Source organism: Microcaecilia unicolor, chromosome 5 (assembly GCF_901765095.1).
Source record: "Microcaecilia unicolor chromosome 5, aMicUni1.1, whole genome shotgun sequence".
Taxonomy (NCBI): domain Eukaryota; kingdom Metazoa; phylum Chordata; class Amphibia; order Gymnophiona; family Siphonopidae; genus Microcaecilia; species Microcaecilia unicolor.
In genome coordinates this window covers 273,260,957-273,333,045 of record NC_044035.1, presented here as the reverse complement: position 1 = coordinate 273,333,045, position 72,089 = coordinate 273,260,957, and positions in this window count along the sequence as shown.

The following is a 72,089-nucleotide window of genomic DNA, read 5'->3' as shown; positions in this document are numbered from 1 at the left end:
ACTAATCCCTTGCATTATGTTTCCAAATAGAACATTTTCTATTAAATGATAAATTTTGGAAGCAAGTCCCAAGTATCACATCCTGTATATCATTTCTGTTTGGACCGGTCTCTCGCAACAGGGAATGGTCAAAACTCAAAGCCATTCAAAGAGAAATAGCACAACAGAGTAGAAATGTGCCAAATTACCCAGAAACAATTTGGATAGCTGGGAAACAGGGCTGCCTGCTGGCTTGCGAAAAGTATAGGCAATTTGCCACTCAACTCTCTCCTATTTGCTTCAATAAATTGTAGGGTACTTAGTATCTTGCTATATAAGTATTTCTAGGCTTTGTCAGTTTCTGACGGTAGCTCTGAGTGAGTGTCTGTTCTACTCTAACATGTAGGGTTATTTAAGAAACATGAATCTCATCTCTATACATTTGGGTGAAAGTGACATTACAGCCTTTGTTAAAACTAGTAAAATAATGAAGCTCCTTAAATAAGGGAGTGGAGGAGTAGCCTGGTAGTTAGAGCAGTGGGCTGACAACCAATGAAGCCAGAGTTCAAATTCCACTGTCACTGCTTGCAATCTTGGTCAAATCTTGGAGTGGAGGAGTGGCCTAGTGGTTAGGGTGGTGGGGAACTGAAGAACTGAGTTCAATTCCCACTTCAGACACAGGCAGCTCCTTGTGACTCTGGGCAAGTCACTTAACCCTCCATTGCCCCATGTAAGCCACATTGAGCCTGCCATGAGTGGGAAAGCACAGGGTACAAATGTAAGAAAAAAAATTACTTAGAGGTCCTTGTACTAAGCCACGGTAAAAAGTGATTTGAGGTAGTGTGAGCACATGTTTTTGGCACACATTGGACCATTTTTTTTACCATGGCTGGGGAAAAAAAGGCATTTTTCAATGGGGAAGTAAATGGCTTTATGCTAAAATTAAAGATACCGAACAGCTATTTACTGCCTGAGCCCTTACTGCCAGTCATTGACCTAGCGATAAGGGCTTACATGCTAATTGCGTGGTAATCATACAGCATAACGTGCTGATATGGATATACTGCTGATTACTGCCATGAATGCCCTCGTGGTAGAAAATAGAAAATGATTTTCTCAAGCAGGAACCAGCGCTTACCAACTTCGGAATTACCACCAGCACCCACGCTACCCTGGCGGTAGTGCCAATTTGACGCGTGCTACCCGGTGTTAGCTCTACCGCTGCTTTGTGAAAGGATCCCTTAACCCTCCAATGCCTCAGGGACTAATTTAGGGCCTCTTTTACCAAACTGCACTAGCGATTCCCATGCAGCAATGCTGATGAAGCTCATTCAAAGTGGTGGAATTCACTGCCAATGGCAATCAAGGGTCAGCCTGATTACTTGATATTTCACAAAAGACTGAAAAGTCTCCTCTTTAAGAGGTTTCTATCCATTGATGGAGTATCTTAGATTGCAACTGGCCAATGGTCTATATTTGATATTTTGTTTATGGCTTTGTAAACCTTGTCTGTTGTTTATTTACTGTTAGCCACATTGAACTTGAGTATGTTCAGGATAATGTGGGGTACAAATGTCAACATAAATAAATAAATAAAAGAGGCAGTTAGGCCATAAGCCCTAAAGGGACGGGAAAGTACCTAAATATGATTCACCCTGAGCTACTACTGAAAAGATGTGAGCTAATACCATTGTAGTGCATTATCTGCCACAAGGCCTGTTTTAGGCAATGGACCCTTAGGCAGATGACACATAATAACGGCAGTAGCAGATGTCATTAGTGAATGACCCCCTCCCCCCTTTTAATTAATCATGGAGATTGTTATTTTAGTCTCTGGGGTTGTATTCCTCTCAGGCACACATTCTCTCTCTCATTATATTAGCAATAAAAGGAATAGCGAAGCATCATCAGCTATTATTCCTCAGACATCTATTTCATCATTCTGCCCAACTCTCTCCTCTGTCTGATGGTGGTTCTAATTTATGGGGGCCTGATATGTATTTAGGACATATGAGAGTAATTTTATAAACAGCTCCAATAAATTTGCAGGTTATGTTCATAAATTATACTGCCTTTCCAAGACAATTTACGTGCATACGTTCAGTTTGAGCATTACTCCAGCAATACTACATGCATACATTTAAACGCAATAAAAAAAAAGAAGCAACAACTACCTGCACATTTATTTTTATAAATTTTACATGCATACTTCTTAAAATCACAAAGAATGTACATATTTAAAAACCCAGTTCAGCACATCCCATCCCCAGGATCCCCTTTAATAGGTGTGGCTAGAAGCATGCACAAAAACAAGTGCATTCATCTACCCTCATATTACAAGGGCAGTTTTATTTAATGTTTTTTTAAAGGGATATTTCTGCACATAACACACAGGAGGGTCCTTTTACAGAGCAGCGATAAGACCAATGCAGGCTTTCCGCTCACTCTTTCAGGACTACCACCGGCCCAACGTGGCCGATGGCGGTAGTCCCGCCCCGAGTGCGCGCTGTTTCCGGGGGAAAAGAACCCCCCCCCCTGGAAATTTATTTATTTATTATTACATTTATATCCCACATTTTCCCACTGATCGCAGGCTCAAAGTGGCTTAAAAAGTCTGTAGTGCAAGCTACAGTCCAAGAAAAACAATTATACAAATTGAGAATAAGATATAAAATAACAATTAAACATCAAAAGTCAAGTGATAATGACAGGTAATTATTGTCCTTGGATCTGATGGCTTGCACGGCAGTAACTCGGCGGTAATTGGGCATCGCCATGTGCTGCCCGGTTACCACCGGGTTAATGTGGGAGCCCTTATCAATCACCTCAATGGGTGGCAGTAAGGACTCCCCACCGCATGGCCATACTACTACTACTACTTAACATTTCTAAAGCGCTACTAGGGTTACGCAGCGCTGTACAATTTAACATAGAAGGACAGTCCCTGCTCAAATTGAGGCAGTCTAGATTACCTGAAAGGTAAGAGTTAGGTGCCGAAAGCAGCATTGAAGAGGTGGGCTTTAAGCAAAGACTTGAAGATGGGCAGGGAGGGGGTTTGGCGTAAGGGCTCAAGAAGTTTGTTCCAAGCATAGGGTGAGGCGAGGCAGAATGAGCGGAGGCTGGAGTTGGCGGTGATGGAGAAGGGTACTGAGAGGAGGGATTTGTCCTGTGAACGGAGGTTTCGGGCGGGAACGTAAGGGGAGATGAGGGTAGAGAGGTAGTGAGGGGCAGCAGACTGAGTGCATTTGTAGGTAAGAAGGAGAAGCTTGAACTGAATGCGGTATCTGATCGGAAGCCAGTGAAGTGACCTGAGGAGAGGGGTGATATGAGTATATTGGTTCTGGCGGAATATAAGACGTGCAGCAGAGTTCTGAATGGATTGAAGGGGGGATAGATGGCTAAGTGGGAGGCCGGTAAGGAGTAAGTTGCAGTAGTCAAGGCGAGAGGTAATGAGAGCGTGGACAAGAGTTCGGGTGGTGTACTCGGAGAGAAAAGGGCGAAGTTTGCTGATGTTTAAGAGGAAGAAGTGACAGGTCTTGGCTATCTGCTGGATATGCGCAGAGAAGGAGAGGGAGGAGTCGAAGATGACTCCGAGGTTGTGGGCAGATGAGACGGGGAGGATGAGGGTGTTACCAACTGAGATAGAAAGTGGAGGAAGAGGAGAAGTGGGTTTTGGTGGAAAGACAATGAGCTCGGTCTTGGACATGTTCAGTTTCAGGTGGCTTTTGGACATCCAGGCAGCAGTGTCGGATAAGCAGGCCGATACCTTTGCCTTTGTCTCCACGGTGATGTCTGGTGTGGAGAGATACAGCTGGGTGTCATCAGCATAAAGATGATACTGGAAGCCATGAGATGAGATCAGGGAGCCCAGGGAAGAGGTGTAGATTGAGAAGAGAAGGGGTCCAAGGACAGATCCCTGGGGAACACCAACAGATAGCGGGATGGGGGTGGAGGAAGATCCATGAGAGTGAACTCTGAAGGTGCGGTGGGAAAGATAGGAGGAGAACCAGGAGACGACGGAGCCTTGGAACCCAAATGAGGACATTGTGGCAAGAAGTAAATCATGATTGACAGTGTCAAAAGTGGCGGATAGATTGAGGAAGATGAGGATGGAGTAGTGGCCTCTGGATTTGGCAAGGAACAGGTCATTACAGACTTTAGAGAGTGCTGTTTCTGTCGAGTATAGAGGGCGAAAACCGGATTGAAGTGGATCGAGGCTGGCGTGAGAGGAGAGAAAATCAAGGCAGCAGCTGTGAACGGCACGCTCAAGTATTTTGGAGAGGAAGGGTAGGAGGGAGATGGGGCGGTAGTTGGAGGGACAGGTAGGGTCAAGTGATGTTTTTTGAGGAGAGGTGTGACTATGGCGTGCTTGAAGGTGTCAGGGACAGTTGCAGTGGAGAGAGAGAGGTTGAGGATATGACAGATGGAGGGGGTGACAGTATGAGAGATGATGTTAAGTAAGTTGGTGGGGATGGGATCAGAGGAACAGGTGGTGCATTTCAAGGAGGAAAGAAGGCGAGCGGTTTCCTCCTCGGTGATGTCAGGAAAGGAGGAGAAAGAGGCCTGGGTTGGTTGATTGAGGGAGAGGGTTGATGGGTGAAGAGGAGGAGGAGATGGCTTGGTAGTGAACTCAAGGTTGATCTTTTGCACCTTGTCGCGGAAGTAATCAGCCAGTGATTGAGGAGAGAGCGTGGGGGGGGGGAGCGGAGGGCACTTTGAGGAGGGAGTTAAGGGTGGTGAAGAGACGACGGGGGTTGGAGCTGAGAGAATTGGTCAATTGGGTGTAATAGTCCTGTTTGGCAAGGAATAGGGAGGAGTGGAAGGAGGATAGCATGAATTTGTAGTGAAGGAAATCTGAATGGGTGCGAGATTTCTTCCAGAGGCGTTCAGCAGATCGGGCGTAGGAGCGAAGGTAACGGATGCAAGGGGTCAGCCAAGGCTGGGGATTAGTACGCTTTGTGGGACGGGAGGTGGATGGTGCGAGGGTGTCCAGAGCAGAGGAGAGAGTGGCATTGTAAGCGGAGACAACCTTGTCGACAGACTCGGAGGATATGATGGGGGGAGGAGATTAGAAATACTAGAGGATAAGGTGGGAGGGTCAATAGCCTGGAGATTCCTGGAGGTAGTGGTTAAAGCTGGACTGGGCTGAGGGGGGGGGGGGTGGTGAAGAAGTGTGAAGCTGATCAGGTGATGATCGGAGAGAGGAAGAGCTGAAGCGTGGAAATTGGAGGGAGAGCCGGAAGAGGTCAAGACAATGGCCGTCTCGGTGAGTAGGGGTGGTGGAGCATAGCTGGAGGTTGAAGGAGGATGTTAGAGTGAGGAACTGAGAAGCGTGAGGGTTCTCTCACTGCATGGCCATGTGTGTCTGGGGTCTTTTTACCTGTTGCGGAAAAAAGGGCCCTGATGTGCGGGAAAAATGCCCCCCGCCACTAGTGCAGTGCCCTTTTTCCCGCAGCTTGGTAAAATGACCCCATGTTTACCTACAGAAATGCCTTTAAAGTTACCTTCATAATTATTCATTTTGGGCACGGTATTCAAAGGATTTATGCTAACTTTGGGGCCCTTTTTACCAAACTCAGGTGAAAAGTGGACTTAGCGCATCCTTACATGGGTCATTCCCATGAGCTAAGGCCATTTTTATTGCAGGTGTAAAATGGCTGATTTTTCTTTTTCTTTTTTTTTTTATTAAAATTTCAAAATAAACAGTGCAAAAGGCAGATATTTCTATTTTCTCTATTAATGGCCACTCAGTAATTTTCCCATTAGCACATGACCATTAGTGTGTGAGCTCCTTCTGCCACCTATTTTGTAGGCGGTAAGGACTGACATGCTAACACATGCTAATCTGTTAGTGCGTGGCAATATAGCTGTGCTAACTGATTAGCACAGAGTACGCCCATTTTCTACTCCAGATCTGCCTCCAGCGCTAGCATGTGGGTAGTGCATGCCAATCATGAAATTACTGCGAGACACCTGAGTGTGCCCCATGGTAAGGGATTTTTAGCTGCAGTAAGCATGTGTTAGTGCTTCCTGTAGCTTAGTGACAGGACCCCTTTGAGAGATATGCTCATAAATTTGCCTCTTTGGAAATTTACTAGGACTGAGTGCATAAATTTTTATTCAAAATTTCATTAAACTTTAGATTTAGAAGCATAAAACATGGCTGGCAACAGGGGCGGAAAAAGAAGTTAGGAGCTTAGCACTGATTTTCAGAACCAGGCTCTAGGGCCAGCTCAAGAGAAAGTAGCACCCTGATCCAACTTGCTTTGGTGGTGCCCCCCCCCCCCCAAAACACATCAATTCCAGCAGCCCCTCCCCACCCCCCTGACAAGTTTGGCATCTCCCCTCTCCACCCTCAGTCTCGCTTTCCCTCTTGTCTGTCCTCCTTCCTGTGAGTCCAGCAGTGCTCCCTTACTTCTCTCCCTCCCCCATGGCCATGTAAAGTCTACGTTAGTTGCCAGCAGCAGCAGTAGCATGACAGGCTGCCTTTGGCCAGACCCTGGGTCTTCCCTCTGCCATATCCTGCCACAGGAAATGGCAGGATATGGTAGCCTGTCATGCTGCTGCTGGCAACTGACATAGACTTTACAGGATCATGGGGGAGGGAGAGAGGTGAGGGAAAACTGGCAGACCCATGGGGAGGGGAAGAAAAGGCTTAATCTGCAAACAAGGTGAGGTCAGAGACTGGGTATTTTGGTGCCCTTAATCACTGGTACCCTAAGCCAGAGCCTCATCTGGTCCAATGGTTAAGCCAGCCCTACCAGGCTCGTACATTTGGCTCAAATCTAATCAACTTTTAAGCTCCTAAATTAAGATGAATTTTCAGCTGAAAAGTTATGCTCCTAAGTTTGGCTGAAAATAGGGCACAAATTTAGGAGGATCCTTTTATTAAGCTGCAGTAAGCACTAACGTATGCTTATGACAGCTAAAAATGCCTTACCATGTGGTGTTCTCAGGTGTCCTGTGGTATTTTGGGGACTGGTGCATACTACCTACATGTTAAAAAATAAAATGCATTTTTTAGGAATAGGATCAAAGGAACAGGTAGTGGGTTTGAAGGTATACATGTCCATAAGTGTGGTGGCAAGAAAATGCATACTTAAATGTACGCTTTCTATAGGCATTCCTGGTATCATAGTTTGGGCAGAATTGTGATATGTATAAAATGTGGGATATCAAGCAAGAGGCAGAGTCCATCCGCAATATTCAATACCAAAAGAAAGAGAAACTAGTAATATATATATTTGATTAAAAAATACAAATAGCAAAACATTCAAAGTCCTATATGTAGCCCAATGGGATACCAGCAACGTTCAATATATCCAGTGGATGTTCATAGTTATACTGAGCCCAACATGTCTCAGAACAAAGGCCTGTTTTCAGGGCATATCAAACATTTGTATGTACTGGAATGTGGCAATGACATTGTGCTAAAAAACAAGAAAGATGACCACCCTCCTCCCCCAATAAAAAAGCAAAGTACATGTGTAACATACATCCAAACATTTACACATGCTTCAAATTGACTCCCTGTAGGACTTTCACATAGGTGTCCAATTATAAAATCTGGATCTCGATGTGCACTCAATCCCAGCTGCAGTAAACTGACATATTGTGATAAAGTCACACCTAGGATAGTTGGGTTAAGTCAGTTTCAGTCTGAAATACAAGTCCCAGAAGGCATTGCAGGCAAGGAGCCAGGGGGTGAGATGAGGAACCCGGACTGGACTCCTAGCTGCAACAGGGGAAGACATGGGTGTAAGCTGGCAGGATGTGTAGATTGGCTGCCACTAGGGGGAAAGAGAGATAGGAAACCCTGTGTGCAGGAGCTCATCATTAGTCTAATGCTTAACTCAGCTGGTATGTGTGTGGGGGAACCTAATGGAAGGAGAATGATTGGTTGTGAGAGCAGAAGCCAGGGATTGATTAGGCAGGTGGGAAGGAGTCCCAGAAGAGAGAAGCAGAAGGAGAGAAGCAGTTGCAGGCTGAAAATCCTTGGGTAAGAGAGGTCCCTAAAGTACTGAAGCAGGCTGAAATCCCTTGGGTGTGAGGAAGTCCCAAAAGTATTTGCAGGCTGGAAATCCTTGGGTAAGAGAGGTCCCTAAAGTATTGTATCTACCAGGGAAGCTGACGCAGGGTGAAATCCCTTGGGTATGAGAAGTCCCTAAAGTATTGAACCGATTATGAAGGTAAAGAGAGTAGAAGGTAGAAACTTCTGCTTTGGGATTTAACTGTGATGATGAACTGAATGAACTGCTTTTATTTGGAATTGAACTACTGTTTATTGTGCACTGGATAAAGAGCCCAGACTGGAGCTGACTGTGAGCCTGTATTGAATCCTGGTATGTGCTGATAGCCTACTGCTTAAAGGGGACTATTTGCCACACACTTTCAGGTGGCTTACATGTGCTTAAGATTGAAGGTGAATGCTGCTGTTGGAACTGTGTATCAGGTCTACTAGAAACCTGCATGGAATAAAGTCCTTACGATTGAAGTTGCTGGTGGACATTTATTTCTTGACTGTACTGGGAGCCTGTGGCTGGAGGAGATTGTTCTATCCTTGGCTACACTTAGAGGTACCTGGGTACAATATGTAATATAACCTACATGAAAAATATAAGTATCAAAATTACCACATGGAAGAATTATGCTTCAAGACATTACTGCATGTACTATAAGAAAAACATTAGGGGGGTAATTCTCCAAAAGGTCACTCAAGGTTAGGCACCTAAAGAGTCGTCCTGATGTCCCTACATGCACGTAGGAACATGCAGGACATCAGAATGACTCACACAGAAACAGAATCCTTCCATCCAGATCAGCTGCAGCAACGCGCCGGCCCGGAGACCGGCACTGAAAAGGACTTTGGCTGGGGGGGGGGGGGGGGTAGGGGACTCCTGCCAGCACAGGTACCTGATAGCAGCAGCGGGGGAGGATTGGCAGCGGTGGGAAGGGGAGGCGAAATCTGGGGGGCCCATGCCTCCATGGCCCCACATAGCTACGCCCCTGGTTATAGAATACTAGTGTGAGGCCGTAGTTTCATGCCTAACTTTAGGCAAACTTATGCTGGCTCAGTGGCTGGTATAAATGCTCATGGCTAAGTGTTGTCAGTTAGAAACATAACTGACAGCATTTTATAAACTTAGCACATACTGACTTGCTCATTCCTCTCCCACATTCACAGCCCTCCTAGCAGTCGTACACTAAGGGGCCCTTTTACTAAAGGTTTGCCATGTGGCAACGGGCTTGCCGTGCAGCAACCCAGAACTACTGCGTGTCCAACGCGGGTGCCAGTGGTATTTCCACCCCCAGCATGCACCACTTCTGGCGCTACAGAAAATCAAGTCTGATTTTCTAGCGTAGGGGTTACCTTGCGGTAATCGGGCAATGCTGCATGCTTACTGCATGGTCATTTCTCTTTTTTTGGCCTTTTTACCCACTGTGGTAAAAAGGGCCTTGGCGCACGGCAAAATCGGCCACTGCCACTAGCTCAGGGTCTCTTTTAATGCAGCTTGGTAAAAGGGCCTCTAAAGGAATTACGTGCTAAGTTTATAGAATACCAAGTAAATGCAGTTACACGAATAACTACAAATTTGGGCCACATAACTCCAATTATAGCCAATTATTGATTGTTAACACCAACTAGAATTTAATTTAACAATTAAGTTATGTGCATCACTGGCAGTATTCTATAATCTGCTAAGTATGAAAATGGGCATGCAAGATTTTAGAATTAAGAGAAAGGCTAATTTGGAAAGCCGATGTTCCTCTAGCACTTACTTATCGGATAAGAGGAAAAGATCAAATGTTTCTGAGAAATATAAATAAGGAGCAGGTCTCTGAAGACCTATTTGTATCCACTTACCTGCTAATTAATGGAACATTGAAAATTTTTCGCACTCCTTTGTAACCTATTTTGTACTAGTGACTGGCCTTTCTCTTGTACTGCTTAGATTCCCTTCATTAGTGCTAATACATGTTATAGTATCAGGAAGCCTGTTCATTTCCAATGCCATTTTCATCGAAGCAGGTTTTTATAGAATTGCCCAATGGCTCCCCTCCCTATGCTTATGTAAATGAATTTCAAGTCCTCTTCAATTCCTTCCAGTACATGTGACCTATACAGTCATAGAATTAGCACTGGGGACGGATGTGCACTTAGGGGTCCTTTTACTAAAGGGATGTAAGAAATGGCCGTGCTGTAAAAGGGGCCCTGGTGTGCGGCAAAAATGGCTGCAGCCGCACGGCCATTTCAGAGGGAGCACTTACTGACGCTCATTAAGGTGGCTTTACAGGCTCTTGCAATAACCTGGTGGGAACCCCCTGCAGATATAATTTTACAATATTTCTTCTAGTGCCAGAAATGCCACTTGTGCCCGGGTCGGGTCAGCGGTAGTTCTGGATTGCCAGGCGGCAAGCCCGTTGCCACATGGCAACCCTTTATTTATTTATTTGTTTATTTATTTATTTATAGCATTTATATCCCACATGTAAGTTTGTTACATCAACAGTACACAGGAGTGTGGGTTCATACATTCAGCACCATTATATGTTTTTTTCTGGATAATAAAAGCTTTTTATTGCTCACTTTGGAGATTGTGACTGGCATCTTCCTCTCCTGTGCTCTGTTGTCTTATATTAACAACTACATAGCTGTATATTCAAAATTGGATGTATAAAGGATGCTTTGTCCAGGCCTATCCTCCAAAATTATGTTATATCTTGAAACTATGTTATATCTGTACAATACTTTTAATATAACCATGTATATTGATCACTTTTTATTAAGTTTTGATGATAGTGCTATAAGGGCTAGACACTATACAGTGGTGGAAATAAGTATTTGATCCCTTGCTGATTTTGTAAGTTTGCCCACTGACAAAGACATGAGCAGCCCATAATTGAAGGGTAGGTTATTGGTAACAGTGAGAGATAGCACATCACAAATTAAATCCGGAAAATCACATTGTGGAAAGTATATGAATTTATTTGCATTCTGCAGAGGGAAATAAGTATTTAATCCCTCTGGCAAACAAGACCTAATACTTGGTGGCAAAACCCTTGTTGGCAAGCACAGCGGTCAGACGTCTTCTGTAGTTGATGATGAGGTTTGCACACATGTCAGGAGGAATTTTGGTCCACTCCTCTTTGCAGATCATCTCTAAATCATTAAGAGTTCTGGGCTGTCGCTTGGCAACTCGCAGCTTCAGCTCCCTCCATAAGTTTTCAATGGGATTAAGGTCTGGTGACTGGCTAGGCCACTCCATGACCCTAATGTGCTTCTTCCTGAGCCACTCCTTTGTTGCCTTGGCTGTATGTTTTGGGTCATTGTCGTGCTGGAAGACCCAGCCACGACCCATTTTTAAGGCCCTGGCGGAGGGAAGGAGGTTGTCACTCAGAATTGTACGGTACATGGCCCCATCCATTCTCCCATTGATGCGGTGAAGTAGTCCTGTGCCCTTAGCAGAGAAACACCCCCAAAACATAACATTTCCACCTCCATGCTTGACAGTGGGGACGGTGTTCTTTGGGTCATAGGCAGCATTTCTCTTCCTCCAAACACGGCGAGTTGAGTTCATGCCAAAGAGCTCAATTTTTGTCTCATCTGACCACAGCACCTTCTCCCAATCACTCTCGGCATCATCCAGGGGTTCACTGGCAAACTTCAGACGGGCCGTCACATGTGCCTTCCGGAGCAGGGGGACCTTGCGGGCACTGCAGGATTGCAATCCGTTATGTCGTAATGTGTTACCAATGGTTTTCGTGGTGACAGTGGTCCCAGCTGCCTTGAGATCATTGACAAGTTCCCCCCTTGTAGTTGTAGGCTGATTTCTAACCTTCCTCATGATCAAGGATACCCCACGAGGTGAGATTTTGCGTGGAGCCCCAGATCTTTGTCGATTGACAGTCATTTTGTACTTCTTCCATTTTCTTACTATGGCACCAACAGTTGTCTCCTTCTCGCCCAGCGTCTTACTGATGGTTTTGTAGCCCATTCCAGCCTTGTGCAGGTGTATGATCTTGTCCCTGACATCCTTAGACAGCTCCTTGCTCTTGGCCATTTTGTAGAGGTTAGAGTCTGACTGATTCACTGAGTCTGTGGACAGGTGTCTTTCATACAGGTGACCATTGCCGACAGCTGTCTGTCATGCAGGTAACGAGTTAATTTGGAGCATCTACCTGGTCTGTAGGGGCCAGATCTCTTACTGGTTGGTGGGGGATCAAATACTTATTTCCCTCTGCAGAATGCAAATAAATTCATATACTTTCCACAATGTGATTTTCCGGATTTAATTTGTGATGTGCTATCTCTCACTGTTACCAATAACCTACCCTTCAATTATGGGCTGCTCATGTCTTTGTCAGTGGGCAAAGTTACAAAATCAGCAAGGGATCAAATACTTATTTCCACCACTGTATATGATGCCTGAAAAATCTGCATGGAATATACTTGTTGCGATAAGTATGAGTCAAAACATTAGTTTCATATTTATATCTCAAGAGGATTGAATTCCACCAAAAATGAATGTTGAGCATATTCAGATTTTTGAGGTTCTTCATAATTTGTTGTATAGCCACAGCTGTTAGTCTGTGTAATAGACGTATCACATTTTCATCCATTTGAGATATAGTAGGATGAATATTAAAAATCGCAGTGCAATATGTTAAAGGGATGTCTCCATGGATGATATAATTAATATATTTCCAGACATCGGACCAGAATTGATACACTATTGCACATTCATATATCATGTGTTCCAGTGTGCCATTAGGCAAGTAACTTTCAGTTATGGTGCCAAACATGCAATAAGTGTTGGTATTTGAAATATATGCATGCTGTTGGTCCCTATATTTAGGTAAGCAAAAGACAGTGGAGATGACACAAGATAGCTCGGTGTTTTCAAAGTATTTAATGATCAATCTTCTTATTCTCAAACAATTCAACACATGTTTAGACCAAAAGGTCTGCCTCAGGAGTCTGATTAGTGTCTTATGCAGTGTGTGATAATATGTAGAACGAATAAGATGCCCTGGCAAATATGCCAGGCTAACCATGCAAATGTAATTCTATTGTCTCACCAACATAAGGCAATATAAACTCATCTAAGAAAAACACCATGTTTACTTGAAACAATCTGATCTTATCGTGTCATACTATCTCGCCAGAAGTGAAAGTAGGCGCCAGCAGATAGAATTGCCTTGCACATGATTAGTGGAATCTTTTGTTAATCCTGGTGGAATTGTGAACATTGCAATCTGATTTTCCCAATTCCTACCTCAATACCCCCGTCTTTAGCCATTTTCAAGTCCAAACTTAAAGCCTACCTCTTTACCACTGCTTTTGACTCCTAACCACTTCTCACTTGCCCTGTCCTTAACCTCACCTATTATTCCCTAATTGTTCTGTCTGTTTACCTGTCTTATCTAGATTGTAAGCTCTTCGAGCAGGGACTGTCTTTTTGTGTTTGGTGTACAGCGCTGCGTATGCCTTGTAGCGCTATAGAAATGATAAATAGTAGTAGTAGTAGTCTGTCTAAAGGGAAAGGAAAGAGGAAAGGGGATGGGATTTGAAATACTGCCTTTCTTTGGTTATAATCAAAAGCGGTTTACATATTATATACAGGTACTTATTTTGTACCTGGGGCAATAGGTAAAAGATTCCTGTGGAAATTACACAAATGAAGCAACTTACAGAATCACCCCCCAAAATGGCTATAGCTAACTACCCTAATTCAATTGTTTCAGGTTCTTCTCCTCATTTCTATACATTAAGAGATCCTGGTATATGTGAGTGGGAAAGAAATACCTCTTAGTGGCAGCTGAAAGTGAAAATAGCTATTTTCTATTAGTTTTAACAGCAGGGTTTATTATCATTTAAAGGCATGCTCTAATACACTTAGCATTTTGTGCTACATTTAACGAGATTAAGTGATCACATACTGTTTCATCTGAAATCTTTATTGGAAATAAGACACCATATCTACTTTCTTGCAAAAATGGTCTCTTGTAATTTGGGCCTACAGCTAATTTCATCTGAAATTGTGAATCTGTTTGCCTACAAAATAGGCAAAACATCACCTGCCTATTAAAGGATCCCCTTCAAAGATCCACTGTAATCCATTATTGAATATGATTTCAAATTTACAACCATACTTTCACAGGTACAGTACTCATTCATGGTGAAGATCTGAGGACCACTGTGAGGTGCTAGATGTATTCATGATCACAAATATATTAGGGAACTATGATATTGAATTCTAAAACAACATGATAGCTCTGCTTATAAATATAAAAATTATGAAAAGTAAAGTTTTACTTAAATCTTTATCCATATTGTTACTGTGACAAAACAGCCTGTAAAACTGTTTTATTTTTTGAAGTGTATTTCTCTAGTTTGGCCAGCAGGTGGTGCATGTTTATGTTTAAAGCTGTTACTGAGAAATGACTGTTCCCTCTTTAGTTAATGCAGATAAGAGGTAACCTGCAGTGATGTGGCCAGAAACTTTTAAAACTTGTTCTGGGCTCTGATTGGCCAGGAGCTCAAATTCATCATGGATGTACTGGTTTTTGCCCCAGTCTTAGCTAGGGAGAAGAGAGAGAAAGATCTCTTTGCTGAGTCACTGTGAACAGCCCAGGTCCATATAACAGTTATATTTGATAACCTGTTAGCAGCTATATATCCTGAATTCCCCAGGTACTATTTAGATAGTAAACAAATGTTTAGTTTTATAATTGATCCATATTCAGTTACTTGTTACTGTTTGCTGATTGCAACTTTTCTGTTCATTGTTCTAATTTTTCATGACAATAAACATTTTTAGTTTATTGCCTTTGCTTGTCTGGACTGACTAAGAATCCTGGTGGTTTTTATTTTGGCTCTGTGGGTGCTTTCTAGGAACTGTGGGACCACTGGGAGTGTGGCCCCAGTAACCTAGGAATCACTGGGGATAATTTGAGAGCAGGAGACTAACTTAGAGGTGGTTGGGACCCAGTCGGTGGGAGGACGCTAGTGTAGAGCACATGCAGCAAGTGCAGGTGGACCTGGGCTGTTCTGGGGGTAGACCCTCTAAATAGTCACAGGGTAGCCCCAGGTGGGTAACTAGGCATTCCATGACAGCTACATTTATAGAGGAACATCTTCTTCTAAAATTTAATCGCCTATATGCAATGCTCTCCTTTGATTACTCCATTGGAGAAGACTCAGTCTACACAAAAAAAAACAATGGGAATTTCTTGTGTATTTCATGAAAACTCTTATTTCTGGTTAAAGATGTATAATATATTGCGCTTTTTGACCAGTATTTGTGTTCATTCATAATGGAATCAGATCCAAAATAGAAACTGTTCTTCTTTAGAGAGAATGCAGTACTAGATGTGCTATTTTACAGTGCTTGGATTTAGATTATACTACATGTCTTCCCAAATCCAAAGGTACGGTAGAAGTTTAAACAAGTCATCTAATTTTTCATTGCCTCAAGAACAGTTGGTAGGTCTCCTCCCCCCCCCCCCCCCCCAGATACATACACCACCACCACCACCACGCACGCACACACACGTACTATGGCTTGTCGAAACCACATTACTCGGAAAAAGGACTTTGACCTCTATCTTCCTGATTCTCAAGCCATTGTCCCAGGGGCGTATCTGGACTCCGGTGGTAGGGGGGGGCCAGAGCCAGAGGGAGGGGCACATTTTAGCCCCCCCCCCCCCCCCGCCGCCACCGACCCCCCCCCCCCCCCGCCATTGTCAGAGCCCCCACCGCCACCAATGACTCTCTCCACCTCCCCTCCCGCCGCCAACCCTCCCCCGCTGCCGTTGCTTACCTTTGCTGGCGGGGGGCCCCAACCCCCGCCAGCCGAGGTCCGCTTCCACCTGCCGCTGCCTTAAAAACTACTTCTTCAGCCGGCGGGGGACCCCAAACCCCCGCCAGCTGCCCCGAGGTGTTTAAAATTCATCTTCGGCCTCCGTGGCCGTGCTGCTGTTGATAGGAGCTGTTGAATCCACTTCGGAGTCTGACGTCATTGTACGTTGTACGTGCTGCGACGTCAGACTCCGAAGTGGATTCAACAGCTCCTATCAACAGCAGCACAGCCACGGAGGCCGAAGATGAATTTTAAACACCTCGGGGCGGCTGGCGGGGGTTTGGGGTCCCCCGCCGGCTGAAGAAGTAGTTTTTAAGGCAGTGGCAGGTGGAAGCGGACCTCGGCTGGCGGGGGTTGGGGCCCCCCGCCAGCAAAAGTAAGCAACGGCAGCGGTGGAGGGTTGATGGCGGTAGGGGGGTCCAGGGCAAAATCTGCGGGGGCCCAGGCCCCTGAGGCCCCACGCAGATACGCCCCTGCATTGTCCTAACCATTAGCCTAGCCTATGCAGAACTTACAGTGGGAACAGTAAACTGAAAAAAAGAACTAAAGTGTCTAAACATATAGCAGGAAGATCATAATGTATACTAGTGCTTAGCAGAAAAACTTCCAGTTGACAGATCCTAGTACCATATGCCATAGCATTCTGAAAGAGATGTTGCAAAAGCCTGAAATTGGTGTTTGTCTTTAGTATACACCATACTCTGCAGGCACAGCAACAGACTGATGAAAGGTCTTTAGGAAGAGACTGCATTTCTTGACCATGCTGTATATTTAGCCTGACACATTGAACTGATTTCCCCAGGCAGGTTTGTTCAAGAGGTCAGAAGACAGCATAGCCTCCTCTCAACTGAGTCTTTGGAAGTTAAATGGTATCCTCTGTGGATGATAACACTAGGTCTTCACTGCTGTTATAACTGATTTTAAATTTATTAGAATTATATCCTCGCCCCCACATACACACCCTGAAAAGGGAGGAGGAGATAGATTGAATCAATTACTGTGCAGAAAATCCTTTTAGATTTTCAAATGAAACACAATAAATCCTGATGGTTTTAAATGAGGATTTGACCTTCCTCCATTTATGCACTTGATGGCATCTTTGTGCTGACTTAACCAAATAATTGCAGTGTATTAAATACAATAAATTAAATTAAATCTATTTACCATATTTTTTATATGTGCTTACAACTCAAACATCATATTATATATCTGGATGTGGTATAGTGAACCGATGGCTATTACTTAACAAAATTAAGCTCTGAATTCATCTGTCCATGGTTTTTAACATATGAGTTGGAATGTTAAAAGTATTTTCATCTAACACTCAACATAACCACTAGTAATTTGTCTGATCCCATTATGGAAAGAAAATTTCCAGTTTTATCTGTACTCAAGCCCCCTAATTCTATAAAGTTGGCCACCCAATTGGAGGATGGGATTTGATATACTGCCTTTCTGTGGTTAGAATTAAAGCAGTTTACGCATTATATACAGGCACTTATTTTGCAATGGAAGTTTAGGTGACTTGCCCAGAGTCACAAGGAGCTGCAGTGGGAATTGAACCCAGTTTTTCAGGTTCTCAGGCTGTTGCACTAACCATTAGGAATAAATCAGTTGCCCACATGTCAATTTAATTATTGGCATTAACACTCAACTATTGGCTTAAATTGGTGTTAATTGGCACCAGTTGGCAGTTCCAGACACAAATGACTTTAGTCGCTATTCTAGAAGCTGCCCACTCATTTTCTTTTGTGCACAACTTCTGGAGGACATAGACATGGGAGGGGCATAGGCAGGTCAGAGGAATGCCTAGGAGTTATACATGCATGTTATAGAATACTGGGAGGCTCATTTTCAAAGCACTTAGCCTCCCAAAGTTCCATAGAAACCTATGGAACTTAGCCTCCCAAAGTGCTTTGAAAATATGCCTCTAAGGGTTATGGGACAGATTCTAATTAATGCATTTAAAAAATCCATGCGGAAAATATTTCCGCCTAAGTGTATTCTATAAGATTTAGGCACTGTATATAGAATATACTTAGTTGATATCCCAGCACCTAAAACTAAGTGCCTCCATTTACACCAACAAAAATGTGGCATAAATGCTTGCACACAGATTTACGTGCACTGGGCTATATTCTATAACTACAAGCGTAAATTTGGGAAAGCCTATAAAACGCCCATTTCTCCACCTTTGACCGTGCCTCTTTTAAACTGTGTGCATTAGAATTTAGGCATAGTTCACTGCAGAATACACTTAGCGAGTTATGTGCGTAAATTCTAATTATTGACAATTAGTGTTCATTATTGCTTGTTAGATGCTGTTATCAATGCTGATTAGCTTGTTAAGCCAATTACGTTACGCTTGTTGTTATGGAATATGCTTAGATTTCAGCACGGATCACTAGGCATGCTATATAAAATCCTGACTGCCAACAGCTAGGCCCGAGCATTTACACCAGCCTTTGACATGGTGTAAGTACTTGTGCCTGAAGTTAATTGTGCAACTTTAAACTTCCACTTCCGTGTGGAATTGCCATTATAGAATTTGTGCTCAGCACACATCATCTTGCTGCTGAAATGTCAGGACTGTTTATAAAATTTACCCCAAGGTGTGGCATATATCTGTAAGTGCTTCTGTGTGCAAAGGATGAGTGGGACTTGAGGGTGATTGTGTCTGATGACCTTAAAGTTTCCAAACAGGTAGAAAAAACGACAGTCACAGCCAGAAGGATGCTTGGATGTATAAGGAGTGGGATGACCAGCAGGAACAAAGAAGTGATAGTGCCTTTGTATAAGTCTCTGGTGAGGCCCCATTTGGAGTACTGCATGCAATTCTGGAATCTGCACCTACAGAAAGATGTAAATGGGATAGAGTTGGTCCACAGGGTGGCTATAAAATTGGTAAGCGGTCTTGGACATAACACATATAGGGACAGGCTTATGAACCTCAACATATATATGCTGGAAGAGAGGAAGGACAGAGGAGATATTATAGAGACGTTTAAATATCTCAGAGGCATTAATGTACAGGAAGTGAGTCTTTTTCAAATGAAGGAAAACTGGAATGAGGGGGCATACGGTGAAATTAAGAGGAAATAGGCTTAGCAGGAATCTAAGAAAGTATTTGTTCACTGAAAGGGACGCGTGGATTGGCCTCCCGGTGGAGGTCGTGGAGACAAAGACTGTATCAGAATTTCAGAAAGCATGGGACAAGAACATGGGATCCCTTAGGAAAAGGAAGAGTTAGTGGTTATGGAGGATGGGCAGACTGGATGGGCCATTTGGCCTTTATCTGCCATCGTGTTTCTATGTTTCTATCAGAGGAATGTCTTGATCAGTCCTAGGATTCTTTTCAGTAGTAATGCCTCCAAATGGATTAGCTTTGTGCATAAACCAACCACTGTGGAATAGGGAAGGGAAGGGGATGGGATTTGATAAACTGCCTTTCTGTGGTTACAATCAAAGCGGTTTACATATTATATACAGGTACTTATTTTGTACCTGAGGCAATAGAGAGTTAAGTGACTTGTCCAGACTTGACCAAAGGAGTGTTTCACCCATTCATGTGTAATCCTTTATAATGGGGTCAGGGCTGACAATGAACAAATGTGTTTTTGGTAAGTGAGGCCCCATAGTTTCTCTGTACATGGTCCTCAATCCCCCACAGGCTGCCCCTGAATAGGGTACTGATAAGATAGTTTATGGCATCTTGCAGGTAAGTTTTATAAATGATATTCTTTCCTGTTTTCAATTGGCTTGCAAATAATTTTATAGCTTTCCGTATACATTAAAAAAAAAAAGAGTACAGTATAACATATGTCTTTAAAAGTTCTAATTGGGAGGGGCTATAATTATAACAGACTGCACAGATGTGAACTACTGATGTAGTCATTCAGTGATATGAATGTTTCATTACAAATGTTTACATTCTGAAAAGCAAAAGAAACATACAGAATTATGGCAGATAAAGACCATACTGTCTATCCAGTCTGCCCATTCATACCAATGACAAAGCTCTACAATCCCTTCCTCTCCTTCAGAAATCCCACGCTTTCTTAAATTCAGATACAGACCTTTTCCCCACTACCTCTGCAGGGAAGCTGTTTCATGCACCCACCACCCTTTCCATAGAGAAATATTTCATCAGGTTAATCCTGAGTCTATCCTCTTTCACATTTTCCTATGCCCCTTTGTTCCAGGCTTTCTTTCAATTGGAATAGAATCACCTCCTGTGCATTTATGTCACAGAGCTATTTAAATGTCTTTATCGTATGTCCCCTCTTCTGCCTTTCTTCCAAAGTATGCAAACATATTCAGATTTTTAAGTCTGTCCTTATATGCTGTATGACAAAGACCAATGAACATTTCCATAGTTGCCCTCTGGACTAACCCCATCCTATTTATATCTTTTTCAAGGTATGGTCTCCAGATCCACCTCTAGTAAAACCATTCTGCCTAGGATCTGCAATCCATTGGATTCCAGAAATTGCACTGTTTTAGCTGCACTTCCATTAATTTATTTACCATAGAGGACAGACTGCCCATCCTGTAGTTCCCAAACACATTCATAGTTCAGCTTTTGTGGAGAAAGACCACATCTACTCTTCTCCAGTCTTCTGAAACCACTCCTGACTAAAGAAGTATTCAACAGGTCAGACAGCAGAGCTGACAGAACATCCCTAAGTTCCTTCTGTACCCTTGGATGTCTCTCTGGTCCCATCACTTTATCTACTTTTACTTCAGCTAGCATCTTCCAAATACAGACTTCTGAACAAGGCCAGTATTAATAATTGTGGGGCCCTGTACCCTTGCCTAGACTTGCCCTCTTTTGACAAGACATTCATTTTTTTTCTTTATTTATGTGTATTGCTTGGTGGAGCCCCTGAGCCTCAGAGAACCCTACCCTCTCTCTCTCCCTCCCCCTTGAGCCTCAGGGTGCCGTGCCATCTCCTCTCTTCCCTCCCCCCCCCCCCAACAAACCTCAGAGTGCCCTTCCCAAACCTACCTTAATCCGCCCTGGTGATTTAGTGGCCTCTTCAGGGCAGGAAAGAACCCCACTTTCCTGCCCACTGCCACATTCTTCAAAATGGCTGCAGAAGTCTCACAAGGCTGCTGCTTGAAGTCTTAGCAGCCATTTTGAAGATCGCGGCAGGGGGCAGGAAAGAGTAGAATTCTTTCCTGCCCTAAAGAGGCCGCTAGACCACCAGTGTGCATTCTGTTAAGGTAGGTTCGGGCAGAGCCCCTGGGAATGCGATGCCCTGTGCCAATGTAACGCTGATTTTTAAAAAAAGGTCCCAGAGGAGATCCGGGAAATTATAGACCGGTGAGTCTGACGTCGGTGCTAGACAAAATGGTAGAGACTATTGTTAAGAACAAAATTACAGAGCATATTCAAAAGCATGGATTAATGAGACAAAGTCAACATGGATTTAGTGAAGGGAAATCTTGCCTCACCAATCTACTACATTTTTTGAAGGGGTGAACAAACATGTGGATAAAGGTGAGCCAGTTGAATTGTGTATCTGGATTTTCAGAAGGCATTTGTCAAAGTACATCATGAAAGACTCCAGAGGAAATTGGAGAGTCATGAGATAGGAGGTAGTGTTCTATTGTGGATTAAAAACTGGTTAAAAGATAGAAAACAGAGAGTAGGGTTAAATGATCAGTATTCTCAATGGAGAAGGGTAGTTAGTAGAGTTCCCCAGGGGTCTGTGCTAGGACCGCTGCTTTTTAACATATTTATAAATGACCTAGAGATGGGAGTAAATTAAATTTGCTGATGACACAAAGTTATTCAAAGTTGTTAAATCACGGGAGGATTGTGAAAAATTACAAGAGGACCTTATGAGACTGGGAGACTGGGCGTCTAAATCAGTGGCGTAGGTGGGGCCTGAGGGGGCCCAGGCCCCCGTAGATTTGGTCCTGGCCCCCTGCCCCACGATCCCCTTCAACCCCCTTCCCGCCACCAACTCTCCCCCGCCGTCACCGCCCGCCCAGTGATCAGCTGTTTCGACACTGGCAGCGTCGCCGGCATCGAAACAGCTGATCGCCGGAACCTCGTTGAAGAAAGGCGCTACTCGAGCGCGGAAGGAACTCTCTCTTCAAGAAAGGTATCATTTGCGGCGACGGGGCGGGCGGTGACGGCGGGGGAGAGTTGGTGGCGGGAGGGGGTTTGAAGGGGATCGTGGGCAGGCCGGCAGGGGGGGTCCAATGTAGTGGTGGTGGCGGCGGCGGCGGCTCAGGGGGGGCAGCTAAACAGTGCCCCCCCACATCGGGCTCTGGCCCCCCCTCCTGGCGAGGTCTGGCTACGCCCCTGGTCTAAATGGCAGATGACGTTTAATGTGAGCAAGTGCAAAGTGATGCACGTGGGAAAGAGGAACCCGAATTATAGCTACGTCATGCAAGGTTCCACATTAGGAGTCACAGACCAAGAAAGGGATCTAGGTGTCATCGTTGATGATGCGTTGAAACCTTCTGCTCAGTGTGCTGCTGTGGCTAAGAAAGCAAATAGAATGTTAGGTATTATTAGGAAAGGAATGGAAAACAAAAATAAGGATGTTATAATGCCTTTGTATCGCTCCATGGTGCGACCGCACCTCGAATATTTAGTGGAATTAGAAAAGGTGCAGAGAAGGGCAACAAAAATGATAAAGGGGATGGGATGACTTACCTATGAGGAAAAACTAAAGCGGCTAGGGATCTTCAGCTTGGAGAACAGGCGGCTGAGGGGAGATATGATAGAGGTCTATAAAATAATGAGTGGAGTTGAACGGGTAGATGTGAAGCGTCTGTTTATGCTTTTCAAAAATACTAGGACTAGGGGGCATGCGATGAAGCTACAATGTAGTAAATTTTAAAAATTCAGAGAAAATTTCTTCACTCAACGTGTAATTAAACTCTGGAATTCGTTGCCAGAGAATGTGGTAAAGGTGGTTAGCTTACCGGAGTTTTAAAAAGGTTTGGACGGCTTCCTAAAGGAAAAGTCCATAGACCAATATTAAATGGACTTGGGGAAAATCCACTATTTCTGGGATAAGCAGTATAAAATGTTTTGTACTTTTTTGGGACCTTACCAGGTATTTGTGACCTGGATGACCACTGTTGGAAACAGGATGCTGGGCTTGATGGACCTTTGGTCTTTCCCAGTATGGCAATACTTATGTACTTATGTGCAGCTGCCCTAGTCACCCATTCCTAAGACCGGCCCTGCTTCTGAAAATCATTCAAGGTCTATCTCTTGCCTACAGGTGTTTGTTTTCTGCAGTCCTACTCTTAGCCCTTTCATCTGTGAACAAAGAAAATAAATATTTGTTAAGCAAACACCTTATGCTCATCCACTTAAACATATTACTCCCCTTCACCCTTGAGCCTGGCAATCCCAGAAACATATCTAAAAACAAGTCTTTCTCTCCCCCACCCCCCTTCCCTATTTTATCATATTGGCTTTCTTTTCTTTAATTTGTATATTTGCTTCCCTGACTACTCTACCAGTTTCTCTTAGCTTTTCCAGATATTGTCACCTGTTTTCCTCTGTCTGCGATCTCTAGTAGTTTATGAAGGCCAGCCTCTTTTTCTTTACCTTTACAGCTACTTCTTCAGAGAACCATGGTGGCCTCATTTTCCTCTTACTGTGCCTTTAAAATATCTCCTTTCAGTTTTATCCACTACATTTCTACTTTCTCTAGATGTTCCCACCTGGTTAATGTCTCCTTCAGGTAGAAAACCTTTGTAAATTCCATGTTGTCCCAGTGCTACATATCCTTGCAGACTATTACAGAATAAGCAAGGTCCAGTGTACTTATAAGTGTAATTCTCATCAATACAACCATGCACACTTAAAGTGCATGCTCCAGCATTTAAACTGAACAGTCAAATTTCTGTACAAGACACAATTTGTCAAAGAGGGAGCAAATTACTGTTCACTGCTGAGTCAATGAAGATTTATACTGCCAGGCGAAAACTTGAACATGCTATGACAATTAGCAGAGTCAGTTTTCTTTTCATAAACAACACCATTCATTTAACATGTTAGTGTATGCAGGCACTCTACACATTTTACAGCAAACATCATTAGCACAGAAAGAGTTCACAGAGACTAACAGAGTAATACAAATTTTCCATTTCCATCTTCAAGCATTAAGATCCGATCCTGCGATGAGCTTCATGAATATAGTATGTCTAAATGAGTTCAAGTGAAACACTATTAAATCATATCAGAGGTTCTATCCAGATGCAGCAAACCCATCAGATTTTTTTTTCATACTTGGATCACTAACTATATAGTTCTATTAAGTCCCTCAACATTTCAGTGCAGCATATTTAAAATGCATAAGTGATCATATAAAAATGATACAAATAAAAACACCTTCTGATCTTCAATTATAAAACTATCTGCACTTTATGGGCTCAGGTCTGAATATCCTATATTCTATCTACTATTTATTTCTATAGCACTACTAGATGTGCCCAGTGCTGTATAATAATACATAAGAGACAATCCCTGCTCAACAGAGCTTACAATCTGAGACAGATGAACAGGACAAATAAGGGATTCGGAAGATATTTGGGCGAAATTGTATAAATGGCATTCAAAAATGGGAACTGAAAAAAATCAGCGACCCTGAGAGGCCCATGACCACGTCCTCTTTTGAGTTATGCACTAGAGTTAGGCACCATGCCTTATAGAATAACACACAGTCAGATGCCCATGCAAATCCTAACTGGTGCCAATTAACTTCAATAATTGGTTGTTAGTGACCAGTTATTGGTAGTTAAGGACTCGTAACTCAATTAATTTGTGCATGCATCTTGGACATACATCCAAATTTGGGCACGCAAATCTGGGTGCCATATATAGAATACAGAGGATATTGTGGGAATGATTAAACTAACATGGGGGTACTGAGCAGGTGAACGGGAGGTTTGGTAGATAAAAGCAGCCTCAAAAAGGTGGGTTTTTAGCCTGGATTTAAATAGGGCCATAGTCAGAGCATTGGGCACCAATTCAGAAAATCTATTCCAGGAGTATTCAATAACTGGAGATAAGATATCTAGGAATGGTCTTTCTTTGGTGTTTCTGGGACATAGACCATAGAAGTCCACCCGGCTCTGCCCTTGTGTTCCAACTACTGGAGTTGCCGTCAAAGCCAACTCCAGCCTATCTGAGTCTGTCTTGTCATTTGCAGGACACATAAAAGTCTGCCTGGCACTGTCCTCACTTTCCCAATTACTGGAGTTTCCTTCAGAGCTCTCTCCAGCCCTTCCTAAACCGGATTGCTATATGCGGGACTCAGACCGTTCAAACCAGCCCAGCACCGGCCTCAGTTAATGCAGCCAGAGTTGCCATCTAAGCACCTCTTGACATGCAAACACATATGCAATCCTTTAAGTTTTGTTTTTTAAATCATTCATTTTCTAATTAGAGATCCTCTGTGTTCAACACACACCTTTTTGAATTTCGCCACAGTTTTTTTGACCACCATCTCCCTCAGAAGGGCATTCCAGGCATCAACCACCCTCTCCATGAAAAACAATTTCTTACATAACTCTTAAGTCTACCACCCCGCAACCTCAATTCATGTCCTCTAGTTTTATCACTTTCCCTTCTCTGGAAAATATTTGTTTCTATATTAATACTGTTGAAGTAAATGTCTGTATCATATCTCCCATCTCCCTCCTCTTCTCTACGGTATACATATTCAGGTCTTCCAGTCTCTTCTTATATGTCCTTTGGCACAAGCCCCATATCATTTTTGTCTCCTTCTTCTGGACCACTTACATCTTTAGCAAGATATGGCTTCCAAAACTGAACACAGTACTCCAGGTGTGGCCTCACCAATGACTTGTGCAGGGGCATTAACACCACCTTTCTGCTGGTGGTTACATCTCTCTATACAGCCTAGCATCCTTCTGATTATGGCCACTGCCTTGTCACACTGTTTCATCACCTTCAGATCCTCAGATACTATCACCCCATGATCCCTCTCCCTATCTATGCTTATCAGCCTCTCACCACCTAGCACATATATCTCCCTTGGATTTCTACTCCCTAAGTGCATCACTTTGCATTTCTTGCACTGAATTTTATTAGACTATTCTTCTAACTTCTGCAGATCCTTTTTTATGTTTTCCACTCCCTCCAGAATGTCCACTCTGTTTCAAATCTTGGTATCATCCGCAAAAGCAGACCCTACCTTCTAACCCTTCAGCAATATCGCTCACAAATATATTGAACAGAATTGCCCCAGCACCAATCTTTCAGGCACTCCACTACTCACCTTTCCTTCCTCTGAGTGAATTCCATTAACCACCACCGTCTGGCGTCTGTCTGTCAACCAGTTCCTAATCCAGTTCACCACTTTGGATCCTAACTTCAGCCTGTCAAGTTTATTCAAGAGCCTCCTATGAGGAACCATGTCAAAAGCTTTGCTGAAAGCTAAGTAGATTACATCTAGCTCATCTCCTCGATCCAATTTTCTGGTCACCCAGTCGAAGAATTCAATCAGATTCGTTTAGCATGATTTACCTTTGGTAAAACAATGTTGTGTCGGATCTTGAAACCTATTGGATTCCAGGAAATTCACTATCCTTTCCTTCAGCATCGCTTCCATTACTTTTCCAATAACCGAATTGAAGCTTACAGGCCTGTAGTTTCCAGCTTCTTCTCTGTTATCTCTTTTGTGAAGAGCGATCATATCCACTCTTCTCCAGTCTCAAGGAACCTCCCCCGTCTCCAAGGATTTATTAAGCAAATCTTTAAGAGGACCTGCCAGAATCTCTCTGAGCTCCCTCAATATTCTGGGATGAATCAAGTACAGTCCCATGGCTTTGTCCACCTTCAAATTTTCAAGTTGTTCATAAACACTTTCATGAATGGTGCTATATCTACTCCATTCTCATATGTACCTTTGCCAGTCAATTGTGGTCCTTATCCAGGATTTTCTTCCGTGAACACAGAACAGAAGTATTTGTTTAGCACGTTTGCTTTTTCCTCATCATTCTCCACATGGCAGTTCACAGCATCTTTCAGTCTCACAAATCCATTTTCAGTCTTTCTCCTTCCACTAATAAACCTGAAAAGATTTCTTGTCACCACTCCTTACATTTGTAGCCATTTGTTCTTCCTTTTGTGCTTTTTCCAGACATATCTCTCTCCCTCTCTCTTGGCTTCTTTCAGTTCTTTCTGTGTTCCTCTTCTTCAGTTTATCTGTATTTCATGAACACCAACTCTTTAGCCTTTATTTTCTCAGTCACTTGCTTGGAGAACCACATTGGTTCCCTTTTTCTCTTACATAAAGGTTAGTAGATTGTAAGCTCTTTGAGCAGGGCCTGTCCTTTTATGTTAAATTGTACAGCCCTGCGTAACCCTAGTAGCGCTTTAGAAATGTTAAGTAGTAGTAGTAGTAGCTATATTTATAGCTCCTTTCTGCCTGGACCACTGCCTTTCCACTTCCCGTATGTCATCCCAACCCATCAGCTCTTTCTTCAGGTATTCCCCTATTTTGCTAAAGTCAGCATGTTTGAAATCCAGAACTTTGAGTTTTGAGTGGCTGCCCTCCACTTTAGCTGTTATATCAAGCAAAACTATTTTATGATCACTGCTGCCCAGGTGGGCACACACTCGGACATTAGACACACTTTCCCCATATTAATCAGAAGCCATAAATATATAGCCCACTTTTTTTTAATCTTCCCAAGGAAACAATTTGTTTTCTTTCTTTAAAGGTCCTGCTGAACCCTTCTGTCAGAGGCATGATCAGAACCAATTTACTCTCTACTATCTTGAAATCAAACTATTCTGTGTAAACAGCTATAGCTATATATCCCTATCATTTAAAATCTATCCCAAAATATCTGATAGATGTAAAGCATACACTATTTGAAGCCTGTAAATAAAGCCGATCTAATGTAAAGAAAGAGCTACTTAACATGTTTATAAATGATCTGGAAACTGGAACAACAAGTGAGGTGATTATATTTGCAAATGACGTAAAACTATTCAAAGTTATTAAAACACATGCAGACTGTGAAAAATTGCAGGAAGATCTTAGGAAATTGGAAGACTGGGCATCCAAATGGCAGATGAAATTTAATGTGGACAAATGTAAAGTGATATACATTGGGAAGAATAACCCAAATCATAGTTACCTGATGCTAGAGTCAAGCTTGGGGGTCAGCACCCAAGAAAAAGTTCTAGGTGTTGTTGTAGACAATACACTGAAATCTTCTGCCCTGTGTGCGGCGGCGGCAGCGGTGGCCACAAAAGCAAACAAGATGCTTAGAATTATTAGGTAAGGTATGGTGCAACCTCATTTTGAGTATTGCGTTCCCGAGGGAGGTGGTAGAGAAGAGAACTGTGGCGGAATTCAAGGTGGTGTGGGATGACCACAGGGGATCTCTAATTAGAAAATGAATGGTATAAAAAACAAAGCATATGTGTTTGCATGTCAAGTGGTGCTTAGATGGCAACTCTAGCTATATCAACTAAGGCTGGTGCTGGGCTGGCTTGTATGGTCTGAGTCACGCATATAGCAATCCAGCTTAGGATGGGCTGTAGAGATGCTTTCAAATAGGCTTTGATGTCAACTCCTGTAGTTGGAACATAAGAATACAGCTGAGTGGACTTCTACGCTCTATATCCCTGAAACAACAAAGAAAGACCATGATCAAGTATATAATATCATATTCATTGTTGATTCAATCTAGAATTGAGAATGAATGAGACTGTTAGGCAGACTGGATGGACTGTTCAGGTCTTTATCTTCCGTCACTTACTATGTTACTATGTTCAGTTCTGGTCACCATATCTCAAGAAAGATATAGCAGAATTAGAAAAGGTTCAATGAAGAGAGATCAAAATGATAAAGGGGATGGAACTCCTCTCATATAAGGAAAGGCTAAAGAAGTTAGAGTTCTTCAGCTTGGAAAAGAGATGGCTGAGAGGAGATATGATTGAGGTCTACAAAATCCTGAGTGGTATAGAACGAAGAGAAGTAAATCGATTTTTTACTCTTTCAAAAACCACAAAGACTAGGGGACACTCAGTGAAGTTACATGGAAATGCTTTTAAAACAAATAGGAGGAAATATTTTTTCACTCAATGAATAGTTAAACTCTGGAACTCGTTACCAGAGGATGCCATAACAGTTGATAGCGTATCTGGGTTTAAAAAAGGTTTGGACAGGGTCCTGGAGGAAAAGTCCATAGTCTGCCATTGAGACAGACATGACAAAGCCACTGCTTGCTCTGGGATTGGTAGCATGGAATGTTGCTTCTATTTGGGTTTCTGCCAGGTACTTGTGACCTGTGTTGGTGACTGTTGGAAACAGGATACTGGGCTAGATAGACCATTGGTCTGACCAGTATTGCTGTTCTTAATGTGCTACTATTGGTATGTAGAGACACATTTTTCATAGAATGTAGACATTGGAATTGAGGCATCCATGTCAGACATGCTTAGTTCCAATAGTATTTCACACAAATAAAAAAATCTGCCAATATCAGAGCTTTTCCAACAATACCTACAAATGTACAAATGTATTTATCAGTATGTGAGGCAGGAGCAGCCATTTAAAAAATATACATATTGAAAAAATGAACTACATGGAGCCAGCAGCTTCAACATGAAGTTATCAGCACTTACATCCACATGTAGATGCTCCATTTTATAAAACTACATGTATAAGTTTCACCAATTAAGTAGTGAGTAAAATTTTTATTTGGTTCCAGTTTGGAAGAGGAAATAAGCTACACGTAAGGAGAATGCCTCCCTTGATCCCTCATGTAAAACGTTGGCCAAAGCCAACATTTTAAAAGCCTTTGCATGTCTTTGAGCCAGGGGCATAGCCAGCAGCCCATTATTTTGGGAGGCCCAGGGTAGACTGGGGGATCCATCCATCCATTCCTCCCTGCTCCATCTTCCCCCTCCCCTTAAAGACTTTACCTTTGCTGGTGGGGATGCCCAGCCTGAACCTCGCCTGGTGTGATAAAGTCAGTGGTGTGCTTTCCAGATGCCAATGTTGACACTACTCGCACATGTTCAGTTCATGAGTGCAAACTGAGTGCTGGCGTTAGCCACTGGAAAGCATGCTGCTAACATCTTTGCACTGGGGGAGGTTCAAGCTGTGGAGATCTTTGACTAATGGGGCTTGGGCATCCCTGCCAGCCATTCAGGGTACTGCAGTTTAGGGGGGGGGGTCTGAGCCCAAAGTACAGGGGCCCAGGTCCCCAAAACCCCTTCCCCCATGGCTACACCATTGCAACAACATTGACATTTTTCCTCATACACACATTCTGTTTGTGAAATGGAGAATACGCGTGTAGATTTTAGTCCTTCCCAAGCCTGCCCAAACCAAGACCCTTTGAAATCTTTGTGGTGTGGATCTCCACAGTTTCTGAAATCAGTGTTTATATAGGTATGTGGATATGCTTCTAAATCTGTACTTATCAATCTGTGTGCCTGTGACCCAATGAAAGTGGCCAAATAAAATTGTGTGATCCTCCAATGGTGCAGAATAATGATGAACCTATGGAGATATGATGATGAACCTATGGAGATCCCAACCAGGTCATGACCCCAAATGCGACAGTCTGGGAAGCTCTGCCTGGCACTAGCCTTGCTCTGCAACTTCTGAAGCTGTCATCAAAGCCTCACTCCAGTCCATCCAAATCTGTCCAGCCATGATCAGGGCACAGACCATAAAAGACTGCCTGGCACTGATTTTGCTTCCAAGTTACTGGAGTTGCCATCTAAGCACCACTAAGTTTAGTTCCATTCATTCCATACAAGATTCCTTTGTGTTTATCCCATGCATTTTTTAATTCCATTACTGTTTTCATCTCCACCACCTCCCACAGGAAGGCATTCCACGTATCTATCACCCTCTCTGTGAAAAAGTACTTTCTGGTGTTATTCTTGAGTGGGCCCTCCTGCAACCTCAATTCATGTCCTCTAGTTCTACTGCCTTCCTGTCTCTGGAAAAGGTTTGTTTGTATATTAATACCTTTCAAATATTTGAATGTCTGTATTATAATCACCCCTATCTCTTTTTCCTCTTCAAGTCCTCAAGTCTCTCCTCTTACATCTTGTGGCACAAACTCCATACCATTTTTGTTGTTTCTCTCTGAACTGCTTCGTCTTTTTATGTCCGTAGCAAGATACAGACTCCAAAACTAAACACAATATTTCAAGTGTGGACTCACCAATGACTTGTATAGGGGAATCAATACCTCCTTTTTTCTGCTAGTTATACACCTCTCTATGCAGCCTAGCATCCTTCTAGCCTTGGCCACCACCTTGTCACATTTTTTTGTCACCCTGAGATCCTGGGACACCATCACCCCAAGGTCCCTCTCCTGAGTTTGTTTATCAATCTCTTGCCTCTTATCTTGTACATCTCCTTTGGCGTTTTGCACCCCAAGTACATCATTCTGTTCTTCTTTGCAAATTGTAATTTTAACTGCCAGACCTTTGACCACACTTCTAAATTTTGTAGATCTCTTCATATGGTTTCTACTCCCTCCAGGATATCCACTCTATTAACAAGCTTTTCCTTCTAACCCTACAGCAATGTCTCTCACAAATATATTAAACAGACTCAGCCCCAGTACTGACCCCCCACTACTCACCTTCCTTTACTTTGAGTGAATTCTACTTACCACCACCCTCTGATGCCTTCTAACAGGTCAACCAGTTTCCAATCCAGTTTACCACTTTGGGTCCTAAGTTCAGCAGTCTTAGCTTATTCATGAGTACTGTAAGAAACCATATCAAAGGCTTTGCTAAAATCCATTACATCTAGTGTATGTCCTTTATCCAGTTCCTTGGTCATCCAGTCAAAGAAAATCAATCAGATTCATTTGACAGGATTTTCCTTTGGTAAAGCCATGTTGCCTTGGATCCCGCAACCTGTGGATTCTTTTCCTTCAGCAGCAACTCCACTATTTTTCCTACCACTGACATGAGGCTTACCAGTCTGTAGTTTCCCACTTCATCCCTGTCCCTGCTTTTGTGAAGAGGGACCACATTCGCTTGCCTCCAATCCTGCCTGTTATGATTCTGTTTAACTCTGCTAGTCAGACAGGGGAATGCCTGGAACTGTTCCTGATTGGCCCATCTGAACTACTTAAGCTTACCCTTCCCTACAACCCTTGCTTTGGCGTTGCCCTTTGTTTTTTGCTGAAGCCTTACCTTGCGCTGTTTGAGCTTTTGCTCTGTGTATTGTGGAGTTGTTTTCTCCTTCCTTGCTGTAATCTTCTGTCGCTCTGCCTCAGTGTGCTTGCTGCTTCCAGCGTGTGTCTGATTACCCCTCTTCCCTCACCTGTGATTTCCTCTGTTTGACTGTGGTGCTTTGTGGTAAACTTGTTTATCATTCTGTTCCAGGTTGTTTGTTTTGTTTCCCTTGGAGTTACCCTTTGTGCTGTGTTTGTATTTTGTGGTGCTTCTTGTCTTTGTGGCAGACTCGGGACCTTTGTTTCTTTCCGTGGGGGTTGTTTGTTTGTTCTTCCCTGTGTTTACGTTAACCCTTGTCTGCAGTGTTCCTGCCTCTGGCAGCTGTGTGTTCAGAGCCTGGTTAACCCCTTGATTGCAGTATTTTGCCTGCCTCTGGAGCTGAGTGTTTGGAGCAGTCTTTCCCTTGTGACTGTTTTAATTCTTTTTTGCTGTCACTACCCTCACTATTACTGTGTACTGCTCTTTCTGAGCGGGGCGCATCTCAGCCCCGGCTCTATTTTTTTGCTGGCTTTTCCCTCTCCTGTCTGCTGGGGGTCTCTGCTTTCTGTATCCATATTTCTCAGTCCCTCATTTCCTTTGTGTGCTGTGGGGTACAGCCTGACATGTTTCCTATAGTTACCTCTCTTAGTTCATTTTTCCCTTGTGTCCTTAGCGAGCACTTAGTGTGTTGGTGCTCTAGTCCCCTTGGGGACCCCTCATTTTTTCTTTCTCCCTTCCCTGAGTTTGAGTCGGTTCCAGTTAGGCCATGAGGCCCGTATGACTGTATTCTGAGCAAGTGGACCGCCTGAATGCCCTATCTTCCCCTTTCTGGTAGTGCAAGTTGGTCGCATGAGTGTGTGCAGGGCTTGGTAGCTGGGGTGGCATATAGTACCTGTTCAGTCCATCCTAGGCCTTGGCCTAAAAGCTATACTAGGCCTCGGCCTAGGCTCAAGGGCTCACAACCAGCCTGACAATGCCGAACCTATCCAATCACTAAAGATCTATTAAATAAATCTGTAAGAGGTCCCAACAAAACTTCTCTGAGCTCCCTCAGTATTCTGGGATGTATTCCATCTGGCCCCATAGCTTTCTCCACTTTCAGATTTTCAAGTTGTTTATAAACGCTTTCTTCCATGAACAGTGCAATATTCACTCCATTCTCAAGATTCTCCATCCTCAGCAGTCGACTGCATAAGCTGAACAAAGAAGAGAGACTGTCCACATAGTCAGTGGAGGGGGAGGAGAAAGTTAGAAGGTTTGTTTCTTAAAAAAAAATCCTACTAAACAACATTGGAAAATGGCAAATCCCATCTATTGACCAAAGGAAGCTCTGTAAAAGTAAAACATTATAGAGCTTGGATAGACCATTACCAACTGAGGAACAATGGAGTTTACAGAACTTAAAATGTTCTTTCCTCTATTCTATGGATGCCAAAAAGGATAAGAAGTGCTTTTTTAAGTTGAAATAACTGAGATATGTGTACTTATATTTTTATGAACGTCAATTTGCCATGTTAATCCAGGATCTAGTTATTTCTAAAAATGCAATATTCTAATTCTCTGTTTTGAGGAATCTCAGAATCTTTAAAAAGTTACAACTTCTGCAAAATACTACAGTTAGATTGATTTTCAAAAGAAACAAGCTTGATCATGTCTTTCCATTGTTGGCTTCAGTCTATTGGCTTCCCATTAAAGCGTGAGTAATGTTCAAATTAGCTTGCTTTGTGTATAAAATTTTAAATGGTTTGGCCCAACTAGTAACTTTTCCTATAACTAGAGATTTCTCCAGGACAAGAGATCTTACTTGTTGATATTTCCATCATTTAAGGCTGTTTGATATAAAAAGATCCTGGAATCATCCTTTTCTTATAGAGCTGTTCAAATTTGGAATGACACTCCTTTATCCATGATGAAGCAATCCTCTTATGATTCTTTTCAAATGTCTTATGACCTATTTATTTCAAAGATTCTTAATTAATTGTTAATATTGTACATACTATTAGTGTAATTTTTCTTATTGTGAACCACTGTGGACCTTTGAGGGATACAGCGGTCTATTAATACAGGATTAGATTTGATTAGATTAGGTCAATGCATAGGAAGTAAGAAAAAGATCTGCTCCTGTAGGTATGTCACTACATTGATTTCATGAGGTTCTGATGAGCATCAGTACAGATGTACCCTAGATTCACTTAAATTCATAATGGTGGTTTAATTGGAGGAGCTACAGTATGAGAGTAAAGGTGAAAATCTTGATGAATCTTGTACTCCTGCTTTCAGTGGTTTTGCTGTAGCATCCATATAGAGCAGTCACCTTCAAATGGCCTGAACCCAATACTAATTTCTTCAGACAAAGGTGAAACTTTTAAATCATGACATATTTCAAAACTACTTACTGTAGAAAATAATTATGACTCTATGGGTTAACAGGTAACCCATAAAAGCAGTTATGCAGCTGTGATTTGCAGTTTCTCAAATGTCTTGTGCAAAGCATTCCATAGCAAAGCCTTCACTGACTAGAAAATGGATCAGATCTGCACTATAGTTAACTGATTAGGATTCGGAAATGTGTTCCAAGCATATGGTATCTACAATTATCAAATTATTTTTCTGTCTTGCATGTGCTTATTTTTTCTGAATTCACCCATGCTGTGCCATTTTGTCTAATGATGCTTATAATTTGCCTAAAAATAAATATGGAAGAGCTAAAAAGAAGTTCCTACTTTGAATTTTACCAGGGCAAAAAAAAAAAGAACATCTCCACAAAACAGTAAGGCGCCTACATGTAGCATCCAGAAATGCTTTGCAAGCACAACTCCCTATCAATAAGTATTCAAGTTTTTAAAATGAATGCGTGCTCAGATGAAGGCAAAAAAAAAAAACCTGGAAATTCATTTTTCTTAGGAGGGAAATTCTGATTAGACTAAGGACTCTGGTCCCAAAATCCAGAAAGTGCTGGGTTCCTAAGCAGGGGCGTAGCCAGACAGCAGATTTTGGGTGGGCCTAGGCAAGAAGTGGGTGGGCACCAAATGATCTCTCCCCCACCCCCACACCAAAAAAATATCTCAAATGGTGCGAAAATGCTTTTCTCCAGTCTCCACCTTGGTAGTCTGCAGCAGGCATGCGCTGAAAACTGAGCATGCGAAGGTGCCAGTATTGTAGAGAGCAGCATTTTCATTACCATTTGCTACTGTTGGATGGGCCTGAGCCCTAAGTGGGTGGGCCCCAGCCCACCCCAGCCCACCTGTGGCTACGCCACTGTTCCTAAGTTTATGCTCCCAAATTTGTGCCCTATTTTCAGCCAACCTTAAGAGCTTTTTAGCTTTTTTCATCTTAATTTAGGAGTTTAAAAGTTACGATCATAAATTTAGGCCTGTCATTTATTTGCCTAAATTTATGAGCCAAATGCTGAAAATCAGTGAGAAGCTGCTAACTTTTTTCCCTGCCGTAAATCTGGCCAGTTGTGATTCACGTTTTAATTATGTAATGCCGGCACTGAATATTGCCAGCACCCACATAACTGGCAGTTCCTCTCCAACACCAGCCCCTGTACCACTCCTGATCTGCCCCATTTTATTTTATAGCCAGTCAGAACTAAAATTCAGCTACACTGCCCAGTTAAATACCAATGAATATTGGTGGTTCGGCTGCCACGAGTGATTTAAGCAAGACAGAGCCTTTTTTGCCTGCTTAAATCACTTTGAATATTGAGTGGTATATGCCTAAATATAAGCACTATTTTTACACTAACCGTCTGATATTTAAATTGATTTAAGTGGGCAGGAGTATCTCCTGCCCACTTAAATCACTTACCACCATCTAAGTGGTGATAATCAGATGCACGTAACTGGACAGTACTGCTGAATATCCCCACAGATCTTCCAAGGGCATAGCCAGACTTCGGCAGGAGGGGGGTCCAGAGCACGAGGTGAAGGGGCACATTTTAGCCCCCCCCCCCGCGCTGCCAACCCCCCTGCCATTTTTAACCATTCTTGACCCCCTCCGCCACCACCACCACCTTTGACCCCCCCCCCCCCCCCCGGCGCCAACCCTTTCGACCCTCTCTTCCCGCCGCTGCCAACCCTCCCTCACTGCCACCGTCGGGTACCTTTGCTGGCGGGGGTCCCCAACCCCCGCCAGCCAAAGTCATCTTCTCCGGCGCGGCCGCATTGCTGATCTGCAAGGGCAGGCTTCTGTTTCTGTGAGTCTAATGTCCTGCACAGAAGCCTGCCCTTGCAGATCAGCAACGCGACCACGCTGGAGAAGAGGACTTCGGGTGGCGGGAGTTGGGGACCCCCGCCAGCAAAGGTACTCGACGACGGCAGCGGGGGAGGGTTGGTGGTGGGAGGGGGCAGGGCCAAATCTATCACCCCCTGTGAGTTGTTTCGATGCCCAGCCCTTAAGAAGATGAAAGAGACCTCTTATCCTTAACCCCAAGAAATGATGGAAAATCCCGATCTCATACCCTCTGATAGTAATTGAATCGACAAAATGACATAAAGTGGGGCTTGTCCATATCAAATTTTAAATACAAGTGTACACACTTTCAAATAAACTCTGGCCTCTACTGGCTGCCAGTGAAACCTAACAAGCAATGGAGTCACCCTATCACATTCCTGTGCTGCAAAAATCAGTCTTGCTGCTGTATTTTGAATTGTTTGTAATCTACTATAATAAAACTCACCCTCAACATTCTGAAGACAACATTCTGAAGTCACTCAGTCACTCACTGAAGGGTTCATGGATTCATGGTGGTGAAGCCATAACACTGACCATGTCTCTCTGCCCCGCCCTCGCATGACGGACCAATCAGAAAAAACACCCTCAACATTCTGAAACACAAAGGACCATCACAACACCGTTCCCAGGCAACACTAGGCAAAGTAAGATGGACCAATCAGAGGAAACTACGTGACAATAAGGGAGGAGCATTCCCCAGCAGAATGGCTCACTATCTGTGCAGCACGGAGAGCACAGAACCACCACTGGAACGAGAGAAGAATATTCCTGCTGTGGGTATGTGCAAAAATAGACCGGGGGAGGGGGGAGAGACATTTTTAAATGCCTAATGCCAGTACTGAAGAGTGCCAGAGGGCCCATAGCACAGACTATATTTGGGATCGCTTGACATGGAGTCAGAGGAGTCAGAAAACAACGTGCCTGCCACCATCTGGGACGTGGGCGAACAGGACAAGCTGCGGCCCAGCTGGAAGGATTACCCACGATCCAGCCAGCAGCAAACAGCGACCAAGGAAGGGGGAGGAGTACTCCTTCCCTGCCTAGGAATCGCTGGAGACTGGCTGCCAAACTAACAAAACAACCGCACACCGACGCACCACCTCCATCATTCGAAAGGCATCCACTCTTTCTTCAACAGAAATGCAAATTAATAATACAAAACAAACAAAGAATACATGGTTTCTGAGGCGGCTGCAGGTAACTCCCCACCCCCTTCCTCTTCCCCTTTTGCCGAAGCGGCCAAGGACGTGCCCAACCATCCCCAGCCTCAGGCAAGCAGTCTCCCACCTCGGGGATTCCCCGAGCACCCGGAAAAAGATGGCGCTGATTCCTGCAGCGCATAAATGTTCCAGCATTCCCCTGCAGCCGGCCTGAAATGGACCAAACATACCAGATCACCCCCTGACGGCCCGAGACCGTGCTCTTCTCCCTTCCGCCAACTTAAAACAACCATCCCCGTCCTCAGGCAAGCCATCACCCACATCCCCCAACCCCCAAGCAAAAAACAAAACAAAACAAAAAAAGACACACATCAACAACCTGCACACACACCGCACCCTCACACACTCACACACACACACAAAATAACTCTGTGACACATACACACACACACAAAAAAAACCACATGCTAGCGCCCGTTTCATTGGTTTCGGACACGGGCCTTTTTTACTAGTTTCTTATAAATGGCTTTAGAACATCAAGAATAAACTCTCTTACAGTAGTCTAATTGTGAAAGCACTATAGACTGAACGATTAATCTGAAGATGTGTCTTTCAAAACACTTCCTAATTAACTGCAATTTTCCATAGAAATTTGATTGTCAAATATCAGCAGTAACATCAAAATGCTTCAGAACACTATGGAAACTGAGAAGAATAAGAGACTGTTTGTCTAGACAATCTTTCTGAATACCTGACCAATCAACAATACTATCGCAACTAGACTACTGCAAATCAGCATACGTAGGGTGCAAAGAAAACACAGCCCAGAACATGGCAGCAAGGCTGATTTTCAAGAAATCAAAATATGAAAGAGCAACCCCACTGCTTGAAACACTACATTGGCTACCAGTCAAGGCAAGAACATTTTTCAAAGTGAGCACCCTAATTTTCAAGATACTATTTGGAATGGCACCCAAATACATACTTAACATGATTGAACTATCCTCAAGAAACGCCAGCCCAGAAAACAGAAGCTACCTACTCCTACATCTACCCAACTGCAAAAACACCATCTACAAAACTATCTACACAGCAGGATTTAGTTACCTGGATTCCAAATGGTGGAATTCGATACCAAAAAAACATATGTGGAGGAGTGGCCTAGTGGTTAGGGTGGTGGACTTTGGTTCTGAGGAACTGAGTTTGATTCCTGGCACAGGCAGCTCCTTGTGAATCTGGGCAAATTACTTAACCCTCCATTGCCCCATGTAAGCTGCATTGAGCCTGCCATGAGTGGGAAAGGCGCGGGGTACAAATGTAACAAAAATAAAATAAAAAATATGAAGCATCACAAATCTGCAATTCAAAAAAGAAATGAAAACCTACCTCTTCAAAAAAGTCTATAGCTTATCACAAAGATATCATCACCTTCCATTCAAATTTACCTCTTCAAAAACTATATGAATAAATATCACCAAAGCTCTACAATTGAACACAAAAGCTACCACCTTTTCAACTTCAAATCTATCTCTTCAAAAACTTTATAAATAACCACACAAACTATAGATGCCCTCTCAACATTGCACAACACTATTGTTACTCCACCAAAATGTAAACTGTAGGCCACTTTGAACCAAAACTTGTTTTTGGATAATAGCAGGATACACAAATGCATAAATAAATAAATAAATAAAAGGAGACTAGCTACAGCCATGAGAGCCACAGAAAGAAAAATAAGAGGCCGAAATGCAACAGGAAGGGTGGGATGGGTATTTCTCTCTGAAACTTGATCCCACCTGATCTGAGGGGCAAAACAAGTCACATGTAGGCACCTGAAAGCATTGATTGTGTCCTTAGCTTAGAACACATATCCAGTGGTGATTTCTGTAAGCCTTTACTTAGGGAGAAAAGCCTCATCTTAGGAAAGAAGACCCACAAAACAGGTTATTTTTACAAACCACAGATGTGCATTATGATTCTGTTTCATGCACTGACAAAGAAAGGGAAAAAGTCATGCCTGCAAAGAAAGAGAAAGAGACATGCCTGTAGAGGATCTAGGAGAGCTGCCCTGATTCTAACCACAGGGGGCTAGTGAGGGCAGTATAGAAAAATGCCCTTTCTCCCAATATATACACACCACATGCTTCAGGTAGGTGTAGCAGAAGTGAACTGGACAAGCAACACACCACTTGTAGCCTACAAATTTACATAAAAATAATTTTCTATTGTTTCTTTTATAACTAAAATATAATTCTGTATTTCTAGTTTAATTTGCAAAGCAATATATAGAGACCCATAAGGTTCTGCTCTACGTGGATAGCAGAGACCTCTAGTGGTACTAATAAAATAGTAGATTTTGGGTTGTGAATACCCCTGGAGTGGATGAGTAGCCTACTGGTTAGTGCAGCGGGCTTTAATCCTGGTAAACTAGGTTCAATTCCCACTGCAGCTCCTTGTGACACTGGGCAAGTCACTTAACCCTCCAATGCCATTGGTACAAAATAAGTGCCTGTATATAATATGTAAACTGCTTTGAATATAACCATAGAAAGGTGGTATATAAGTTTCTATTCCCTTGCCCTGCAGTTTCCAGAACAAGGTATAAAAAATGCACACAGACTGCATTTAACTTTCAGGGTCCAACTAAAGAGCAATGTAAGGAATTTTACTCCAGTGATATTATAATGAGTTGCTGGACAAATCAAATATTGGTGATTCTGGAAGCACAGAAGGAGAATCCAAAAGAGAAAGACTATCCCATTGGCCCAAGCCACTTGTGAAGATGGATAATATTTTTGAAGGGAATGGCTCCTGAAGCACAGTTTGAATCTTTGTCTGTTGGTTGTTGCCTCCTGGCCTGGACTCAGTATAAGCTCAAATACATTTAAGTATAAACTTTGAATCCTCTTCAAAGCTCAGGAGTGAGGGGAGAAGTGAGTTTATTAAGTAATTCCATCTGGGCCTCCATGGATGTTACTACTCAGCTCTACAGGTCCTGGATTGACACCACTAAAGGCTGAAGGAGAAAGAGCTACAGAGATCCTCAGGCAACCACCTGTCCCATGGGAACAACTATCTATCCCTAGGGCAAAGCAACATCTGATATGCTCCAACAAGAGATAAGCTGCCAAGACTGTAAGAGTTAACACTTTTACTACCTATTGGATTCAGAGTAAAACAGCATGAAGGAGGAGTAGGGTAGAGTGTCTGCATACCCTCTCACAAACAATTAATGGAGATTCAGAGGAGAGACTTTGTAAATAGTTTGCCTGCCATCTGCTGCTGCTTACAGTAATTTGCTGCAGTTTGCATATGGTCCCTTTTACCAGCCACAATAACTTCAGTAAAGGCTGTGGTTCAAACCTTCCTTCTGGATTGGTCTACTTTATTTAAGAGTGTGCAGTGAGTGAGTAGACTACTTTCTGACCTGTATTAATCCAGTCCCGGGCCCCTGCCCTAAGATAACAAATTTATTATGTACTGGGAAGAATCTCAATTCTAAGCTTCAAAAGACCCTGGCTCACAAAGGGGAGGACTCTCTTTAACAGAGAGGTATTGGTAGGAGAAGCCCCCTTTGGGAGGGAAATTGTGATTGGCATGAACCCCAGCCTTGATTGAATTCTATGCCTTTGGCTTTTGCTTTACTGGCCATCATACCACAGATTGAGGGGAAGCAAGGCCAACCTGACCACTAAGCTGACTTAGAATCCACCTAGAATGGCACAATTTTGAATGGGGGGGGGGGGGGGCAACAACACCAACACAGCAGTCAATGTGCCTATGGAAGACATTGCAGACAGTGCAGGGCCTTGAGTATCCACTTAGGCCTACTTACTGCTGTGCCAGTGTTGCCCCAGAAGGTTTCATCCTAGCACTGAAAGACCATATATTGATCCAGGCGACTGAACTGAAAGGAGGACAAAGTTGGAGTGTGAGCTGTGACATAGAAAATGCAATGCTTGAGCTAAGCAAAAAAAAAAAAAGCTGAGAAGCCGCAGAGGTGAGACAGGAGCCCATGCGGCATTGTGTTCCAGATAAGAAGTAGCTGGGGCCATTGGTCTCCAAATGAGGAAGTCTGTTAACCTTATCATAGAACAAATAACTATCAACTTATTCATTAGTTACTTGTTACTTGTGAAAACAAAATGCTACCAACATCCAAGGGAAGCCACAATCAGAAAGACAGACGCAACTGAAGACAAAATGCATGACAATTTGAACAAAACTGAACCAGACAAACCCCAAACCGAACCAGTTTGAAAACTCAGGTGTCTCTGAGGGGCATAATCGAACGTCGCCGACGTTGGCGGCGGCGCTACATCTGGCCGGAACCGTATTATCAAAAAAGATGGCCGGCCATCTTTTTTTTTTGATAATATGGTTTAGGCCGGCCAAATACCGTGGAATTCGCCGGGTTTGAGATGGCCGGGTTTGCTTTTCAGCAATAATAGAAAGTTATGTTTGCCATCACAAACCCCAGCCAAATTCAAGGCATTTGGCCGTGGGAGGAGCCAGCATCTTTAGTGCACTGCCCCCCCCCCCCTGACATGCCAGGACACCAACTAGCCACCCTAGGGGTCACTGCGGTAGACTTCAGAAAAGCTCCCACGTGCATAGCTCCCTTACTTTGGGAGCTGCGCCCCCCAACCCCCCCCCCCCCCCCAAACCCACTACCCACAAATATACTGCACCCACTAAAATTGCTCCAGGGATCTGCATACAGCCTCTTGGACTTATTGCTGCTGTATAACTTTGGCACACCAGTTCACACCTGAAGACTAAACTCTCTGAAAAGTCCTTTCTTGAAATAAGCACGTTTACTCACAGTTAACTGCAGATCAGAGGTTGTGCCCCGCTGGCAAAGATTAGCAGTAGGTCAGAGCTGGCACAATGGTGTACAATGCCCTCTTTCAGCACCATTCAAGGTAAGAACTACGTTCTCTAACGTGGGTAACACAGGAAAGGGAACTAAAACTGGCTTACAAAAATGGCCACTACCGCATGGACTACAACAGGAAACAAAACAGGGCACACTCTGACCCAGTATGCAGGGGCAAAGCACCAGGGGAATAGAGCCTACCAACTACCAATACCTACACCCACCACAATGCATTGCTGATGTGACTCTGCAGTGCAAATAACAGAAAACGTGTCACACTCACCCCAGAGCCACATCATAAGCAGGAAAAGGCTGTCAGAGGATACAACACATTCTGCTGTCATGGAGGTGGGTACGGCATACAGGCTGGCAAAAAAGGTTTTAGTTTTATTTTTTTAGTATGGAAGGGGGTTGGTGACCACTGGGGGAGTATGGGGAGGTCATCCCCCATTCCCTCCAGTGGTCATCTGGTCAGCTGGGGCACCTTTATGAGGCTTGGTCGTGAAAATAAAAGGACCAAGTAAAGCCGGCGAAATACTGCTTAACACTGCTTTTTTTTTCCATTATCAGCGAAAGCCGGCCATCTGGTAGCCATGCCCATGTCCGCCCAGGTCCCTCCTTCGCTAATCTACCGACACGCCCCTTGAACTTTCGCCGGCGATGCTGTCAAAAATGCCGCTTTCGATTATACCGATTTCGCCGCTTTTAAGAAATCGCCGGCCATCTCCCGATTTGTGTCGGAAGATGGCTGGCGATCACTTTCAATTATAAGCTGGTCTGTGGCAGTTTGGTACATCCCATGTGGGAGGTCTCAGGTTTTAACCCATTGGGTCATCCACTACCTAGGTTGGATGGGGCTGGGATACTGGACAGAGCATTCAGAGCAACCTAAGGGAAGGAATCAAGGTAATTGCTCAAGGGTGACATCTAGGGACTGGTTTTAGAACTATTATCAAGGACTTTAACTGGAATAACAAGACTATGGGCCCTGTTTACTAAGCAGCTTTATAGGCGCGTTAACATTTTTAACGCGTGTTAACCATGTACATGCCTACAATATCCTTAAAGGCATCTACACGATTAGAATGCGCACTGTGAAAATGATGAGGCTATTGTGATGATGAAGCTCCCACCTCAGGATCCCAGGTCCCTCTTTCACTCAGGGTGAGCTGGTTCTCAGTATGCAGATTTATGCAAATTAATCTACCACCCTTTTCTGCTCAGGGTGACCTGCTTCTCAAAAAGCAAACATAGTCAGGTTTCACCAATCAGGCTATTTTCATACACAACTTTATTCCAGCCTCTGGGGCACACTTCTTTTAGCTTAAAACACTTTCACAAGCTACAAGCTTCAACAGTTCTTCCAGCTTAACCATTTCATTTCTTCCTACTCAGTGCAATCTTCCCTTTGAAACATTTCTTCTTGCACAGTTCAATATCCATAGATTTCTTCCCCCTGAGCCCTCTCACACAGGCCTTTGGGCTCAGTACTAACTCAGTCCCTGGACACACAGTCCCTCCTTGTAGCACACAGCTCTAGACACAGTCTTTTCATCTTGGACCCACAGTCCCTCTTCACTGTTCTAGACACACAGCCTTTTCCTCTGGGACACACAGTACCTCTTCACTGCCCTAGACACACAGTCTTTTCAGCTGGAACACACAGTACCTCTTCACTGTTCTAGACACTCTAGGGCCTTCTTACCCCAGCCAGCTTCCTTCTTGGGAACACCCAGTTCTACCACCAGTCCAAAGGGCACAGCCAGTACTTCTCATGGGGATTCCTCTGCTTCAGTTACCAGCCCCTTCTTCAGCTGCCAGCTCTCCTTTTCCCCTCACCACTCAGGTGGGGTATTAAGTGTTTAATGGCCAAACAGGACCCAGCCCATAACCTGCTGCACCTGTTTCCACCTCCAGGACTCTCCCCGGTCCTAGCGACCTCCAGCTATACCTCCCCTTACTGGCTCCCTTCAGCAACTCACCCAGCCCTTCTCCCTGGACATTTTAGGGGAACCGCGCCCTCTAGGGGCCTAACCAGGGTAGGATAGCCTCTTCCTTATCACAGCACTAACAATCCACAACCACTTGAACTTCAGGAAATCACTAAAAACCAATCTCTTCAAAAAGGCCTACCCCAACAACCACATGTAACCTTCTTCACCTACCAACACAGCATGACTATGATCGAACAGGACAACACGCAATCTTCATCCATTCTGACCCTCCACTTATACCTCATACAATCACTATACAACTTTGTATTTGTTATCCACCAACTGGGCAAACGCCTTTGATGGTACTATGTAAGCCACATTGAGCCTGCAAATAGGTGGGAAAATGTGGGGTACAAATGCAACAAATAAATAAATAAATACATGTAGGCACGTTAAAAACACTAATGCACCTTAGTAAACAGGGTCCTATATTTGTTTGTGGCAGAGTATAAAAAAGGACAAAAATCCCTTAGCAGTTGTGAATGAAGGCTCTCAAAGTGCCAGATCCCAGGCCAACTCTGATTAAACTGCAAGTATAAAGGAGCAGGAGAAAACTGCAAGATTGAAAAAAAAATCACATCTGTATATGGAAGATGATATTCAGTAAGTCATATATTGAAGTTCATTTCATTTGAGAGATCACATGTTTCAAGAACATGCTGTTTATCCAAACAAATCTCACTATCAAATTTCCTTTCTAATAAAGATATATTGATGTTAAAGGGCATTGGTCTCTAGCCTGTGACATTCAAAAATCTGAATAAAATACTTAGAGGTAAGTACTCAGGCAGCACAGTTATGGTGTTAATTTGAGCATCAGGACTAGTGTTTAAATTAAAATGAATATTCAACACCATTGTCCATATAGATAGTGGTACGAAATATACATACAGTATAGTACAGTGATTGCACTGACACTGTTCAATTAATCTAGGCCTGAAATTCAACAAGCTAAGCATACAAATTATCCTGATAGTTGCTGAATATTGCCACTATCCCGCCTTCACTCCACCCCAAACCCAGCACCTTCTTATATGGATAGTATCAGGCCATTCAGTCTGATAATCAGTCAGTGGTGAACATATCACTTCTGAATATTGGCCCATTAGTGTACAGACTTCCAAGGAATAGGATTCAATATATCTCCTGAAATGGGAATGAAGAGCTCTTTAGTATCATAAGAAAAAATATTGCATGTTGAAATTTTTCAGCCGATTTTACAGCTCCAGACACATAGGTGTACTAGTACTATGTTTCAACCTTTCCATATTTTCTCCTGCAGTTCTTTCTGTATGGTATATCCTTCACCTCCTGCCATCCTAAACATAACCATACAGCTCTAAGAATTCTCACTGGCTCAAGGGCTGACAGCCTCCTCCTTTAAGACACACCTCACTGCAACTTGGTCATCAGGGGCCATCACACAAAAGCAGCAATCATCTTTGCTCTCTTCTCAGGCTCTGTCTACCATTTCCATGGCATCCCCAGCCCCAACTGATACTGAGAGAGGTTGACGGAATCTGAATGCAGTGGCCAGCTTCATCGACTGGCACTTTAAATAATTCTAACACACTAAAAAAAAAAGAAATGAATCCGGATATTAAAAATGTGATAAGACCTACTGAATAAGAACATGCATGGCTCAGCCTCCCAATGCACTCAGTGGAACCAAAAATGGTACTGAAACTCTAGAAAGCGTGAATTGGTCAGAGAAACTCCTTAGCAGTGGAGAAAAGTGTTAGAGCAAGTAAATGAAATTGAGCAGACAGATCGGGCCTTGAGGGTATTACTGGCCCTTATACCCTAGTCTTTAATATTTGTCAGTCTGCCTCCCAATCGCTTCTTGATACAGCAGCATGTAATGATTTAAGTTGTTTGGGGTTTTTTGAAGTTCCAGATACAGAATGAGAATGGGATTAGTGTGCTGGAAAAGTCCAGGAATAAATTGCTTTTGTTAGCAAGGTCGCCTGAAATGAAAATCTACAGAAATGGTTGCAGTGCAGCTGCAGATTAGCTTGTGTCAACAAAAAATTGAAATTCACACTATCTCTTGATCATTTTCTAAATGCAAATTCTGCTGTGGAATGAGCCGAGTATCTTTATTATACGTAGCTAAGAGCTGTGGGGGTTTTTTGTGGCTCATTTGTGTTTTTATTTTGAAATCCAGATTGACCCTGGGGTGCTCAACAGCTGTTGAGAAAATAGAAATCTTTGGAACATTAGGAATGTTAATCTTTCAGTACACATCTGGAACTTCCCTTGAAGGTAGACAGCACTAATACAGTTGTTGCCAACTTTTCCACAGGGCACATATTACATGAAGGGAAATATATTAAATTAAAAACCAATTTCATTTTAGATCAAAGTTACTACAGCACAGCTTTCAAATGCAAACAAATGAAACAAGTTGAAAACTGCACTCTTACTGGGGAATTCTGTATGTCGCCGAAAGTTAGGTGCCGGGATGATCTGCATGAAGCACGAATTCTATAAAGACCATTCCACACAGAATAGCCTTTACAGAATATAAGCTTAGCACGCATTTTCGCCTACATTTGGGTATGAGCATTTATGCCTCCGTTCCTGTACACATCCACTGTAAAATTACATCATAAAACTTACTTATGTTCTTTCTGGCTAGTAGGTCTTTTATGTGCATAAGCAGCCATTTATATACATTCTTAGCACCTAACATTAGGCAGCATAGAGGCCACATAAAATCAGGTTTTTCGGTTTCAGCCAAAACTGAAACTGCAGCCAAAATTCACCACTCTGTTTCTGCTCAAATTGAAACTAGCCCTGCCCATCCTGGCCCAGGCCCTGAATGGGAGCAGCCTCCACTCCCTCCCTCCCCCACAAGGAGGAGCCCCCCTCCTGGATCTGTAAAGCCCCCCCCCAACAGAAGAAGCCTCCCTCTCTCCTCCCAGACCACAAGGCCCCCCCCCCCCCCCCCCCGGCATATTGAATTTGTGGTTGTATAGTGGATAGCCAGGGCAGGAGCGGTCCCAGTAGCTCTTGCCCATGCTGGGTCCTCAGTCAAAATGGCTGCTGGGACTTCCAGTAGCAGTCTAGCAAGTCTGCTGCTGGAGGTCATGGCATCCAGGAACCGACATGGGCAGGAGCTGGAGGTCGCAGCAGCCATTTTGACCAAGAACCTGGTGAAGGCAGAAGTGACTGGGGAATATTCCTGCTCTGGATAGCCACTACACCACCAATGAAGTGGGGAGAGGGGTGCTCCATCTGTTCAATTTCAGCTGAAATTTGGCCAGACTATAAGGCAGCATCTTATAAAATTACCCCCATTTAGTTTGACAAAATGGTACATTGCCCCTTCCTCCATTTGCAGACTCAGGCACATCTGCATGTAGTACTTGTTGGGAAGAGACATGGTAAAGTAAGTCTTGACAGGGTGGCAGAAATTGAGTGTTTGGATATAAAAGTAGGTTGTGTGTGTGTGTGTGTGTGTGTTATTCCCCCTTTCCCTCCGCCTTCTATTCTACCTGCCCCCCCATTTTTTCTCCCTTTCACTTCATCACTCTATTTCACTTTATTCTTACCTTCCTTCCTACTTGTGTTGTGCCCCCCTTTCCTCTTAACCCCCCCCCCCACCCCCACACACACACCATTACCTTATTTGGCCACTGTTTCCTCTACCAATACTGCAGCTTGTCATTTCTTCTTATGCTGGGGAGGGCTGAATCCCCCCCCCAGCACACTGTAGTCTTCTTTTTCCAGATTTAGCTTCCCTGCTCTTCTTGATAGCAGGTTTGAGGTCCCCCCCCCCCCCAGCACACTGAAGATGGCACCACCCTGGGAATGTTTTTAGGGGTTGGGGTCCCTGTGGCACTGAATTTTGTCTCACATCCCCATTTATCTTCAGGTGTCAAGGCCTGAGTTCCCCACCACCCTGCTACTTCCAATTTCTAGCTTCTTATCTCCTGATTTTCTTTATCCATAGGTTTGATTAATCATGCACACTCGAACCTATGGGTATGGATGGGGAAACTCTCCCCAACAGATGCTATCGCTGCAGCAAAACATGCCTAGAAAGTGGCTTTGTATCCACTTTTAAATCTATTTTGAGAATAACATGAATTTCTTCTGTCTCTTAGAACAATTCTTACATCACACTTATAGTATGACAAGATAATTCACAACAATTTCTCCTAGCAAGAAACTGAGGCAATGATATATATTAACATATAGATGTTATACTCCTACTAAGCTTCCTGAAAGGGTATTTGCATGGGAACCAATTTGAGAATATGATTTACCTATTGATGCATGAAGAATGTAGATGATAATTAATAAAGCAAGTCAGTTACAGCAACTTGTTTTCTGAAAAATGTTTGAAGAAGCTAACAAAATATGAAGAGGATTACAGAAAGGTAGCATGTTAAAACTAATTCAGAACTAATTCATCTCTCTTCTTTCATGGCAAATACTTCAGTGCAGTTGAGTTAATTGGGATGATGTTTCTTAATTAGTTCTGCTATTAGAGTTTTTAAAAACTGGCATTATTTTACATTGCTGACAATTGTGTTCCATAACTTGCATCTTATATTTGGTATTAGAGAAGTGACTTGGAAAAGGTGAGTAGAAATAGTAATTGCACTCTACAACCGTTGCTGAGATAACACATATTAAGAGCATCACAGGAGTTATAGGTTAGCTGCAATAACTGGATTAATATTTGGTATATCAGTCCCACCTAAAAATAAAGGCTGTACATGACCTGTACTGTATAACAAACTAAAAATGCAGACAAACCTGTATTCCATTAAAACATACTGCCAAGACAATGTTATAAAGTTCTTACAATCTGAAGTTCTTGTTTCTTTTGTGGTGTATCATATCTTCAGAGGTGATCTCAGATAGCTGAAAGGTCTCAAACTTTCTGACACTTATCACAACTGATTGGACCATGCTGCTTATGATGTCACAAATGGCAAGGTGTACTGCAGAACCCAAGGAGGTTTAATGACAGGAGACGGTATGATGTCAAAAGGATGAAGTCGACCCCCCTGAGCAGCTACCATATTGGTCAGAACAAAGTAAACTATCAGCTGCTGTTTCCATGTTGTCATTGTTCGTTGTTTTTTTTTTATGTCGGCTTGAGGAAGTGTCATAACAGAATAACCTTTCATCGGTTAGAGTAGTAATTAGTTCTAAATCATAATCAATGTGTCGTTTTGAGGGGCTGGTTATAGGGACACCCTAGCATACATTGTATTGGTGCTGAGATTTTTTTTCACCTAGTAAAACGTCACCAAAATGGACATCATGTTCTGAGAATCAGGTGCTCAGCAGTCACAGTTTTTATTTTTAACTAAAAAGGTTGTTGTAAACCTTAATTAGGTTGAAAATTGGGAGCATTTCAAATCTTTTTTTCTCTGTGCCTAGATCAAAAGAGAAAGATGGTTTGTGAGAATATGCTCCTTTTCTTTTTGGATTGCAGTGGTATATTATAAAAATGCACTTGATATTTTTATAACTACTAGTATTGAATAATGAGGGAAGCGCCAGTTCTGTTGTATATATTTATTTCTATTTAAAGGCTGTTTGGATGTAAATACAAGCAGCACACTATTAGCTGCCAAGTTTGCTATGTGAATATTCCATCACTGTTTCATTATTGTTACCAAGTATTACATACTTGGGGCATTTGCTTAAAACCTTAATGGTCTTAATTCATTTAAATTTTCACCCTGGACGTTTTTGTTGTGTTCCATTATGGTTGTAAAACGTCCAAGTGTTAGGCACACCTTAATCGCACCTTAAAAATGCCCCAACACGTCTCTTTGTGACTTGGATGCACTACAGATGAATTGCATTAATAGACGTTTGCAAAACAAGTTTCAAAAATACCAGTTTGGACGTTTTGAATATATTTTCATCCAAATGCTGCTTTAGACACTTTTAAAACGTTTTGCTCTTTCAAAAATGAACTCCTTAGTGCGCTCTAACAAGTGGGGATTGTGCCGCAGCTGAAATCTTTAAGATTTCAAGGAAATATTTGTGAACCATATCTATAGACACAATTACAGGATATCTTGGGGAAATTTAATAATCTTAAATTGTTCTCTCTCATTTGATTTTCTACAAATTCAATCTTACTGTGAAAATTGTCCTTGGCTTTCATTTGAGCTGCCACTCGGTGAATACTGTTCCATTGAATAAGCCTGGTCACTCTGAACCTTTTTTAAATCTTTAAATTCACTCACCAAGCACTGTTAAACAGTTTGAAGAGATTACTTCATACTCTGGATCACTTCCCATAGGGACTCTAAGGTTACAAAAGTAGGTCTTTTCATCTCCAGCACCCCGGCTTCCAGATCTTCCATTCCCCACTCATCAAGCACACCAACGAGGGTAACAACTCCACCCAGAGATGCTGTACCATTACCTTTTATGCAGGGGGAGAAAGCTGCCATAGGAAGTCCCCTTAGAGAACATGGCATCTGCACCAGTCCAGTCTCACTGTGTTACTCTCTCCCATTGAATGCAGCACTTCCGGGTTGCTGGGGAACTGTCAATACGGGACTCAAAGAAACCTCGTCAACACTGCAACCCACAGACCAAACCACGGTCCTAGTTGAAGACAAATCCAATTTTATTACCTCAGTTTGGGCTCCGCATGCCTCCATAGTAAGCCATCTGTTAGCCGAGGTGGAAGCCAGCCACTGAAGGGAAGGTCTTCCCTATTGTAGAGGATGCTCCCATGCAGTACCACTCAGAATCCCATGGCGCTCAAAACAGACTGTCTATGTTTTATACCACCTTGGCTCCTCTCCCACGGCTGTCCTAATTTTAGTCACCCAATTAACTGGTTTAGATTTATCAGCTATATGGTGGTGATCTACAACTTTTAGTGCCTATTGGCAGCTTTGTCAAAGAGACTGTGGCCTTATATATAAAAATTAAAAAAATCAGAATCTTGACATATAAAATTACATTTAAATGTTCAAACAAACTAAGGGTCCTGTTTACTAAGGTGCACTAGCATTTTTAGTCCATGCTAAACATTATAGATGCCCATATATTCCTATGAGCGTCTCTAGCATTAGTGTGTGCTTAAAATACTAGTGCATCTCTAGTGCGGCTTAGTAAACAGGGCCCTATGATTATAGTGTTAACTGGGGCATCTGGCATATACCTGCCAGCTGTGACCCATTGTAAGTGTCACAAAAGGCTGCTTAGGAGGAAAATCAGGTGTTCTCCTCAGAAGTCCCCAGAACCCTTGGCAAAAGTAGGAGCCTCGTGAGATAGAAGGGGAGGAAGTCAGGTGTTCCCTCAGGAGTATGTTTATGTTTAATAAAAACTTTTTATACTGCCAATTCCAGCACAGCAGGATCTAAGCGGTGTACAATCAGCTTAAAAGGAATGCCATTAAAGTAGAGGAAAGTAGCCAAACATTTAAGGCAAAACAATTCCTGCATACCAGGCTCTGACTCAGGGCTAGATGCACTAAACTTAATGAGCCAGCAACGTGGGTTTTAAACTGGTTCTAGCCAGTTTAACACGCAAGTAGTAAACCGGGACATGCACAAAAGGGCATTGTCCTGTCACAGTAGCAATTAACGAAAACGGAATACAGATGAGCAAATCAATATTATGTGTATGTGATGCGATGCACTACCGTTTTCTGATCCCCTTACCGTTGAAAACCTAACGGGAGGTCTGCACCTCTCGTTGGGGCTGCTGTGAGGGAATCGGAAGGAAAAAAAAATTCTTGCAGAGCTGAACAACACCTATAACGAGCTCCAAAAATGTCTGAGAAGGACGACAACCTGGAAAAAAATGTCCACGTGCTCGTCAGGGATGTCCTTCTAAAGTGCCTAACATGGACGTCCTTCACTCACAAAAACAAAAAAGGACCCTGACGAGCACTTGGATGTTTTGCAGCTTTCTCCAAGTGAAGGGCTACTACTTATTTTAATCATTGCTTTAAAAGTTGAACGAAGGAGCTTTTAGATTTGTCCCCCTTCCTCATCGCCAGCTGAAGCTCCTTGAGAGGGCTAATGGACGATTGTGAGGCCCACCCCCATGGCCTCTCAGCCAATCACAGCGCGTTTAGCTGACACCAGTGACAGCTAAACGCACTGTGATTGGCTGAGAGAGACCTGGAGGAGGGGCATAATCGAAAGGGACGTCCAAATAGTCCTCGCACATCCCGATTCTCTCCGGCGGTGGTCGTAAGAAAAATCTGCAGGAAAAAAAAAAGTCCTGTCAGGGACGACCTTTTTTTTTTTTTTTTACGTGAAGCCGTCTCTGGCATGCGCAGAGCAGCCAGTATAACGATTGGCTGCTCTGCGCATGTCCAGCTGACCAACTGGCTTCCAAGGAAATCGTGTGCAAATGAGCTAACAGCGAGCAGTTCATTTGCATGTGATTTCCTTCATGCATACCCTTTCCTTACCGATTCTCTAAGGGATCGGTAAGGAAAGGGCTCTTTACGTGGGGTTAGTGCATCTAGCCCTCAGAGCGAAAACCTCAGGTTAAATCCTGGAAGAAAGTCAGAATTCAGCTGCATAAGATCCCTCATCCCCAAAACCAGCTGTTGGAACCCTGGTATGAAGTCACAAGGACAGGGAGGTATAGAAAACTACCCTTGGAAAAATAACAATGCAAAGGCTGGGAGAATCCTTCTGTGTTAGAAAAATGTAAAAATCCTCACATCAGACAACCTGAAACAGATCCCTGGGAGAAAGCATACAACCCAAGATTCTGTAAACCACAGGAGAGGGGCAGCCATAAGCTTACTTAGTCCTACATTTTTCTTCATCATCCCCTCCTCCCATCTCACCCCAATTCAGGGCTGCTTTTCAGTCCCATCCACAATCCCCTCTTCTTCCAACTTCCCTCTGCTTCTCTCTCTCTCTCTCTCTCTCTCTCTGTTTGTTTCCTTCCTCCTCAGTACCCAGTCTGTTCTCCCTCCTCTTCCATAAGCATATACACATATTTATATAAATATACAATTATTGAATATCACAATTCATATACACCACTAAGTGCTCCCTTGACTATAATAATTACATAGTTCTGAACAGTACCAGTAGATGGCAGCAGCCTGTCATATTATCAATGTTACAAATGATAAAAAGCTCACTGCCTATCCATTACAAATGCGTGCCATAATAAGAACAGGATTTTGCACATGGTCAAATAATGTCCTGTCTGACTTGCCATTGATGTAGCCATCTGCTATATCTGGCATGAACTCAGTTTCAGTCATAATACAATTGCCAAGCCCATAGCACAAACTGAGTCCTAAAACTGAGCACGACTGTATTACTGGCTTTTTAACTGTCCTTCACTTCATCCTATCAATGAAGAGTATGTCAACAGTTTATGATTGATGGTTTTTCCTTCACAATGGAAAACTAATTCTTGATATACAGCTTCTTTTTTAACTAAAGCCTGACATGTTTCCAAGCTATTCCACTGGGACACATGGAAAAAAAAATCTGTAAACAGGAAACTCTGATATGTCACAGTTGGAGTGTTAATCCAGCTCCTCTGTTGCTTACTAGGAATGCTATTTTCATCTCTACATTCTCTACACCCTGAAAATGCATCTACCCACCCCTCCCCCACAAGTTTCTTTTTAAAATGTACACTGCATTCTGTTTTTCTGAAAGCTGGAATGGAAAATAGATGTTCATTGTCACACTGCTATATTGATTATGAGGGAAAACAGGCACATTTTGCATTAACTTGCCCCACAGCACCGAGTCCTGTGTAGGCAGCCTACAGAAATTAATGCTTTTATATCATGCCTAAGAATCATAAACGACAACCTTCCCTCTGCCCTCTAGACAAGGTATATGCCAGTAGCACCAAGGTAACCAAATAGAATAAGAACCTTGGAGTTTTAACTCCATTATTTCATGTAATATGTATTTTTGAGGTGTTTATTTGTTAACAGTGGCATAATTTTAATCAATGCACAGTGAGGTACTCTGCATCTTACTATTCAAAGCTTCTTTCTCTATCAAACTAGATCTTTGAAAAATTAAAACTGTGTCATTGTATCTGAGAGATAACTGTTAGTCATGTTTGCACAGAATATATATTTCGTCCACCAAGTAGATGCCCCAAAAATAAGCTGCTAAACCCAAAGCAGACATCTATTCATCACAGCATTCTCAGCAGGGATTGGAATAAGGCCAGATTTTCGGATCGTGATCCCAGTCCCCACTGATTAGCCAGATATTTCCTGTTAAGATAGTGTAGTGGATCACAGTCTCAGATCAGACTGAAACAGTCTGTTGACACTGGTTTTTCTATAGTCAGATTTTTATTAAACCTGATCATTCATCAGTAATCATACAAGGCTCAGGGTAATCATCTTCCATGATCAACTTTTTTCTGGGTACAAAAATGGAAGATGTTACAACTTGGGCGTGGGTTTCTGAGTAGAACAGGCGTTTTTTCTAGTTGTTAATTCGCTCAGTGACATGCCTTTTCTGTTACTCAACTTTTTTCATTTCTTGTTTGCTAAGTGCTAAGAGTCTTATAGCAGACTGTTTCTCCATTTGGTGTGGTCCTAGCCAATAGTATACTAAATTATGGAACTTTCAATACATTTTTATTTGATCTCGTTTATGTTTTAAAACGTGCCAGCTTTGCAGCATGCGGATATACACAGGGGAAGTATTGAGTAATTAATTCTAAAATGTAAATCATTGTGGGGCCCTTTTACTAAGCCGCAAAGGCGCTTACACACATCCTACGCATGTCAATTTGGAGTTACTGCCCAGATACCATGTGGCCCAAGCGGTAATTTCATTTTTTACGCACGTCCACTACGTGTGCCGGAAAATCATTTTTATTTTCCTGCGCAAAGCAGAAACCGGGCGGTAATGTCATTCTATGCACATAGACGATTACTGCGTGAGACCTTACCACTAAGTCAATGGGTGGCAGTAAGGTCTCAGACCCAAAATGGACATGCACCAATTTTTATTTTGCCGCATGCCCATTTTTGGCAAAACATTTAGAAAGATCTTTTTTACAGGTGCGCTGAAAACGTGATCTGAGCTTACCCAAAACACACACCTACACGAGTGCAGTCCATTTTTCAGCACACCCTAGTAAAATGACCCCTGTATCATTTGAAGGGGCTGGTTATAGGGACCACTTGTATTCATGCAGAGATGTTTTCACCTAGTAAAAGGCCACCAAAACAGATATCATGTTATGAGAATCAAGTGCTTAACAATCAGACTTACTATTTATAAGTGTGATTAAAAAAAACATTAATTAGGTTGAGACCTGGTACCATTTAACATCTTTTTTTCCTGTGCCTATATCAAAAGAAAAAGATGGCATGTGGAACTTGCCCCTTTTGTTTTGTGGATTTTAGTAGCATATTACAAAAATGCACTTACTTTTTTATTACTACTATTTCACAAAGATGTATCGAATAATGAGGGAAGGGCTTCCTTCATGCAGAAGTTCTGTCCAGAGTCAGTCTGAATGCGACCACATTGTCTAGTTCAGCACACTGTTAGCCACCAAGTTCATACAAAGTTAATTATGTTTAGTAGAAAATAAATCCATTCTCTCGGGCTGTTTGCTATGTGAATATTCCATCAATGTTTCATTATTGCTACCAAGTATTACAAATTAAGGGCATTTGCTTTAAACTTTGTTTTAATTTGTTTATCCACTCCTTACATGCACATTGGGTTTGCTTTTTAAACCCAAAGGTGAATCCTAAAGGGTGGTTGAACAATTAGGTATAAACTGTATTGTTTCTGACTTTACTTGTTTTGGACTGCTTTGGGTCCTGCTGATCTGTACATCTGCTGTCTAGAATTTTGGAAGATGGAAATGAGAAAATAAAAATTTAAGCTGTAGAAATTATTGTTTATTTTTTCAATATGTGTATAGATGCCTGTTTTGGTGTGTGCATGTTTATTATGGCTAAGATTTCTGGACATGCAGCATCATTAAAGGACAGATTTTTAAATGCCCAGTTGGGTATGTATGCTAATCTCAACTTTGTTAAATGTTTCAGACATATCCATCTATTTGCTCCCATGATACAACTGAATTCTATTATTCTGTCTCACAGTATTTTCAAATGTAAGCCACATAGAACCCAAGTATACTTGGGATAATGTGGGATATAAATGTGTATTTTTTTAATACTTTAGCTTCCACCTTTTAAGATGCTGCCTATCCAGCTGGATGGTGATGCACAAGGAAAGCAAATTTGGTCCTTAGCTGGGTTTTAGTATTATCATATTGAAAATGCGACCATACCATGCCTCTGTGGTTATATTCTATTAATAGGTTGGCTGGAGTCACTGGGGCTTATTTTCAAAGCACTTAGACTTACAATCCATAGGTTGCTATGTAACTTCATAAATCTAAGTGCTTTGAAAATATGCCTTCTATGTAATTTTATTAGTCTAAGTGCTTTGAAAATACAGCTCACTGTTGTCCCACAAGTTTTTAACTTTTCTTGGATATCCAAATAATTTATTTATGGGTTTTATTTTGGGATAGAAAGTGATCTTGAATTTTGCTCCCTACAGTAGATAATCCCTTTTTATTTTTATTTCTCCTGTGCTGTACTGCTTACAGAGAATGTGATTTCTCAGTGTTCCTTTTCTAATTTTGGTCCTTTACTCTCTAATTAATGAGGATTGGTCTGTGTTCTGTGAGTGACCAAGGTGAGATATTCCTCTGGCATGTAATTTGTGCGCAGAGCTATAGGAGTCTGATTTGTCTGACTTTTCCAATAGGAAGCATATTGCGGTTCTGTATATTCACTGCTGCCTTTTTAAAGGTACAGTTGCTGACATGTGTTCAGAATTGGTGCTGTTAAGCTTGCTACATAGGCTCTGAGAAGCTTCTTTGCAGGATTTAATGTTATTTCACAAAGTTATTTGGCAGACAATCCTTTGTTTGTCTGCTCCTTCATAACTGTCAGGAACTCCAGGGACTTGAACTGATTCATGTCAGCTTCAGAAAGGAGAGAAAAGAATAGAACAAGGGAAAGGACAAGAAGACTTATTTTATTAATACAGTTTAATAAAGTATTTTATATTTCTTATAAAGTAAAGTTGAGGAATATGTATTTATTTTCCAGGATACTGTGATGTATGTTGAGAGATTGAAAAGACTCAAGTCTACTATAATGGTAAAATTTCAGTTATGGGATAATGCAGCTTTATTTAAAAATGTCAGTGCTTCCAAGGTTTCCATAAATGTGCATGTTGACTGTTTACTTAGAAATCCATTATCAAGTGCACTCCAAGGCATTATTTAGGAGTATACCAAGCACTACTCACACCTATATGCCTAGTACCCAATGTTAACTCTGCCCACCCCCACCCCTAAAAATGTCAGGTCTGGCTACGCCCCTGTAGTTAAGTGTGAGCATTTACGTCATTGAGCTGGCATAAATGTCTAAAGTTAGGTGTGTATATGCAGATACGCTTGTATTGTAAAATGGCAGTTGCACACCCAACTGCCATTATAGCAGTGGCGATCCTAAGTCGGCTGCCACCCAGGGCGGATCGCCGCTACGCGCCCCCCCCCCCCCCGGGTGCAGTGGCATCCATCCCCCAGGGTGCAGCACGACACCCCACCTCCCCGGTGCATCAAGCCCCCCCCCCCCCCGGGTGCATTCTTGGCTGCTGGAGGGTGCAGAGAGCAGCCGCGCGCCTGCCGGCTCCGCTGGTTCCCTGCTCCCTCTGCCCTGGAACAGGAAGTAACCTGTTCTGGGGCAGAGGGAGCTGGGAACCAGCGGAGCCGACAGGTGCACAGCTGCTCTCTGCACCCTCCAGCAGCGTGCACCCGGGGCGGACCGCCCCCACCGCCCCACCCTTCCTACGCCACTGCATTATAGTACTTCTAATTTGCATGCCTCATCCTGGTGCCTAAACTTTTGAGAATTCACCCCATATAGTATTCTATAAGTTACACAAGTAACTGTGAGTCACACACAACCTCTACCCATGTGTACGGCCATCTGTAAAACGTGCTATATAAGATATGAGTGTTTTTACAGAATAACACAAGTGACTTTTCAGCATTTATCTATACATGTGAACATGTATGCACATATATACTGGTATTCTAGTCATTTTCATGGATATTTGTCATGTAAATGTTAGCATCTTATTTATAGAATTATCCCCTAAGTGTTCCATTTGTCTCTCATCTTTCCTCCCCTGCCCAGCCTATCTCCACTGCCTCTTTAATTCCTTCCTAAGCCCAGCCTGTGTCTCACCCTCCTTCACTTCTCACTTTTATCCCCCAACTATACCTGACCTCTTTACCCCTATCCCAACTTCCTTCTATCAGGCTTGGGCTCCTATAAATAGTGCTTTTGATTTTAGGTTTTAACCAATCAACACCAAACAAATATCACCAATACAAAAAATGAATACAAGGGTTCATCTGATAAAAATCAAAACACCACTTCTGATACTTTCTCACCTTTACCCTAGCTTATATTGTTTCCTCCACGTAGTTTCTATGACTTTTCTGTACTGAAAACGCCTAAGTGACACAAATGTACACATTTAATTGCACTGGAAAAAAGGAACCCAACAAATAGTATCCGTGGTTCAAAAACACCGATAAACACTATTTTTTTAAATTCTCAAATAAATACTAATTAGCTGAAACTTGGTGTAAATCCTCATGCAAAAATTAGGTGCAGGTCCCCTGGCCATGCCCCCTCCTATGGCCACACCCCCTTCTCAGTTGCATGCTAAAAGATTTATGTGTGAATCTTTATAGAATAACACTTAGCAAGATGTGCATGTAAATCTAAATCGCTGCCAATTAGTGTCATAATTGATTGTTAGCACCTAATTATTGCCAATTAACTGCTTATTTATCAATTAAGTTGCACATGCAATTATGGAATATGCCCAATGTGCGCCAAATTTCAGCGCACAATTTTATGTATTTATTATTTATTTATTTAAAATAATTCTATTACACCTACAACTAGGTGGATTACAAAGCAACATACATATAATAAAATCCAAACAATAAAACCAACAAAAATAATCACTCATAGAACAGACACAAATACCAACTTCATGCATGTTAAAATATGTCTTCAAAAATTTATAAAATTGATCCCTGCTGCTACACAATCTCAAATAACCTGGCAAATTGTTCCAAAATTGTGGGCCTGCAATTCAAAAGGCAGTCTTCCAGGTACCAGCATACCTTACAGTATGCAATTTAACATTTGCTAAGAACTTCAAATTTATCAGACCACAAAGATCATGACGGCTGGTACACTTGAATCATATCTTTAAAATACCAAGGAACACAATTTGAGTACAATAATTGATGGATCAAACGTGCCACTTTGTACTGCACTTGAGAGTGAACTGGCAACCAATGCCATATATATAATCCAAGGGCATTTCACAATAGTTCTTACATGCCCTACCAGCACTTACACTAGTGTACACATTCCCATGTCAGTGTCCGTATTCTGTAAATTCATGTGCATACGGGGCGCATAAATGTGGGCACCCAGTTACAGAGTCACAGGATATGCCCACAATAGAGGAACATTCTGGAGTCCCTGATCCTAATCTGATCTACCAGAATCCAAAGACATGGCAGACAGGTCAGCCTGCCATTCATGGTGCAAAAGGTGTCTCCATCAATTTTGTTTGAAGAATAAATAGCCTTGCGTCCAGGATCTCAATATCTTGTATCTTTCACCAGACTCCAGGGAAGCAGGAGAGGCTGTAGGGCCCATAGGAGCCTCGGGCACAACCTGTGGTACTGTCTCCTTATTGGTTTATTCGGTCACCAGCTAGGAGTGCTGCTATCCCATAAGCTTCACCAAGCTACGAGCTTATCTGAAGGAGAGGAGGTGAATAAGATCCAAAGGGGATGATGACTAGATCAGCCTGAAGGATCCAGGAACAGAGGAGTCCTAGGGTCAGAGTGCCAAGAATCTAGCTGCCTGGAGGCAGAGCTTAACTCAATACACTGAGCAGGACTTGTATCCAAGGCGCATCGCTCTTCATGACTAGAAAACCAATTGCAGCTGTTGTGGAACGGATCTGTCTCCAGTTGCATCCTTCACCTCCAAGACTAAGTGTATGAGTTTTGATGATTTTTCTGAGCTCGTAATATTTGCCCTTTTGGGGAGGAAAGCAAATATTCTCCTAACTTTTATCTCCACCCAAGAGATATATACATATTTTAGATACTGAGGTGAGTATGGAGTTTGTATTTATTTGCAGTGCACAAGGCATTGGTGGTGCCTATCTTAGGGGCCCTTTTACTAAGGCGCATAGGCACCTATGCACATCCAACGCGCGTCAATATGGAGCTACCGCCTGGCTACCGTGAGCCCCAGCTGGTAATTCCATTTTTTACACGCATCTGATACGCGCGTCCAAAAATATTTTTTATTTTCTACCGCATGGTGCTAACTGGGTGGTAATCGGCAGTGTACATGCGCTGACAATTACCACCCGGTTAACGCACGAGAGCTTACCACTAAGTCAATGGGTGGCGATAAGGTCTCAGGCCCAAAATGGACACGCACCAAGTTTTATTTTGCTGAACGTCCATTTTCGGCCTAAAAAAAGGCCTTTTTTGCAGGCGAACTGAAAAATGGACCTACAAGCATCCAATACATGCGCTTACAACAGCACAAGCCATTTTTCATCACACCTTAGTAAAAGGACCACTTAGGTATCAGAAGTTTGGAGTTTGTATTGTGGAGCTACTTTGCAGAATAGCGGTAAAGTCTCACACGGTAAATGCGCATCTGAAAATAAAAATTATTTTTCAGACGCACATATCGGACATGCACCAAAAATGAAATTACCGCAAGAGCCACTTGTTAGCCGTGGGGTAACTCCATTTTGGCGCACATAGACGCTTACTCAGCTTAGTAAAAGGGCCCCTGGGTGAGTTGTTCATTTGCCCTCACTGCAATTTATAATTTGTAAACCTCTTAGATTTTCTTTTAATGATCAGCAGCATATCAAATAAACATGAAACATTATCAGGGATGAATTTCTCGGCTTCAGTTTCTACATTAAAACAGGATAGATGTTATAAATGAATTACAAAATCTAAACAAAAGCACACTGCCAGTGGAGAGGAATACTGTATATCATGCATGGTCTGGAAACAAAGGGGTTAAAAACTGTAGTTAAAAAAAAAATGTGTGACAAGCTACCCTTTTATCTCATAAGCATAAATGGCCATATCGGAGTTCTGTATCAGAGGGTGTCAAGCTCTGAAACATTACGGGTTGAAATGAAAAATGCTTGTGTCGTACTTTAATGAGAAAAAGTTGAATTTTGCAGTACTCTAAGTGATGAAAGAGCTGTTTTCTTATAATTAGATTTGAATTTCACACATACATGCATGAAATTCTGCCCCTTGTCACTTTTTAGTAAGTGTAAGCTTTTTTTAGCTGATTGGGCCCACAATTAATCCCCGACTCTTGCATGAAAGAACTAGGGCAAGACTGTATAATATCAAATTGCTTTTTAAAAATATATATATTTTTTAGATACCAAAAGTAAAATAGTATAGCTTTGTAAGCCAAACTGGGTCACTAGGAGTGTACCATGCCAATCTGCTTAAGAGCTGCTACATTTTACTCTGCCTCTGGCTGCCTGCAATGCTGTTACACATTTTCGGGCACAAGCTATTACGCCTATCAGTATTAAATAATGTCCCACAAGGGTGGGTCAATGTTAGTGACTTCAGTTGACAAAAACAATATTTCATACACACCCAACCCTTAAGACTACAAAAATAAAATCTAATTCTAATTTTTCTTTCCTAATGCTATCAGAAACAATTAACTCGTCTACCCTTTATAATAAAAAGTTTAGAATTTTACATGTGAACATTAGCTGCCACCAAAAAGATGAGCTCAACATGTCTGTGCAAAATAAAAAAAAACTTAAACCAGCAAGGGGGTAATTCTATAAATAATCACTAACATTTACATTCCAACTACACACATACACGATTATCATACCAGCATATATGCACAAGTGTGTGCCAAAAATCTGCCTATGCACTATTCTGGAGATAAGAATATATCTTGTATTGCATATATGTTACAGATTAGCACACTGTCAGCAGGCCACCGCCTCATGCCTTCCTGCAGGTATGAACTCTGCTGACCCTGGAAGGGCCCTTCCCTGGACAAAGCACTCCCAGAAGCAGACTCCAAAAATATGCTTAAAACTGCTTTATTCCATCAGCAAGACCAAGACATTTCCTCTTCCAGACACAATCCTTGGTTACAGCACATATCACCCCTTGTTCCTTCCCACCGCTGGCCACAGTTTCTGGGTACAGTTTAAATCACTCGCTGTTTCACTAGCATGGCAGTGTTCTGAACACAGTTCAAGTCACTCACTGTTTCCCCAGCATGGCCTGATTCCTGGACACAGTTTTAAATCACTCGCTGTTTCACTAGCATGGCAGTGTTCTGAACACAGTTCAAGTCACTCACTGTTTCCCCAACATGGACACAGTTTAAATTACTCTGCTTCCTAGCATGGCATGACTTCTGGACAAAGTTCAAATCACTCACTGCTTCCACAGCATGGCATGACTTCTGGACAAAGTTCAAATCACTCACTGCTTCCACAGCATGACATGACTTCTGGACACAGTTCAAATCACTCACTGCTTCCCCAGCATGGCATGACTTCTGGACACAGTTTAAATCAGTCACTGCCTCCCCAGCATGGCATGACTTCTGGACATAGATCAAATCACTCACTGCTTCCCCAGCATGGCCAGGTTCCTGGACACAGTTCGTTACTGTCAGGTTCTCAGGTTCAGAGCCTGCGGGAACGGGCTCTGGAGCAAACGTGAGCCCTTGGGCTGCTGACGAGGAGCAACAGCAGCAGGCAAAACCCACCAACCAACACTGGGCTAACACACTGGCACAGGCAAGGACTGCAGGTGCTGCCCATCAAGCCGGCACACACGGACTGGAACCCCCTGGACTGGAGGACACCAGACTGGTCCGCACTAAACTGGAACACACCGGAGTGGAACACACTGGACCAGAACACACTGGACTGGAGTACACCGGACTGGAACACACTGGTCCGGAACACACTGGACTGGTCTGCACTGGACTGCGACACACCGGACTGGAACACACTGGACCAGAACACACTGGACTGGAGTACACTGAACTGGTCCACACTGCTTCACCTGCACTTAGCCACTGTCCCCCAGGAGTTAAGCCCCTGGATTCAAGTGGCCGGCAGGACTTACCAGATACAGGATAACACAGGGGCTGGGATACTAGAACAAGCTTGACAGTACCAGGACCAGGAATGGGACTAGGGCTGAGGGACCACCTCAGACCCTGGAAATTCAGAAGTGTTCCTATAGCGTAACCAGACTGAAGTGCTCCTAAGCACCTAACCACAGAAATGCTCCATAGCACTAAACCAGCAGAGGTGCTCCCAAGCACCAGACTAACAAAAGAATTCCTAAGCACCAAACCAACAGAAGTGCTCCTAAGCACTACACTAACATAAGTGCTCCTAAGCACTACACTAACAGGGGTGCTCCTAAGCACCAAGCTACAGCAGTGTTCCACAGCACTAAACTAACAAAGGGGAAGCAGGTGAGCCACAAGGAGAAAGTAGGGAAGCTAAACACATAAACTAACAAAGGTGCTCCTAAGCACTCCACTAACAGGAGTGCTCCTAAGCACTAAGCTACAGCAGTGCTCCACAGCACTAAATTAACAAAGGTGCTCCTAAGCACTCCACTAAGCACTCCACTAACAGAATTGCTCCTAAGCACTAAACTAATCAGGAGTGCTCCTAAGCACTCCACTAACAGAAGTGCTTCTAACAGCACCAAAACCAGAAGTACTTCTAACAGCAAAACAGAAGTGCTTCTAACAGCACCAAAAGGGAAAGCAGGGGAGCCACAGGGAAAAGTAGGGAAGCTAAACACATAAGTCAAAAGTGCACACTGCACCAACACTAACCTGGACCTAAAGCAAAACATTGCAAAGGCAAAGGCAGCAAGTTCCCAGGTGGCTAATAAGCTCATCACAGCTGAGCTCAGCTACAGTAATCACAAGGCAGCTACGGGTGAGGTTAGCTGCCAAACTTCCACACACGACTGGAAGGGTAAAATATCTGGACCAGAATGAAAAGAGTCTGGAAAGTCCATGGCAGCCACCGGTTCTGGCCACCAGAGGGCGAGAGGAGCACAACCCAAGGGAAAAAAGTCATGAACTCGACAGTCACTACTTGTTTCTCCAGCCGGGTCTGACTTCTGGCCACAGCTGAAATCATTCACTGCTTTACAGCACGGCACCTCTCTCCCCCTTGAGTGGAACAGCTACTTAACTTTTCCTCCAAGCCTTCCCCAGCCTTGAAGAAGGTTTGTTTTGAAGCCTTTCAACTTCTTCCTGTGTACCTGAGCTAGAGCAGCAATCTCCATAGGCTCACTTCACCAGTCATCTTGGGCTTGGATCTCCTCTCCGACCTCTTTCTCCACCTCCCATTCCATGGGCTTCTCTCCCTTTATGGTCCCCAGCTGGTCCTCTCCCTCCTGATTATTCCTCCTCAACCAATTCCCCTCCGCTCCCTCAGGATCCTGGGACTTGTAGTTCCCTTGCTGCTCCCTTTGTTTGCCCCCAGGGCTTTGCAGGGGTTCTTGGGAACTGTAGCCCTCCTCCCTTCTCCGGCACTTGGGAAACGTATGCCTCCATGGGGGCATGGCTTCCCAGCCCCTAGGATCCTGGGACTTGTAGTTGGAATCCCAGGTATGAAACCTACCCATCTTGCTCCTCTCCCGGATCCCTTCTTCCCTGACCCTCAGGGGTTCCTCACAGTACACATAGGCAGACCAGAGCATAGCTGGGATGCAGACTTATTCCCCTAACTATAGAATAAGTTACATGTGTATCTCTAAAAACTCAAAAAACAAAAAATTCACTACCTCACTTGTAGAACAAATCAAATAGAACATAATACAACCAGGAGAATGTACCAAATGTATAGAAGAGAAAGGAGCACCCTCAGAAATGTAAACACCCACATGGTAATCACTGAAGACCACTAACGGGTGAAACATTCCACTTCATTTATTGGGCCGCTCACTCACAGTGGTAGTTTTTTATGTGCAATAAGGTGCTATTTTGTGCAATTCTGTGCCCTATTTGAGCTAATAATACAAGTGTGCTGCAAATAACCAACTAAGCCAGCATAAATGACATCCAAATGTAAGGAACTTTTACTTATCTTGTAAGCCCTGCATCAGTTAAAAAACCAAACGCTGAGGGCTCCGATGATAAAATCGCTCAATTGTCGTGGAGAAAAAAACCTGCTCTTCCCTCAAATATAACAATGTGCCCGAAGTCACGGATTTCAGACAAACTTTCCTCAGAGACTCAAGTTAGGGCTGTCTCTCTCTGTGAGTGAGCGACCCAATGAATATAGTGCAATGTTTCACCCTTTAGTGGTCTTCAGTGACTACCACGTGGGTGTTTAAATTTCTGAGAGTGTTCCTTTCTCTTCTATACATTTGGTACATTCTCCTGGTTGTGTATGTTCTACATGTTCAAATCCCACTACTGCTCCTTGTGATCTTGGGCAAGTCACTTAACCCTCCATTGCCTCAGGTACAAACCTAGATTGTGAGCCCTCCTGGGACAGAGAAATATCCAGTGTACCTGAATGTAACTCACCTTGAGCTACTACTGAAAAAGGTGTGAGCAAAAATCTAAATAAATAAATAAACAAATGTGTATCTCTGGCCTCTGGCATTTAGGTGTGAGCATTTACACCAGCTCTATTACTGGCATAAGTGCTTACACCTAAATTATAGGTGTGTATTTAACCTGTTACCCTAGTATTCTATAAAGGAAAGTAGGCACCAGGTCCCCTCTAGGGGCTCAATATAGGGTGGATGCCCTGTGTACTCGATAGACAAAGCAGAAAGTGCAGAGTTTATACTCCAGCATGCTCATTGTGATTGAGCTAAACATGTGAAGGCCCAATGCAACAAGATTATGGGCCTTACTCAATCACAATGTCTATCGAGTACTTCCAAAAATACTAGGACTAGGAGGCATACGCTGAAACTACAGTGTAGTACATTTAAAACAAACAGGAGAAATTTTTCTTCACCCAACGCATAATTAAACTCTGGAATTCGTTGCCGGAGAACGTGGTGAAGGCGGGTAGCTTGGCAGAGTTTAAAAAGGGGTTGGACGGTTTCCTAAAGGACAAGTCCATAGACTGCTACTAAATGGACTTGGGAAAAATCCACAATTTCGGGAATAGCATGTATAGAATGTTTGTACGTTTGGGAAGCTTGTCAGGTGTCCTTGACCTGGATTGGCCACTGTCGGGGACAGGATGCTGGGCTCGATGGGCCTTTGGTCTTTTCCCAGTATGGCATTACTTATGTACTTATGTACACAGGGCATCCACCCATGCAATGCCCTAAAAAGCTGAACATAATTTAAAATTAATTCTGGCTTCTACTGAAGCCAATGAAGGGCATATAATAATGCGAGGCCCTATCCCAATTCAAAGTACAGGTAATCAATCTCTTTTGCTGCTAGATTCTAACTTATTTGTAAATGACTCCTCAATACCTTCAGCATTACAATCTAAATGGCTAGTTATTATTGCCAATCAAACCAGGATGAATAAGGTTTATTCAAAAAGTTTACAGTAAAGTTATTTAGTATTCTGTAAATCTCCTGGAGCACAACGTGATTTTTGGTAAGAGAGGGAGAGTGTTCCCAGACTAAGAAGTATCGCTGTAAATGTTCTCTAAAACTCCCAACACCCCAGATTGCTATTCTGGACCATTGACCCACTCCAAGCTCATGGTTGGAAGGCAGAGGTTGTAAGAGTAGTGAGCTGAATGCAGAAAGATAATGTACTGTGAGGAATAATGGTTTTGTTCCTGTGACCCAGGTCAGAGTGAAACTGAGCTGGTGCGGGTGAGACTCAGGTTACATATGATCTAAACATTTACATGAAGTACTGGCATATAAATGTTCAAGCCTATTTTATAGAATTATGCTGTTTCCACAGACATTAAAACAGCCTATAACAACGTAATATCATGTTTACCCCAGATCTGAAGGATTATCCCAATTGATACCAAGATCCACTAGAGTCAAAAGTAAAAATTTTGGGTGTAGCTTCTGTTGACCTGTACATAACACGGATGAAAATGGATTCCCAAGCTGTTTCTAGCTGCCAGCTTCAAAATGACGTCTTCTTAGACTATGTATTAGACAAGATTAAGGCATGGGCCAACTAGGTACATGCTTAGGGATCAACTGTTTAGAATGGGCCTATCAGATTTGCTAATTTAATGACTCCCAAGGCCAATTTTTGCCCTGGTAAGTCAGTTTATAGTAGAAACAAAATGGGAATGAGGAACCAGAGCCATTTGCCTGCAGAGGTCTGTTTATTCTCACCCCCCCCCCCCCCCCCCCCCGCACTGTCCTCCATTGATTAGGTGGAGTTGGAAAGCACCAGTTTTGACCTGCTGCTTCCTCCTCTGCCACTTTTCCTCTTTAGTCAGAACCACAAAGATCCCCATTTGTATGTATTTTTTTCTTCCCCAACATACTTGTTTGCCTAGGGCCCACCAAAGGGTTAATCTTGCCCTGCCTATGAACTTCGTCATAGCACAAATATGACCATTTGACAAAAGAAAGTCTTTAACGTGGGCCTTAATGTTCCTAAGTGTGAAGAGAATCACATTTTGAATTCTGTGTTGCTTTTGGATTAACAAAAGCAAACAGACTGCTTGCTGCTGGAAGAAAGAGATCTTATAAGTGTGTGAACATGTTTGTCTAATTCTGCATATTAATATCCATGCGTTAACAAGCAGTGATAGTGCCAGTGTTTGCTTAAGTGTTTGGGGTCTTAACTTAAATTCCATGGGGCTGTGCTGGAGGGACAAGCAGCCCTTTCTCTGAATCAAAATGCATTTTGTCTAATTAAAATCACTTTCCTTTGATGTTCCCTAATACAAAAGAATGGCAGTGTTTGCTTAAAGTTCCCTGGAATATAATAGCCACTGGGATTGCTGTGCTCTTTCACAGTCATCCCAAGGCTATGCCAGACCTTGCACAGCTACTGTGTCCAGGCTCAGGTTTTGAACAAGACATTGCTCAGGGGCATCAGGATGAAAGGGGCACTGCTTCTTCTGTCCTGTATCTTAGCCAGGTTTTGATTTCAGGGGAGTAAACTATTTGTAAAATAGGCATCAGTGTAAGGCTGAAGGGCCGATCTGCATAGGCACTATTTCATTCAAAATCCATTTGGGTGAGCGACTCTTCCCCTTGCACCCCACCTAGCTATTGCCTGCTTCTCTCCCCGCAGCACTTTATTGCAAAGTTCATTTCAACCTAAGCACCTGGTGGCATTTGGGGTACTCTGAATTAGAATGACCACCAGTCCAACACTGTGCTTTCAAGAGCACTGCGATTCAAGCTACATGGTACTTGCAAGAAAAGTGGTACCATCACCAGGACAGAGGAGAAGATCCCCCTTTCAACATAGTAACTGTTGGCCATCTTTGGTGAGCATTCTCCCTACCCCATCCTGTGTTCATGGATGAAGATCCCTTCACTGTAGAACCTAGGGGAGTCTGGAAGGTAAATTTAGCCTTGAGTACATACATCTACCAAATCAATGGTCTGGAAGCATATGTAAACCCAATTAGAAACTGGATCTATTAGAATAGTCTTAGGGCCCTGTGTACTAAGCTGCGTTGTAGGCACGCTATGGGGTTCTTTTACTAAGGTGTGCCAAAAAATGGCCTGCACTGGTGTAGATTTGTGTATTGGATGCACGGAGGTCCATTTTTAAGCGGACCTGCAAAAAAGGCCTTTTTGGGGGGAACCGAAAATGGATGTACGGCAAAAGAAAAATTGGCGCGTGTCCATTTTGGGCCTGAGAACTTACGCCACCCATTGACCTAGCTGTAAGGTCTCACGTGTTAACCGGGCGGTAATGGTCTACATATGTACAATGCTAATTATCGCCCGGTTAGCGCTGCGCGCTGGAAAATTTCCAGCGCACTTAGTGGACGCGCGTAAAAAATGAAATTAATACCCGGGCCACATGGTAGCTGGGCAGTAGTTCAAAACTGACACGTGCAGGACATGCGTATGTGCCTACATGGCTTAGTAAAAGAGCCCCTAACTTTTTAGCGCGCACTAAAAATTAGCGTGCACTAACAATAGAGACATCCATTATATTCCTATGGGCGTCTCTAGTGTTAACACGTGCTAAAAAGTTTGCGTACCTACAGCGCGGCTTAGTAAAGAGGACCCTATGTGAGGAAAGGCCTTTTTCATATATATATATAGTGACACATGTGAGGGGTTAGGCAGATCGAGGAACCAGAACTCCGGACCGGGGCGCTGGAGAGGCAGGTGTGGGTGTGAACAATGGAGGGACTACCAATCCCAGCATCCTCGGGAAGGATCACCTGAATTCCCTAGAAAGGCTAACCAGCGCTGCAATGCCCCAGACTCTCAGAGGAGGCTCCTAGACTCCCTTAGAGAAGGTGAACTGGACTACAACTCCCAGGTTCCCAGGGGAGAGGGACAGGAAGCCTTTGAGCGAGCTCCTGATAAAGATTGGGAGCAGCTGGAGAGGGGAAGGACGGAACCTATGGAGTGGTTGCCAGGAGAGGTGATGGCAGAGGCTCAGGAGGTTGGGGTAGAGCCCATGGACATTTCTGCTTTAGCCCAGGTGGAAAAGGGGCAGTCTAAGGGCCTGCTAGCAATCCTGATGAACCACTTAAGGCAATACACTGAGAGGAAGGCCCAGAGAAGTATTTGAGCGGATTCCCTAGAGAGGTAGCTTCCACCTGGCACTTGGCCTCAAGCATGACCCTTGGGGAGGATACCAGGAGTTATTGGCTGGTATGAATGGGAGGGGGTCCCCTTTCCTCAGGTTGCTCTGAGGGGAAGGTTTGCTTGGTTTGAGTGGGAAGCGCGAAGCAGAACCTTTTTGCTGGATGAACTTTGGGGCATTTTTTGGTGAAAGAACTTTGGGAACCTTTTTTTTTTGCCGGGTAAAGTGTTGGAACTTTTTACTCAGGGTTAAAGGACTTGGGCTGTGGGGCTAAGGGCAGCATTTGGGCCCAGTGGAAAGAGTTTGTTTTGTTTTTCTTTTCTATTGCATAGTGGAAACTGTAAGCATGCTGGGGCTACGACCAAGCCCGGGGAGGCATGTAGCCCAGGGAGGAGACTACTCGCAATAAAATACAGGAATTTATCTGACTTGTTTGCTGCTGGCATCGGAAATGCTCACAATATATATATATATATATATATATATATATATATATATATATATATATATATATATATATATATATATATAGTAGGTCTCTTAATCTCTTGTGGCGGACAAACCTCAGGTAGAAGTTAATGACAAATGTGGAAGGTAGAGGCTGCAGCAATAAAATGTATCAGGGATAAGAGATGGGAGCTGGAAGGCCAAAGAACTGAAGGGATCATCCACGCTTCTCACTCCACTCCAAAGAAACTATCCAGTCTGGGCTTTGTTCCACACCATTAAATATGTACCCATTATTTACTGATTTATTATTATTAGATTCTTTATATACCGCATTTCTGTGGTATAATCAAAGAGGTTTTACACATTGCATTCAGGAAGTTTCATTAGGGCAAACTGAAAACTGGCAATAATAGAGAAGGTGGTAATGTTGTAAATGTAGAGCTGATCCTGAATATGCCTGTTATTACCGCATCAGTGACTGGTAATAACTGAGATGACACTCTGTTTTTGTTTTTCTTTTTACAACAGTATATTGTTTTTTTTTCACTTGGTACTATTTCATTAAATTTCTCAACTAAGATGTAAAATAAAATTGTTAAATTAAAAAACAAAAAAAGAAACAAGCTACAAAATTAAGAGGGTTGCAAAAGTATACTATGACTTTGTTTATTTTGTTTGTTTTATTAACATCATGCTGACCAAGATCCTGCAATACCAAATATTTATCTACTAACATTCTTCCACTACTCATGATGTATTGTAAGCCACTTGGAGCCTGCAAAGAGGTGGGATAAGGTGGGATACAAATGCAACAAATAAATAAAGTAAAAACTTCAAGATCACAGTTCTAGATTTCATCAATAATCCAATATTGGAGTAGAAAAATAAACATCCTCTTGAGCTAACTCATTGAAAGGAAACCTTGGGCTTCCCACATGCATTTGCTTCACTAATCCTTAGAAACTGTACTGTCTGTTTTCCCTTTCTTTTAAAAGACAGAAACCACAAATACCTTTCTATAAGGCACATCTCACTGTCCTCACCCTCCTTGAACTCACATCTATAATTTGTTCCAGATATTTTCACATTCTCTCTCTCTCTCTCTCTTGTAATATAATGTAGTATTTGAATTCCGCTAAATCCCAATAAAGGCTCAAAGCAGATAACAAGAATGTAAACATTCAAGGGAAAGGAAGAGTTCCCCTCTTCCTTTCAAGTGGAGTCCTTCAAGAGCACAGTTCTTTTGGCTGCCTTCCTGGCTCCTTCTTAAACCACATGACAGTACAACTGTCCTGGCTTCACCCACTGCTCTAAGGAGTTGGAGACAACCTCTTACTTTTATACTGTGGTCCCCATTCTTGAGGAAAATGCAGCAAAACCTTTCTTCCTGAATGCATACCATTTGGAATCCTTCTAAACCTGGAAAGTTCTCACAAACTATAGA